The sequence below is a fragment of the Pantherophis guttatus genome, chromosome 1 (assembly GCF_059756535.1).
Source record: "Pantherophis guttatus breed Tessera chromosome 1, ASM5975653v1, whole genome shotgun sequence".
NCBI classification, from domain to species: domain Eukaryota; kingdom Metazoa; phylum Chordata; class Lepidosauria; order Squamata; family Colubridae; genus Pantherophis; species Pantherophis guttatus.
This window is the reverse complement of record NC_142063.1, coordinates 67,331,203-67,392,112: the sequence shown is the minus strand read 5'-3', so window position 1 is coordinate 67,392,112 and position 60,910 is coordinate 67,331,203. Positions and strand designations below refer to the sequence as shown.

Sequence of the window (60,910 nt, the reverse complement as noted above, 5' to 3'; positions counted from 1 at the left end):
ACGGGGAAATTAATCCGGAAAATAGAGATTCTCATAAATAGGGAAAAATAGGTTTTGATTAAGAGCCAGTGATAGGTTTCAATTTTTTTTACTACCAGTTCTGTGGGTGTGGCTTGGTGGGCGTGGCAGGGGAAGGATACTGTAAAATCTCCATTCCCATCCCACTCCAGGGGAAGGATACTGTAAAATCCCCATTTCCTCCCAATCAGCTGGGACTTGGGAGGCAGAGAATAGATGGGGGCAGGGCCAGTCAGAATTTTTACTACTGGTTCTCAGAACTATTCAAAATTTCCACTACCAGTTTTCTAGAATGGTCAGAACCTGCTGAAACCCACCTCTGTTAAGAGCCCCTCCCTACTTACAGCAGAATGGCACAATACATTCCTATACAGGTTGACTAAGAAAAACCCAACTTCATTTAACTTGAAAGTCTTAGCATTTGTTTTAGAATAGAATGGAATAGAATTCTTTATTTATTTATTTATTTTTATTTATTTGTTTAAATTTCTATACCGCCCTTCTCCAATGTAGGACTCAGGGCGGTGAACAGCCAAAGTAAAAACAAGACATACATACAAAACATACAAAATCTAAAAACTGTTTAAAATAATTAAATAATTTTGGCCGTAATTAAAACATTCCAATTTAAAATCAATTTAAAATTTAACTCAAGCTAGCCCAGCTAGTTGAAATAAATGGGTTTTCAGGGCCCGACGAAAAATCCGGAGGTCTGTTATTGTACGTAGCTCTGGGGGGAGGTTGTTCCAGAGGGCGGGCGCCGCCACAGAGAAGGCTCTCCCCCTGGGGGTCGCCAGCCGACATTGTCTGGCGGACGGCACCCTGAGGAGGCCCACTCTGTGGGAGCGTACTGGCTGGTGGGAGGCTATTGGTGGCAGAAGGCGGTCTCGTAAGTACCCCGGCCCTAAGCCATGGAGCGCTTTAAAGGTGGTCACCAACACCTTGAAGCGCACCCGGAAGACCACCGGGAGCCAGTGCAGCTCGCGCAGGAGAGGTGTCACGTGGGAGCGTCTCGTCGCCCCCAAAATCCCCCGCGCGGCCGCGTTCTGGACCAGCTGGAGCCTCCGGGTGCACCCCAGGGGGAGCCCCATGTAGAGAGCGTTGCAGTAGTCCAGGCGGGAAGTGACGAGTGCCTGAGTGACTGTGCGTAGGGAGTCCCGATCTAGAAAGGGGCGCAACTGGCGTATCAGGCGGACCTGATAAAAAGCCCCCCTGGCCACGGCCGCCAAATGATCTTCTAACAACAGCCGTGCGTCCAGGAGGATGCCCAAGTTACGAGCCCTCTCCGTGGGGACGAGTGATTCGCCCCCAATAGCCAGCGATGGCGTCAGCTGGCTATATCGGGACGCCGGAAGCCACAGCCACTCGGTCTTGGAGGGGTTGAGTTGGAGCCTGTTTCTCCCCATCCAGGCCCGCACGGCCTCCAGGCACTGGGACATCACTTTAAGGGCATCATTGGGGTGGCCTGGGGTGGAGATGTACAGCTGGGTGTCATCAGCGTACTGATGGAACTCCACCCCGAAGCCACGGATGATCTCACCCAGCGGCTTTACATAAATGTTGAACAGAAGGGGCGAGAGGACCGACCCTTGTGGCACTCCACAAGCAAGGTGCCTCGGGGTCGACCGCTGCCCCCCTGTCAACACAGATTGCGACCGGTCAGAGAGGTAGGAGGAGAACCACCGCAAAACGGTGCCTCCCACCCCCAACCCCGCCAACCGGTGCAACATGATACCATGGTCGATGGTATCAAAAGCCGCTGAGAGGTCTAACAGGACCAGGATAGAGGAGCAACCCCTATCCCGGGCCCTCCAGAGATCATCCACCAATGTGACCAATGCCGTTTCCGTGCTGTGCCCAGGCCGGAAGCCGGACTGGAGCGGGTCTAGATAGACAGCTTCATCCAGGTACCGGGGAAGCTGTTGCGCCACCACACTCTCAACAACCTTCGCAATGAAGCGAAGGTTGGAGACTGGACGATAGTTAGCCAAAACAGCCGGATCCAGAGAAGGCTTCTTGAGGAGGGGCCTCACCACCGCTTCTTTCAAAGCGGCCGGCAGGACCCCCTCACTCAAAGAAGCGTTAACAATCTTCTGGAGCCAGCCTCGTGTCACCTCCCGGGAAGCCAGTACCAACCAGGAGGGACACGGGTCCAATAAACATGTGGTCGCGTTCAGCCGTCCCAGGACCCTGTCCATGTCCTCGGGAGCCACAGGATCGAACTCCCCCCAGATAACACTCTCAAGACCTGCCTCAGTCATCCCGTCTGGACATACCCAGTCAGAGGCCAGCCCTTCCCGAATCTGAGCGATTTTGTCATACAGATACTGCACAAAATCCTCAGCTCGACCCTGCAAGGGGTCATCCCGCACTTCCAGATGGAGGAGGGAGCGGGTCACCCTAAACAGGGCGGCCGGGCGATTATCTGATGACGCGATAAGAGCGGCAAAATAGCTAGTTTTCGCCGCTTTTATCGCCACTAGGTAGGTCTTAATATGAGACCTCACCAGTGTTCGGTCAGGTTCGGAGCGGCTGGTCCTCCAACTACTCTCCAGGCGTCTTTTCCGGCGCTTCATCTCCCTAAGCTCCTCGGAGAACCAAGGAGCTAGGTGAGTTCGGTGCCGGGTCAGAGGCCGCAAAGGCACGACTCGGTCCAAGGCCCCGGCAGCCGCACTATCCCAGGCGGCCACCAGGTCTTCAGCCGAGTCATGAGCCAGAATCTCAGGAAATGGCCCAAGCTCCATCTGGAACCTATCAGGGTCCATCAGGCGCCTGGGGCGGAACCACCTGGTCGGTCCCGCCTCCCTGCGGCAGGGTGCAGCGGTTAGAAAGTCCAGTCGAAGGAGCGAGTGGTCAGACCATGACAAGGGTTCGATGGCTATATCCCCTATATCAAGGCCACTCAACCACTGACCAGAGACAAAAACTAAGTCCAGAGTGTGTCCTCCTGTGTGAGTGGGGTCATGAATTAACTGAGTAAGGTCCATGGCCGTCATGGAAGCCATGAACTCTCGAGCCACCTCAGACATTTCACCGATAGATGGCAGGTTGAAATCCCCCATGATGGCAAGTCTGGGGGTGCCCACCGCCACCTCGGCTATAACGTTAAGGAGCTCGGGCAGGGCCGTTGCCACGTGGCAGGGAGCCAGGTACGTGACCAACAGGCCCATCTGTACTCCACATCTGTACACATCTGTATTGGCCAAGTGTGACACAAGGAATTTGTCTTGGTGCATATGCTCTCAGTGTACATAAAAAAGTTACATTCATCAAGAATCATAAGGTACAACACTTAATGATAGTCATAGGGTACAAATAAGCAATCAAATCATATTGGGAAACAGTCAATATAAATCGTAATGATACAAGCAACACGGTTACAGTCATACAGTCATAAGTGGGAGGAGATGGGTGATAGGAACGATGAAAAGGTTAATAGTAGGGCAGACTTAGTAAATAGTTTGACAATGTTGAGGGAATTATTTGTTTAACAGAGTGATGGCATTCGGGAAAAACCTGTTCTTGCGTCTAGTTGTTCTGGTGTGCAGTGCTCTAGTCTATAGCATCGTTTTGAGGGTAAGAGTTGAAACAGTTTATGTCCAGGATGTGAGGGATTTGTAAATATTTTCACAGCCCTCTTTTTGACTCGTGCAGTATACAGGTCCTCAATGGAAGGCAGGTTAGTAGTAATTGTTTTTTCTAGAGTTCTTCAATTTTCTAATTACTTTGTTGATCCTTAGGCAAACTAATCCTGGTAAGTATAATTGAACGGTCTCATTATAGATGAAGCCTTAGGCAACCTAGGTAATAATTGTAGACATATCACACTTCTCTCAGCCCCTGGAAAATCGCTATGCACTGTCATACTTAAAAGACTCTAAAACAAGATTGAACAATGTATACATGAAGAACAAGCCGGATTCAGACAAAATCACTCATGCAATGAACAGATCTTTTCATTGTGAAATATCATTAAAGAGAGTAAGGAATACCAAAATCAGATGACAATTAACTTTATTATTTTTTTAAAAAAGCACTGAGTGTGTCAATAGAGAATTATGGAACATACTACAAACATACTGTATTCCTAGAGATATATTAATATCTTTAGAAACGTTTACACTAGGTGCTGTGTAAGAACTCAAAATGGGAGTCCTGACTACTTAATACTGTGTAAGGCAGGGCTGTGTCCTACCCATGTTATATTTGATTTATTTATTTATTTAATTTATATTGCCGCCTATTTGCCCATGGCGACTCAAGGTGGCTTACAGAATATAAAACCATTTAAAACAATAAAAACTAACAAAAAGAATCAAATAAATTAATATAGTACAATATAAGAAAATCACCGCCCATCTCGCACCCACCCCCACTCCAGCGACAGCAGATCACATGAGCCATTTAATGGGCTCCATCCTGCTCTGGGTTCCCCAGGCCCGCTGGCAGAACGAGGTCTTCAGCACCTTCTGGAAGAGTATTAGAGTAGGGGCCATTCTAATCTCTGGGGAAATGATGTTCCAGAGAGAGGGAGCCACCATGGAGAGAAGGCCCTTTTACTGGGTCCCACCAGGTGTATCTCCCTCGGGGATGGAACCCGCATCATTTCCTGCCTTCCCGCTCTGATGTGTCAGGTAGATATGACTGGCAAGAGACAGTCCCTCAGATAACCTGGTCCCAAGCCATGAAGGGCTTTAAAGGTGACAACCAGCACTTTGAATTGCCCCCAGAAGCAAATAGGCAACCAATGCAGCTCCCGCAGGAGAGGTGATACATGTGCACACCGGGGTCTGACAAAACTATGCGGGCTGCTGCATTTTGCACCAACTGGAGCTTCCTGATGCTCTTCAAGGGCAGCTCTATGTAGAGTGTGTTGCAATAGTCAAGATGGGAAGTGACTAGGGCATGAGTGACTGAGTAGGTCTGTTGACTGTTGGTCAAGGAAAGGGTGTAACTGGCTCACAACCCGCAGTTGCGCAAAGGCCCTCCTGGCCACGACTGCCACCTGCTCTTTGAGCAGAAGTCGTGAGTCCAGGAAAACTCCTAGATTACGCACAGGGTCTGTTTCCCCATCCAAGACCAAAGGTGGCTATTCTCCCTGAGCCAACAAACCCCAAACCCAGAGCCACTCGGTCTTGCAAGGATTTAGTTTCAATTCGTTGCTCCCCAGCCAGCCCCTAACAGCCTCTAGGCACTGCGAGAGGGACACGGCATCACTTAACTCACCACGGGCCGAGACATACAGCTGAGTATCATCAGCATATTGGTGATACCTCAGTCCATGGTATGATCTCACCCAGCGGCTTCATATAAATGTTGAACAGAAGCGGAGAGAGTACCGAGCCCTGCGGAACCCCGTAAAGCAGTGGGCGAGGGCTGGATCTCTCCCATGGACTATACCAGTGTTTCCCAAACTTTTGACATATGTGTACCCCTTCTATAATTTTCGTAACGCTGAGTACCCCTCATAAAAAACATATGCTTTAACTCTAACCGTTAGATAACACTGCAATTCTCCAGCGTTTAAACAGCTCCGTGGCTCAACATCAACTGTTAATGTTCCCGCAGTTTAAAAATGGCCGAACCTGAGCTGCGCGAAGGATGCGCAGAAGTTCCCGCCATAATGAGTTGCGATACGATGTACGATGGCCCCAGTTCCCGTGTAAAAACTACGATACGCGCCTATTTCTTTCCTTGTTCTCTGGGCGCAGCTAAGCACCGTGCAGTGGATATTCCCACGTGATCCCCACCAAACTCCAGTGCAACGTGTACCCCCACCAAACTCTTCCCGTACCCCTGGGGGTACGCATACCACACTTTGGGAAACACTGGACTATACCATGAAAAAGGCAATGAATAAATTGGACTTTAGCATTCCATGGAATAAACAAGGCAAATTGACTTATATTTTGCTGATGTCATTGCTTTGCTGGAAAGCACTAAGATACAGCTGAAAGATATGACACTAGTACTTGAAGCAGCGGCAGGTAAAGTGGGCTTAGAAACCAGTGAAGACAAGTCCAAGCAAGTTAGCAAATTTCAATATAACACCCTGATAACATTAGGACAGGCCTTAAAATTTGTGGAACAATTCAACTATCTTGGTGATATGGATACAGATCTGAAGGGAACTGAAGCAGATGTGAAATGCCAAATAGGCAAGGCAAATGTCGTCCTCCAACAAATGAACCACATCTGCTATAAACATAGCATCCAACATCAGATTATTGAATGCCATACTGACTGCCATCTATGCTAATCAGAACTGGAAATCTACAACAAGAATTATTCATAAGATCAACCTCATTGCCTCAAAAGGATTCTTCATATATTTCATATTGGAACCATGACACACATGAGGAAATTCTACAAATAATTCCTGAAGACACTGAGATTGTGTCAAAATGAAGAATGGGCTTTACTGGACATGTGCTCTGCATGAATGAGCAACATCCAGCAAAGTCTGCAATCAATTGGATACCACCAGATGATCAGAGAAAATGAGGAAAGCCAAAGAAAACCTGGTGCTAAATATTTTAGGAAGATCAGAAAAAATCAGTCTTAAATGGAAGGATGTGGAAACTAGCTACGGACAGAAAACTGTGGAGTATGCTTGTAATCAATGTGCTTAACAGAGAAATGATTATTATAGAAGATAGCAACAATCATGGGGGCTTCTAGGTACAATAACAAAATCTAATGCAGCTTAATAATAAAATACTTTTCTTTCTGAAACAGAAATTGAAAGTGGATTGTCCAAGTCTTCAAAAAATCATGTTAAAATATGCTGAGGTATTTTTACCTAGCCTAGCTGACTAGAAAGCTTCTACAGAGCAAAAATAGATTAGGAAGGAAATTAAAATATAACAATCTGCCTAAGATGTTTTCTATACTTTCCTAGAAAGTACAGGTGACATAAGCAATTAGAAATAAAACTTAAATAAATCAATACATTTTTATTGCCATTAACATCAAGAACTTACTCAAAATGTCAACTAAACAGCATAAATGCATCACCTATTGAGCCAAATTATATAAACACTCAATTTAATTGATTTTAATTAATACCTCTTGTTTGCTGCCCATTGATACATTATAATGGCCTGCCAATGGAACAGTTTACAAAGATTTTATAATACATTATAGATTGTTCCCCCTATTTTGGAAACAACTGCCGTAATCTTTTGTCATCATCCATATTAGCTAGGACTGATGGAAGCTGAAGTTCAATCTGAAGAGCCTGTACACGACATACGTAAAGCTCTTCAATCCTGATAAATAGGAGTATAAACATTTCTGTCTGTAAATTAATATTTAGGGAATAGAGTTCTTTTCAGTAACAAAAAACTGAATGATTGAGAGATGTAAGATGACAGAGAATATATCTCACATACCTAGATTAGCTTCTTCCAAAGCCAAGAAAAAAACAAGAAAAACATGAAAAATAGTATTTTTAAATTCTTCTGGTATGTTCAGTTTAAATTTAAGTTTCGTATTTTCTTACATTTCTAGCTATTCTGTAGAATATGAGTTTTTGTTTAAATGATCCATGGTGTTGGAAATGACTTCAGCCAACAAAAACTTGGATCGGTGAAAACAAAGAGATTTTATTTCAAAATAAACAATAAAGTAGTTTACAAAATGCGGTCCAGCAGAGACCTTAACATAAATATTACTATTTTTACTATCATTACTATTTTTTTAATAATACATTACTATTATTACTATTTTAATTGAATTCCTTACAATGATAAACTTAATAAATCTCAGCCCAAATCTATGATGAGTTTAAGAAGTCAACTTCCTGGTTTAAAGCAGCAAACAGCTCTTCCATTTCTCTATGAAAAGACTGTTGCTCCTCTAAGAAATGGGTCCTCTCCTCCTCTATCTGCTTCCATCTGGTCTGAGCATTCTGTAAAGACAAAAGTGGTTAAGTAGCAATGTCTACTTTATTACAATTGCATTTAATAAATTCTACAATTATGAAAATTGATACACAGGTAGTACTCAATTTATGATCACAGTTGAGACCAGAAATTTTGTTGCTAAGCAAGGGAATTATTAAATGAATTGTGTGCTATTTTATGACCTTTTGGCCATGGTTGTTAAGCGAATCACATATTAAGGTAATTTATTTATTTATTTATTGGTTCGATTTATATGCCGCCCTTCTCCGGACAATGACATATGTAATGACATAGTTAAGGCGAATCCGGCTTCCTCTGTTGTCAGAATTTAGCTTGGATGGTTGCAAACGGTGCTCATGCGACCCCTGTATGCTGCAACCATTGTAAATACTTGCGGATAGCCAATTGCCCCAATTTTGATCACATGGCTGTGGGGATGCTCCGATGATTATAAGTGCAAAGACTGGTTGTAAATTTTTTCAGTGCTGATGTAACTTTGAAGATTTGCAAAATGAATGGTTGTAAGTAGAGGAAACTAAATCTAGGAGCTGGAATAGACACTTTATGTTATTTAGTTACTCCCTACTTTGTGCACAAATCCACTGATCTAACCCCCAACAAGGGGTCATCCACCTCCTTTCAAAACTTTCAGGAAAGAAAATGGATGTGCCACACTTTTCTAGGCACACTCTTCTATTGCTTAAAAGCTGTTACTATCACAAAGTTCTTTCTAGTACAGGATTCAGTTGAATCTACTTTAGTTTCAACTTGTAGGTTTTTCTTCTGTCCTTAGTTTCAACAGAACAGGTTTCTCCCTCCTTACTTGGGTCAGTTAGGTACAAAACATCTGTCAGAAATTGCTTGCACAAAACAAAGTGAGAGTCTTTTGGAATTGATACATACATACAAATAAATAGTAACTACACATGCCAAATTCTGAGTTTTTTCTTCTATAGATATACAGAACTTGTCAGAATAAGGTTAGAATAAAAGCATTAAAAATATTAAACACAGATGTGATATGGTACTAATATACATATATCTGAAGGGGCAAAGAGGAAAATACATCCTAGTTTTACCTGAATATTTTCTTTTTCCTCTTTAGCCATTTGGATGAACAATTCAAGATCAGCATTAAGTTTGTCCGATAAAACCTGACAGGCAAAGACATTAGAAATAGCACTATTATCAACTTCTAATTTGTAATTTAATGTGAAACGTTTATATTTTATTTTATTTTATATTTTATACCCATGACTAGGGTCATAAACTAAATTCAGCAGCTAGCCATAAAATACAGAAGCTGCCTCAGAAACAAACATTGGAAAAGGACATACTCAGAAAGGCATTCAACAACATTATATCACACAGCCTTAACTCTGCACTACCTCAATTAGCTACCACCCTCAGAAACAATTGATAAGACTAACCAGTTGCCAATGTGGAAGTAAGATTCAACTATCAGATTAGTTGTTGTACCCTGTCCTTTGCTTTAAAAAGTTAAAGGTTTCCCTGGCTAGTCATGTCTGACTCTAAGGGGTGATGCTCATCTCCATTTCTTAGCTGAGGAAGCCAGCATTGTCCAAAGCCGCTTCTGTGATCATGTGGCTGGCATGACTATATGCTGAGGCCTGTAGAACTCTTACCTTCCTACCAAAGTAGTACCTATTTACCTACTTGCATTTGCATGCTTTGGAACTACTAGGTTAGTAACAAAATCTTAGACTGCCTCAGATTGGGAATAGTAAAAGAATCACATTTTTACCGTTATCTCAGTTTGCAACTTCTTTTTTGTTTCTTCTTCCTCCAAAATTTGCTCACCTGTAACTAATTTTCAAATATTTTATTGTATTTCAAATATATAAGGCTGTATTTATTCTCATTCAACTGGAAGCATAGAAGGCAAGCAACTTTTAAGTTATTCTGCTGCCTCCTTTGGTAAGAAATTCCCAAACATCTGTTTCCAAATAGTATCACATGAATCGGAAAGATTTCATACAAAGGGATTATATTTCAGAGGCAGAGCATATGCTCTGAGTGAAAAAAACATTCAACCATCAAACCTTCAGTTAGGCAGCAAAAATGGAAAAGGTTTTTGTCCTGGCCTAATTATCAGAATTGCTGATTATCTAATAATTCATTCAGTGGTTGAATTTTAAAGTGACTTAGTTCATATATAACAAACAGAGTACAATAAACATCTCCCTGCTTTTTACCACCTAGATTCTACTTTGTATCACAGTCTAGGTCAGTGATGGCTAACCTTTTTGCCATCGCGTGTCAAAAGTGGGGGGAGTGCGGTGGGCTCACACGCACGAGTGTCCACATCCATAATTCTATGCGCCCGCCCCCCGAGCTCCCCCTGCTTTTGGCATGTGATGGCATGATGAGCCTGGTAGGCCCGTTTTTTGCTCTCCCCAGGCTCCAGAGCCTTTCTAGGAGCCTGGGGAGGGCAAAAACGGCCTTTCCCATCCCCCCAGAGGCCCTCCGGAGGCCAGAAACAGTGTGTTTCCTGACTTCTGGTAGGCCCAGAAGGCCCGAAAATCAGCTGGCTGGCGCATGCATGCATACTGGAGCTGAGCTCGCATGCCCACCGATATGGCTCCGCGTGCCAACTGTGGCACCCATGCCATAGGTTCGCCATCACGTGTCTAGGTCAACGTTTCACAAACTTTCTGCACTAAATAAACAGTGGGGAAATGTGGGGCCCACCCAATTAAATAAATTTCCTCCCTATGTTTGAATCTCTAATAAGATGGATGTTTTCAGCATATTATTACAGTTGCATTTCTATACGATTACCCATCCTCTCCCATTTTTAAAATATTAAAAATCTAAACTTAAAAATTTATTAATCATTTGAATTGCTTTATGTATAAGGTGCTATATAGCAATGGCTACTTTTAGCACCAATTCGCTGGTTGAGAATGTTTAATAGATACCTTTAAATATTAAAATTATTATTAAAAAGACTGAGCAGGTGACTGACAATTTAGAAGCGGATGCAGGCTAGAAGTGACAAACAGACTGTGTCAGACTACCTGGTGAAGTTTCCTAGCGCACCAATGGGTCATGGATCACCTTTTGGGAAACACTAGTCTAGGCATTTTTAATTACATGAAGAGGGCCCTACCATCATAGGAGTTTTAGCCTTCAGCTGGAGGAAAGATAGTGACAGAAATAGTATTGTATATGATTGTCTTGTTTGCAATTAGCACAGAATATTAAATGCTTTACCTGGGTCCAAATTCTTGGCTTCTAATATCAAGAGGCAGCTTTCCTGAAAGTTTTTCAGCTTCTCATTTTCTTTTTCAAGACTATCACACAGCTTCTTCATATCTGTCATTTCCTTCTGCAGAGAACAAACCAAAAGGCAGATTAAGAAAAGAACCTATTTTTATTAGGTCTTTAAGAAATAAGGACACAAGAAAAGATAAAGAATTGTGCAATAGAACAACCTTTTTATTTGGAGGGACATTATTTGCTCGTGGCTATTATAAATATCAGCAGTGATGATGATTTCTTAAGATTTAGAAAACGTGTTACATGAAGTAGGATTTCACTAATCTCATAAATAGTAGTTTAGAGCCAAATCCAGTTGGTGGCTGGATTTGGCTCTATGGGTGAATTTCATTCCCTACCCAGTGTCCCATCATTTCAAAAATGTATGGGGGAGAATGGAACTTTGGTGCACCTTGAGACAATTCTTGTTTAGGTATGGTAGGATAGCAAATTTAGGGAATAGGTTTCACAGCCTGGAAAAGAGAAGGTTGATCCATTTCTCCTCTCCTATCTGGAAGCCTCTCCTTCCTTATTTCATGAACTAGCTTGAAGTGCTAGGAAACATATTACCATGAACATAACAATATTTGAATATGCAGGCAGAGACATTTCAAGTGCAAGAAATGGCCATTCCCTATGGTGGAGTAATTAAGCATTGAAGGTAGATCCAGGTTAAGAAAATGCATTCTTAATGGCAAGTACCAAAATTCTCTTTCCTTCTGCTATGGGAGATATCCAAATGGACACCATGCAAAAATTGAATAGTACCCTAGGAAGGTTAGGATACTGCACTTAGAAAGCAAATGACTTCCTTCAAAAGCCAGATGTACGGAGGCAAACTATTTTATCATGTTTCCTCGCTTTGTACTTGGCCATGTCTGGTAGTGGAAGCTCTCAAGAGAGCTGAGGCAAGAAGATTGCAGTTTCCCCTAAACTTGATGCCCTTCAAATATGTGGACTTTGGAAAATCATGGAATTTATCCATATCTGTAGAATGCTACATTTGTGGATCTGCGCACTTTCCGCCGTGCTCTTAAGACCTTCCTATTCCAGCAAGCTGGCCTGGCCTAACCTTTTCCCCCTTTTCTTTTAAATTGAAAATTTTAAATCTGTTTTAAATTATTGGGATGTTTTAAATTTGTCTCGGGCTAAATTGTTTAATCTGGTTTTATTTCTGCTTTTAAAATTTGTATTTATGTATTTTATTTTGTGCCTGTTCACCACCCTGAATCCTTCGGGAGTAGGGCAGTATATAAATCTAATAAAACAAACAAACAAACAAACAGTGAGAAACAATTTTTTAAAAATATATATAAGCTAAAAAAAAAGAAAAACAGCCCATAGACTATTCCCTCTATTTTAATTCTTTTTCTGGACTAAGCAAAAACATGAAGTAATTGAAAAAGGGTCAATAGAGGGAAATACTAGAGAATACAGTTACATAGATTTTTTTTCTTCTAAGAAAAAGGCATTAATCTGCAAATATTTTCCACACCAAACAGAAGAAAAAGACTTTAATCCTCTTATAAAATGATATATTGTGAGATGATATAAAACCCTTAAAGTAGTTCCAGCCTGTCATTCTTATACAACTAGCACAGCCTTCATTACTCTAAAGATGAAAATAGCAAAGGAGAGGAAAGACTGGGTTTACACATCCAAAAAGTTAATTAGAATTAGAAAATTATAAGAACCACCCATACTCTACTTGTTTCATCTCATAATTAAAAAAAAGCCAAGTTTGCTTCCTTACCTGCATTGCCTCCACTTTTAAACTCAGTTCACTCTTGTCATTTTCCAACAACTTGTTTTTGTTTTTGAGTTCAGTCTCCCGTCTGTATCTGTTCATATTGAATCAAATATTAGTGAGGCATCATGGATGGCAATTTTGCTTGCATTTAGTAATGGCTCAAGAACATTCATTATTTTACAGATGGAAAAGAGGAATATAGAGAAATTATTAAAATGTAAGATATTCACCACATAATGCCTCTATACAGAAGCACTACTGCTTGATTAGCCTATATCAGTATCCAAATATTCATTTATGTAAAAGGCTTATATACTGTGAGCTGCTCCAATCAACCAACTTTGAGCAATGTCTGGAAACTATTAATATGCATCCACACTAATAATGCAAATCTACATGGTACAATATCCACAATACAATCTAACTAAATATTTACACTGTGTGCTATTTTCATAATTTGGTCCTGCAATTGTACATAGTAAATGCTGTATCCATCGCACTTTTTTTCCCAAAATAAAACACAGGTTTCAATAATTACAAGTTAAATACAGGTAGTCCTCAACTTACAACAATGCGTTTAGTGACCATTCAAACTTATGTCACTGAAAAAAGTGACTTACAACCATTTTTCCCACTTATGACCATTGCATCCCCAAGGTCACATGATCAAAATTCAGATTCTTGGCAACTGACTCATATTTATGACAGTTGCAGTGTCCAGGGATCATGCAATTATCTTTTGCGACCTTCTGACAAGCAAAGTCAACGGGGAAACCAGTTTCACTTAACAACCGTGTTAAGTGCAACTGTAGCGATTCACTTAAACAACTGCGGCAAGAAAAGTTATAAAATAGGGCAAAACTCACTTAACAAATATTTTACTTAGCAACAGAAATTCTGGGTTCAATTGTGGTTGTAAGTTGAGGAATACCTGTACATTTTTGTAAGGAATTAAGAGGCTTATAAAACATTTCAGAGTCCAACATTTGGGCTTTAGAGTACTCTTGCTCACTACATGTTTGGACTTTTCTAATTTTGCTAAAACTGTTCTATTCTCAAAACAGATTGTTCCAATTTTTATCAGAATACTTTGTTTTGAAGTTGAAACAAGGCTGTAACGGTTTTTTCAAATTCGAAGAGGACATTAAAAATTTGGTATATTTAAAACATAAAATGTTTTATAAGCCATTCCAAGGCATTCGGCCACAAAGTGGGAGGGGGAAAAAAGGACATTTTGTTTGCAAGTACTCACGATCGTGTAGTTGTTGGCAGTCCTTTCTTGGGAGGGGGTGGCAACGCAACTTTTTTCCCTGACTTCGTGAGTCTTAATATGAGAAGAGCAAATAGATATTGTAAGAGCTTAAGGATTTTAAATCTAAACATTTCAATACAACAAACATGGAGAAGAAGAAAGAGAGAGCGAGCGCGGAAGCAAAGCATTTTGACTAGGGATGTTAATTTTAGCCGCCCTGACACATTTGGCCAAATTTCTTTTTTGGTGGGAGGGAAGAAAAAAAGTTGCAAATTCTCTCTTTTAAAAAGGAAGGTATATGGAACTGGTGGTATATGGAATGGAGTTGCCAAAGAAATAGATATTTTGGCAATCATAGCAAAAGTATATATACCTTTGATTTGGGTCTTTGAGAGCAGCACATGCAGTAGGATTGTTGGCACTAAAGGTAAAAACAGGATCTTTCAGAGGCACCGAGTCCATCCCTTTGTTCTGGTTTTGCTGCTTTGAATAATCACAGGGCTGCACTTCTGCAAAAAAGGAAAATTTGAGCAAATAGTTAATGAAAACTCCTGCCTTCAGGTTAACATTAAGGAGAAAAAGCTGAGGATGAGTTCTAAACTGAAAGGGTGGTTTTATAATACCTAAGAGTGAAATGAAATTTGGAAGTAAATGGAAAATGTTGCAGGATTTAGTAATAACAGGAATAATGGGATGGTGGAGGAATAAAATAATTTTAATATTATGGATTAAAGCAATAAGCCTGGCAATATCCACCTGCCTCTCCCATCTCTCTATTCCATCAGCCAAAAAGTAGCTGCTTCTAGAAGACCTGCATCCTCATGGCAATAAAAAAAAAAAAAGATTGTATCTTTCTTCCTGAAGTCCTGTACTCTTATTTAATTTGTGTACAACTTTGGATAAGGAAAGAGACAGCAAAAAAATCTTCTATTGCTTTTTATCTTTAAATCACTGTATGAGCAGGAGAAGACATTACTTCTTCATCAAGTCTATTTACAGAAGCTTGGTTTGATTTCTGATTTTCAACAGACACAGCTTCTTATTCTTATATTTCACCAAATTTGAAGGCCTGAATTTGAATTTCTAATTCTCTAAAATGCAAAGCTAAAACTGATATTGATCCAGAATATATGCACAGAACCTGATGCTATCCTGATATTTTAAATAGTATTATCCAAAGAAATCTAGCTTGACAAACAATATAAATAAAGGGTTCCAAACATTTGACGATAACAGCATATTTACTATCTTGATATAAAATTCCACTCTTACCTGACTCTTACTTCAAAAGATGAATGAGATTTAAGTACATAGTTCTAGTTATAAGTTTAATTAAATTCTAATTCACATCAGGCTGATCTAAGATTAGCTACCACAGGTAAGAAAAGCATTTGAAGTTGTCTTTGCAAAGACACTGCAACACAGAAAGAAATAAGATAATTACTCTAATTGTAGGATAACACATTAACAGACCTTTTAAAACACCAGTTGTTTTGGACTGTTGGGAAATGTAAACAGGGATCTTAGATTTGTCTGTATCCATGATATTTAAAGTCTGAAAGATATAAAGTACTGCAGATCAATAGCTCCTACAATAACAGAGTATGCATGAAGCCAAGCCTTCTAAAAGTTTATTAGGCACAATATCCTTGTAAAGGAAAAGGGAGAACAGCAATTTTAAAGAGTTTTGCTTTTCTGTATTAATTATTGCAAAGTTCATATACTAAAGAAACTGCAATATATTTTGCTCTTGTTTGGGCTTGGGCATATGGTGTGAACCTAATCTTTACGGTTTGCACTATGCATAGCACTTTATCCAAGATTTCTGATTTAGTGTGCTATTCAAATTCCATGTTGCCATCATTTTGAGTTTCTGGAAGCTTAGTTTTACAATCAGAACAGTATTTAAAACCCACTTCCCAGAAACTGAAATAGATTTTGTTTTGGTTCTAGACAGCAGGTACGCTAAAAGACAATAGTATGCAACAGGAGGATGTTAGTAAAGCTAGCGGTAATCAAGTTTTAGGATAAGTAATGAGCATTGCAAGCGACCATTGTTTTAATTTTATTTTCTACAGCAGTCTATTCCATTTTGGAGCAAAATAAGTATTTTTTGCAACCTTCAAAGTAATTTGCAATAATTTTATTTAGGTCATTAACCCCTTTCCCTTCAAATCTCACTTTTATCAAAAATAGCCATGATCATGTTGCACACTGAACCATGATTTACTTACTTACATCTTTATGAATAACAATACTTAATGTATAAACTGCATTTGAGGAATACACAAGGCAATCACATTCTGATGCAATGCATTGTGTAATCTATGTTTGTTTAGAAATACATCTCAATTTCATGGGATTTTTAAGTTCATTTAATTACATTTCATAGAAAGGAATGAAAATAAAATTTTTCTAAAGTGTTTTGAGACTTCATACTATTCTGAGTAAAAAAAAACAAAAACTTTTATAGAGCAAGCAAAGATATCAAGGGCCAGCCTGACATATTGTGCTGTCTTTTCATACTCTAGCAACTTCAGAGCTTGGTTGTTTTCTTGCACTAGGTATCGTCATCAGTGCTAGGCTGATAATGTTACCTAATTTGAGTAATGAAACCTTGCAAGAAAACAACCAAACTCAGAGAGCACCACTACCCACCGTTTCAACCCCCAGCTATAAAATATTCTCCTTTATTCCTAGCAGCTTCATTCTATAACTGTTTAAACTTTCCAAACGTTTTCTTGAGCAGCTCTCGGTTTAGCGCATTGTGGCCCTTTGGTCTCTAAGTGATGAGGAGGAACCCAATCTCATTGTACATATGTTGTGCACTGACAAAGATTTGAATTGAGGAGGAACCCATGTCAGGAACTCAGTTGCTTGTGAATACAGAATTATTTAATTTCAAATAAAGGCTTTCAGCAGAAAACCTTCCAACCACGTACATATACACACACACACACACACAGCCTGCGCACAGCATCACTCAGGCGAGACCCCAATTCGATCCCCGAAACTCCTAACCTGTGAAATAAGGCACTCAGAGAAGCTCCCGGCAGAAGCACCAAAGGCTGTTTCTACAACAGCGTCCCGCCGCCATTTGAATCACAAAGGGCGTTTCTAACGCGAGAGCTGAAGGCTCCCGCGCGCATGCGCCGAATAACCCAAACGCCCAGTCCCGAGATGGGGAAAATTACTTCCGCCAAACCTTCCAGCACGTGAATGGCATGAAAAATGAGATTCCCCGTAGAACAGTCTTTCTCAACCTTGGTAGCTTGAAGATGGGTGGACTTCAACTCCCAGAATCCCCCAGCCAGCAGCGCTGGCTGGGGGATTCTGGGAGTTGAAGTCCACCCATCTTCAAGCTTCCAAGGTTGAGAAACACTGCTGTAGAAGAAGCTGACCTGCATCATTTTACAGGGCGGGATTAATTTAAAGTGGGAGGGGGGGGGTCATTTAATTCCTTGGCTTTTCTTCGAAGAAAAAAAAAATGTTCTGAAACAGCTTTGTTTCTTTGTTGAAGTAAGGGGACATTATCCCAAAGGTGCTTTTTTCAAGAGGCAACTGGACTTTGATTTTTCTTTGAAGACGTTTTCTTCTGATCCAAGAAGCTTCTTGGATGAGAAGTGAAACGTCTTCAAAGAAAAGCCAAAAAATCCAAATGCCTCTTGAAAAAGCACCTTTGGGAACAACCATGACCTGGATGACCGAGAATCTCTACAGCTTTTACATGCTAAAGACTATATACTTTAATTACTGTATGTATTGTGTAAAGAAACGCTAGATTGATTTTGATTTTGGTGTTTTAGCTGCAGTTATATTTGCAGTTCCTTTGCTTATGATTTTATGTATTATATACTAAGTTACATGATTATTTTGGAGCTCTGTGAAATCCTTTTTTGAATGTCTTGGTATCTTCAGCAAACTTGACCATCTCACTGCTTATCCAAACTCCATTTGTGAGTATCTTAAAATGCATAGTCCTAATACTGATCTATGGATTATTCCAATTTGCTCATCTCTCTAGTGTAAAATCTGACATTTACTCCTATTCTGTATTTTTTAACCCAGTTACAATCCTTGTCAGCATCTACTTTTTTTAATCTCATGGCTCCAGTATTTGCTAACAACATTTACATGAAGGATTTTTAAAATCTAGCTACTATATATAGTAGATCTTTCTGTAAAGTCTGAGTGTAACATCTTTTCAGATTGTTGTCAACCTAGTTCCTGGTTTTTCTCTGGCTATTGATATATCTTTATCTTCATCATGTTTGATATCTATCAGAGGTCACCTGTGAAGGCTAGATAAAATGCTTCAATTCCTCTTCTTCATCTTTAGCAGACTTCTCAGACTGTGACCTCTCTGCCTCAGGAGATTTCAAACTTCCAAGAAATTCTAAGGATCAGCCACTTGGAAATCCTGTTTCTTTTGCTAATACTTTGAAAATTCATGTTTTTTCTTCTGACTCTTGTTCTCTTTTTTTTTTGCCCATTACAAGTATTAAAGTCTGTTGTCTAAAATATTGGTTCTCAGTTGGTGCAGTATCTTTGTTGTGTTACATCATTAGTACATAAATTTGCAGAGGTGATTGTCAACTCTCAATCAGTAACCCTAACGGTGACCCATTTGTTGGGGGAAAAAGTGGGAGACAGTGTAAAATAAGCAGACATAATATATTAAGTGTATGAAATTCACTGGGATGCAGAAAAAGAAGAGCTGTTCTTCTTTGATGTACTTGTAGCAATTTTTAAAGTGAGTAAACAACTGTTATTATTTTCTGCCATCAAGTCAAGGTGATGCTTCATACAGCACTGTATTTCTCCCTGCGCTATCAATCACAGTAGAACTGTTGGAAGGATTCATCTTTCAAAGAACAGGTAAGCTGCAGTCTTATCTAACCAGCACAATTGCCCAGGTTTTACTTCATATTTCCAATCAACCTGAGAACATAATGAATAATACTAGCAGTCTAAGTACAACATTAAAGTTGCTGGTTCCATAAGATTTGCCCTGTGTATTATAACTAATGTTTCCTTTCAAATTCTAAATCTGATGGCAGCAGAAACTAGAGCGGCCTCAATCCAATTCCATGGTTTATTCCATACATCTATTTTAACAGGCTGCAATTTTTTTCATTCTTTTATTATTATTTTTTCAATGAATAGAGACCACATGGGATTTCTTAAAGAATAAAATTAGTGGGAGGCTGCACATTGTTACTTTATTTGAAAATGAGCCAGTATACCCTCATACATGCACACGTAAGAGGGAAGAGCATCTCGTGAGACTGGAAGAGATGTATGGAATAACTCATCAATTTTTATTCTAGTAAATGCTTGTTCTGTGATTGGTCAGGGATCACACAACCCTTCTCCCCTACAGCAGGGGTGTCAAACTGGCAGTCCACAAGCCAGATGCATCACACGCAGGCCACGCCTACCCCAGCTCCACAAATGGGAAAAATGTCACGAAACATCATGTGATGGCAATATGACGCCGTGAGTTTGACACCGGTGTCCTACAGCCATGGGTTGCATATGTCATCTCCATGCTCTCAACATTCTAAATATCAAGCTTTCATTTATTCAGTCATTCCCATGTTTTACAGATTTCCTAGACTAGTTCCCTCTCTTCTTTTCAGTGTTTTACAAGTTTATTTAATATTTCTGGCTTTTAACCAGACTCTTGCCTGATTAACATATCTATTCAGTATGTTTTTTGCTGATCTCATTTTCTGTAAACGGTTCTGTAACCATTTCTACAATAACTGATATTTTCTAAAAAAAATTATTGCATAACAAGATCAAAATAAGACAGCCTTAACTTGTTAATCTTAGTTTACAGTAGTATGTCTGGCTTCTAAAGTCTTATTTTAGCTGCTTAAAGTATTTGCAGTAACCATCTCCAAATTTTGAAGGAGTCTAATTTTCTTCTTTCAGTTTTTTTATAGTCCAACTTTCACAAGATATAGAAAAACAATACAAGTTATTGTCCTCCACTTGGTAATAAGATTAATGTCCGTGTTTTTAAGATCTTCTCAGTTCTATTAACTACTATTAATTGACTCAGTTGTGTTTTTAGCCTTCTTTGTATTGCAATGAACACTACCCTTTTCCAGTTTTCCAGCCAATTGTAATTGTCTCATATTTTTGTTATTATGTTGGTTTTCATGGCATGCTGTTGGCTCCAGGGGCTTTTCTTTCTGGCAGCTGTTCCAGTGTCTGCTAATTCATGTCCCAATATTTCTGACTGTTCTTCAGATTTCTGTTTGTTACGTGTGGAAGTATGTTGCTATGATTCCTCAGTGTATTTTTTCATTTTCATTTGCTTTTTATTCAGTTTTTTCCCAATCTCTGCTCTTTATTTTATATAGTAAATGTTTTCTTTATTAGGGCAAAAAGAACTCTCTTTTCCATCCATATCTTTGCAACACTCATTCTCTGGATTTACATTGAATCTGCCAACATTTCTGCTGCATCTTTGCTTTCAGTTTGGGCACTGTAATCATACATAGATACGTACATACAAACAGAACATTTCCTTTTCACATTTGTTGAATACAAATGTTCTTGAATGTTGACATAAAACCATTCTGTTTCTTCTTCAGATGCATCTGTGGTTAATGAATAAGTTTGGGAAATTGTGACATTCAGAAGCATATCTTGCATGTAAACAGCCATTATTCTATACTATATGGTGGTAGGCAGATTTCAGCTGAGTTCTTGTTTTTTTTTTATTAGTGCTCCTCCATTCTTTCTGTTTTCATTTATAGAATAGCACACTATACATCCATCTGATTAGAAATAGCCATTTGCACTTCAGTTGCTCTTACTGGTGCTGAGAATGCCCATTTTGATCCTTGTTATTTCTTTTTTGATGATCACTTAGTTTCCTAGGAGTCACGTTTTGTATGCTCCAGGTACCCAGTCTTCTTGATTTTCTTCTCTTAGGTCTTTTTGTCATAAGCTTTATCAGCATTCAGGCTCCTACACCATCCTTTCTTATACTACTTGTAGCACATTGTTGTTCTTTTCCAGTGGCAACCTTTTTGCCTGGGGTCTCAATTTTGAAATTATATATATTTTTAGCGGTGAAAGTATTCATTGTAACATGGGTTAATGTAGGGCATGGATAGACAAATGATTATATTCTAAGGATTATTTAAAATGCCAGGATGAGGATCATATATCTGTGTATACATAACTACACCATATATTTTAGGGCTTTTGGCTATGAAACTCATATCTTCATAAATCATATTGAGTTTTGCCTAGAAACAAATACAACACCTTGTTGTTTTGTTTTGTAGTCAATGCCATTTTATAAATAGCTTATTCCAAAATTACAGTAGCTCCACACCATTGGGACTTATTCCTAATATTTATGTGCATTGCATCTTATTGCTATAATCCTGAACTTCTTTACTACATATGGGCATTAATTCCAACAAGTTGAAAGGGTCATGTATAGATTGCAGGCTGTACTATAATAATATACCGCATTTTTCAGAGTATAAGACGCACCTTTTTCCCCCTTAAAAGGGGGTGAAAATTTAGGTGCATCTTATACACCAAATGTAGCCCCGCCCACCCACTAGCCCCTACTCTTTGGCCTCTGCCTCCCAGCAGTTACCTCCTTGCAAGCAAACAGCAAGAAAAAAACAGCTCCTTTCAGCTTCAGCACAACCTAATTAGCACAAGTTGATTAGATCGGCCTCCCGACTCTCAACTGATTTGCTCTCAGCTGTTTTGCGCAGGGCTCTGCTGCTTGCTGCAAAGAGGTAAAGCAGATTTTTTTTCTCCTTGTAATCAAGCTATGCTGAAAACGAAAATGAAAGTAAAGCAGGCTATTTGCTGTTTGCTGCAGTGAGGCAAAATTGCTCAAAGGCAGAGGGAGATTTCTTTTTCTTCTTTTCCTCACCAAAAAAGGTAGGTGCTTCTTATACTCCGATGCGCTTATACCCTGAAAAATACGGTATATTTCTACAAATATAAATTGAAGTTGCACTGCTAGTGATGTCATAATATAATTCTCATGAGATTCTTCTCTTAGTAGGCAGCCAGACAGATACTGTAAAAGTAACTCAAATTAGTTTTATTTAGTTCATACTGAACAAAATTGTTTTGTCAATACATTATGTTGCATACAATTAAAAGGAGACTATCCCCTCCCCAATATAACCTTGGTACATTTTTAAGAAGTAGAACAGTCCAAATAAAAGGGTGGGCAGAATGTGGATGTGATACAATTTTTACTGGATCTACACATGTCTGCTAAATATTATTGAAGTAGTGAGGGAGGGACTCATGTAACAGAGGTGAAAACACAGAGAATCTACACGGTCCAAAGCTTTTGTATATTAAAAGTACTATAAATCATAGTATTCATTGTAAAAGAAAAAGTCTACTTTAAGAAAAAATGTTTATTTTTTTATTCTAGGATATTATTACAGCTAGATGCAAGATAAACCACAAAAAGATGGAAAAGAGTGTGACATTGCAAAGTGGAATATAGGAAATTAAACGTAGAACACTAGGCTAAAATTATAAGTACAGTTTTGAACAAAAATAATTAGCTGAAAACCGATAGCTTTGAATAAAATATACCTAGCATGAACATTAATATAAATCAAAAGGTGTACTATATTTAATGAAGACAAATTACTCATATTAGACAATGAAAAATATATAATGAAAAACTGGATGAAATTTAAAACGTGCTCTCCTTGGAGAAAAGAGTTTAATCACACTCCCAAGTTAGAAATAAATTATACTCTTAACATTTACTTTTAAAGAGTACCAATAATTATTTGAAAAATTACCAAGAGATATTTTTTTCTGTCCCTATCTGAATATAATTTCTTGATGAGATTTGCATAATTCATAGAAAGTGATTCAGTTAAAACGTTTCTGTCACATCAACAATATACAAGATCTTAATGACTCAACACCAAATGCTCCAAGATACAAAGTTCTCTATTGTTCAGTAGCTACCAAGTCATTTATTTTTGTGATCCCTGGGACACTCTGCTGCTTCCAAAACCAAGTGAAACTGCAAAACATCTTACACCAGAGACAGTTACAAACAACTCTTTCTTGATTAAGTTAACCAGGATTCTTCCCCACCCCTCTTCTCTTCCGTTCAATCGTATCGGCTTCTCAGAGTCTCCCTGGACAAATCCCTGCAGTTTTCTTGGCAAGATTTTTCGAGGTGGTTTGCCATTGCCTCCTTTCTAGGACTGAGAGAAAGTGACTGCCCCAAGGTCACCCAGCTGGCTTTGTGCCTAAGGCAGGACTAGAACTCCTGGTCTCCCAATTTCTAGTTTGATGCCTTATCCACTAGAGCAAACTGGCTCTCTTTAACAAGGATAACTGAATATAATCAACACTATGGCACTGACTACAAGGGTAGGCAGTTGATTAGCTGACACTGCATTAAAGCTTGCTTCTGATCTACTTCAAAGTGGCTGGCTTAGTATTTTTTAAAAGTGTTTTCTTCACTTCTTCAATAATGCACTTCATTTTCATGCTGAAAAAGGAAGGGTTTCAAATCTGCTATTTGAGCCAAACATTTATTTTCCATGCCCCTGAAATAGCAGTTGTTCTACTTTGAGATTTTTCACCCTCAGTAGCCAGAGTTTTGCACCCCAGACCGTTTGATCCAAACATCAGGCATATCAGGTTTGCTATTTGGTAGAACAACTGGATCCATGCCTCCAAATCCTCCTAATCGTGTTCTTCTCAAGCCATTGTTTTGCTGGGATGCTGATGCAGAGGTGTCAAAGACAGTCTCCGTTAGGTCCAGCCTCAAAGTGTCTCTCTTTCCATTCAGGTGACCTCTCTGAGTGGAACAGCAAGAATCAACTACATCTAAATGATCTGGACAGGAGCTGGCTGATTCCACAATTTTTATGCTGGGTTCAAAATCACTGAGAGAGGTCTCACTGGAGACATTCTGAACACTGAAAGAGCTACCAGTGGAATAAAGGCATCTGTGAAGATCATACAGTTCAGCTTCTGGCAGATTACTGTTTTCTGAGGTATAATCTGATTTTTGTTGATTGGCATTGCTGGAATAATGGGATTTATTTAGCAGTCTGTCATCTATTGTGCTGGCTGACTGGGAATGTTCCCAGGCTTTCGGATCATATTTTTGGCATCTACACTCTCTGCAGAGCTCGTCTTGATGATTTTCTGCTTCTGTTCCTGAGTTACTTCCAGGCTTGTAAGGAGAAGATGTTTGCAAGGCAGGGCACTGACAAAGAGATATATGGCATCCCTCAGTTTGCTCTAGCTTATGTCTGTCTCTCTCAAAGGATGAGTGAAGCTCCATTCTAGGGCACCGGTTGTCCTGGAGCTGAATATCTTCAGATAAGACAGATGGACGATTGGACAGTTTGCTTGTGGAAGTGCTATTGTCAAAGCTGTCACTGAGCTTCCGGGCCAAAGGCTGGAGTTCATACTGTTCATTTGCACCATTGGATTCCTGATCTTTTGCTAATCGGTTCTGTTTCTCATTTCCTCCACAGATGAAAGTTCTGTTGGAGGAATTAGGGCTCTCGGAGTAGTCCTTCCAAATATTAATACATGGCCAAAGAATTTGTCCACAATTCTTATTTGGACCAAAGAAGCAGCACAGAGATTGGAAGAAGAATGTGGCAAAGCCACAGCTGATACATTTGATCATCATCATAAAAATCCCTAACTTCCTGTACGCTAGCACAGTGGCAGGTAACATAATCACACCTGCGGAAAACAAAGCAGAAGTTCCCATGATGGTGGCACAGCTCATCTGTTTCAGGGAAAAGGCAACCCTGCTCAGGCGATCGGAGTGGGTACACAAGTGGTAGGAAATGCAGTAGTTCACAGTGAAGTCGATGGAGAGGCCTACTGCTGCTGAAATGAAGAGGGACTCCATAGCATTCAGCTGCCATTCCAGAAGAACCAAAAGTCCAACAGTTACCAGAGCAGTACCTGCTACAGTGATAACAGAGAATGCAGTAAGAAGGACATTCCAAGTTGTGAGCAAGAGAACCACAAAACAGATGGCTATTGACAATCCCAGCACCACCATGGTCTCTGTGTCGATGCTGTGCTGGAGATTATAGAGGTCCAATTTACTGGTGAACCAACCATTTTGAAGCCCCATGGGGGCTACCTTTATCTCTTGTCTTATCCATAAGCCAAGCTCATCATAAAATTGTTTTACCTTGCTATAGTTGGAGCTGTAGTAGTAAATTGTTTGAAACTCTAGCACCAGGGCAACAAGATTGCCCTTCTCATCGAATCGGAGACCAAAGTCACGAGCTTCAGCTTCTTCTCTGTTGTGCTCCATTATCATCATTTTGATGCAATGAAGAAAGACTTCTCTGCCATATGGGAAGGAGAAGTGATTACAGCAGAGGTTGAAGCTGTGATCTCTCTTGGAGCATTGTCTGCTGTCCATCCACTGCTGAAATTCCTCCATGAAACAAACTGTGGATTTTTGTTCCACGTCGGCATAGTAAAAAGTATGATTCTTGACATTTTGGCAGAATTGCAGCAGCCACCTTTGCGCTTCAGGATTTTCAATGGTAAAGGCTGAGTCCCTCACCAGAGTGCCATTACTTTTAGGATTAAAGTGATCCCTGTTGTCCACTGGGAGTACACCCCATACAATAGTGATGGGCATATGCATGTCTTCTCGTTCTAACCTTTCAAACATGAACTCATTACAGTATTCGGCATCATATCTCTCAAAGGGGTGATTTAACCTGAAGACTTGTATAGATGACATCTCCAAAGATGGGAGCCTTAGTCGAGGATTTAGACAGGAGATATAGGCACCACCTATAGCCAAGGCAGCAAACCAACAGATCCAGATATAACGGAATTTGATTACTCCACAAGGAAGAACTTTCTCAAATAATAATTTGGAAGTTTCACGCCAAGTAGTCTGGATACTCTGGAGGAGATGATGGAAAGACAGAATGACCCTTTTGTGCCCAGTATTATTCCAGTAGTGTTCTGGTTTATAAACACACTTCTTTGCTATGAATCGTTCATACAGTACAACTGAAGCAGGGAGCCACGTCAACATAAATATCAAGTTCACCAGGACAGAAGTGCCCATGTAGATGGCAAAACAGCGTATGGCCGTAATGTAACTCATGTAGCTTGCGTAGAAAGCAGCACCAGTTGTCAGGCAAGATGCCATCATGAGGTAACCAAAATGATGCATGGTGGTTCTCACCCACTGCAGCAGCCCTGCAGATGGGTTCTGGCTCTTGCTACGATTCCAGAGGTCAAAAAAGACCAAGGTATGGTTGGCACAAATACTGCTGAGAATGATCACTGCAGATAGGTTTGCAAAAGGGAAATAGGAAAATTGGAAGGCCACCTTGTACAAGAAGTACGAAATCATCAGGGTACCAAAGACAATCATTATGATGACAAAAGTGATAAAGACCGAGTGTAAATAACAAAATATACTCAGAAATATTGCCAGTATTGCCATGATTGGATACACGGTATCCAGGAAAAGGTAGTGCTGGAATAATTTCTGCTTAAGGCCCAAGTCCATCCCAATGATGGATGTGTAATTATCAAACAAGTCCCCTGACTCAAGATTATTTAGGTAGATTCCCAGCATGGAAGCTCCCTTCATGGTTGGCAAAAACAACAGGCTATATTTCAGGGTTGGCACTTGATATCCCACCGTCTGCAGGCTGAGAAAATCTCTGTCCACTAAGAAATGAAGGAGCTGGTAAACCGCGTGGAACCGAGTGCATTTCTCTGGGAGTTTAGAACACTGCACGTATTTGTCTCTTTCAGTCTTGAAACCAATGCATGAAGGAACAAGAATGCCTTTATGATAGTCAGGGGCACAAGAACGTAGGAGGGTCAGGGTGTGGGAAACATCCGCCTGGGTAATATCGAAGCAAGAAGATCGGTTGTGTAGGGCAGCAATATAATTCCCAAGAGACCAGCTTGGACAGCATTCGTTGGCTTCGGTACGTTGACACAGGTTCCCAAACTGTGGGTGTGAACGGATCTGGAAAATAGCCAAAAAGATAATAATGCATTAAGTTTTTCTATGTCTCTCTTCCTTTCTTCTTTTATTTTTCCCAATATCCTCATTTTCTGTCACTCTGTGGTTTTGTTGGGCTGATGACAACATGAAATCAAATAATCTTGGGGTTGGCAACTGGAAATCAGTGTGCAAAAATTGTCAAAAGAGTATTTGATGATAAAAGAGGACGGTGAGCTGGAACTAATTCTCTATCATTTTTTGCTCCATAACATAAACATAAAGACAGTAGATGGTGATGATGATGATATACTTGCATGACAGCCAAAAATGTGTTTTTATTCTCCCTGAGTTAAGAAAGATAACCACCTTAGCCTTTACTCCATATGTTAATTACCTTTTATACTAAACTAGCTGTACCTGGCCACACGTTGCTGTGGCCCAGTCTGGTGCTCCCGCTGGGCTAAAAGAATGAGGCTGAAGTTCCAAACTCTCCATGAACATTTGGTGGGCGTGGCCAACTCGACATCACTCACTTTCATCAGTCACATGACAGCCCCCGAGCCACGCCTACCCAGCTGGTGATTAGGGCAGAGAACCGGTTGCTAAAAAATAATGGGAACCACAAAATCCTCCCTCTCTGTCTCCCCTTCTCTCTTTGTATCTCTCTATGTCTCTCTCTCTCTCCCCCCCTTGTATCTCTCTATGAGTCTCTCTCTCTCCCCCTCTCTCTGTATCTCTATGTCTCTCTCCCCCCTCTGTCTGTATCTCTCTCTGTCTCTCTCCCCCCTGTATCTCTCTATGTGTCTCTCTCTCCCCCCTCTGTATCTCTCTCTGTCTCTCTCCCTCCCCTCTGTATCTCTCTGTCTCTCTCTCCCCCCTCTGTATCTCTCTATGTGTCTCTCCCCCTCTCTCTGTATCTCTATGTCTCTCTCTCTTCCACCCTCTCTCTGTATCTCTTTCTGTCTCTCTCTCTCCCACCCTCTCTCTCTGTATCTCTGTATGTGTCTCTCTCTCCTCCCCGTCTCTCTGTATTTCTCTATGTCTCTCTCTCCCTCTCTCTCTGTTATCTCTGTCTCTGGCTCGGCCTCTTCTGCGTCCCCCACCATCGCCCTTACCTTTTCAGGCCAGGCCTTCACAGCTGTCCACACCACAACAGAAACTCGGAGGCCCCCTCCATCCTCCCTACACAGATGTTCTCTGGGGGCTCGACGGGGAGATGCATAGCAGGGAAGGGAAGGGAAGGGAGGGAGGGAGGGGGTGTGGCGGGGGTTCGAGGCTGGTTTGGGGCTTCCCGCCCGAAGGAAAAAAGCAGCAAAGCCAGGAGCCATGCACACCCCACTGGACCCCTGCTGGGCAGTTCTCCTCCCCCACCTGCCAAGGGCAGGGGAATGATTAAATCCCCTGCTCTTCCAGGCGAAACAAAGGAGGGCCAGCCATCCTCCCTCCTGCCCGTTTCTGCCCCCTGAAGCCTCCCTGGAGCCCCTTTTCTGCCAGAGGGCGAAATTTTCGTGTAGGCTCCGTGAACTACCAGAGAGCCCACCTGGGAATCAAAGGCGGCGCTGGTCAAAGGCAACCCCCAGGCTCCAGTTGCCCCCATCTCCCATTCACCGACCGGATTCGCATAGCGCCGGTTAGCAGCTGGTCTTTCTGACCTCGGGACCCGTGGTAGCACTGGGCCAGGTGCGATTCAGGCCAGGTGAGGGATGGAGGGTTCCTGCTCGGTGTACCCAGGCAGCCTTGTTGCCAGGTGTTCTTTGGAGGGAGCCCCGAGAGCGGCTGGCGAGGGGGATGGGCAGCAGCGGCAGGCGAGGCTAGTTTGCGGGGTGGCCGGGGGAGGGGGAGGTCAGAGCCAGGCTCGGGCGGGCCCCGCCCAACCCTAGAAGTGCCAGCTGCGAGGGCTTCCCGGCAGGGAGCCGGCTGCCTACCTGCCGAGCCTGTTGGCAGGATATGGCCCTCGGGCGTCACTGCCTTCCAAATGTGTAGTTTCTTGGAAGCAATATGGAGAGTCTAAATATAAGGAGCAGAAATCTGTTAGCGTAATCAGGGCTAGGAGGCTGCCATGTTGGTTTTATGTCCAGCAGATGGTGCTGTTTTTCAATGTTTTTCATGTTTTTACCTGTCACAGGTGTGACATGTATATAATATAGGTATATAAAAACACTCCCGTAGACGAATGCAACGTTGTGTCAAAATTTGAAAGCAATCGGTGAAGAACTTTTGGAGATGTGCGGTTATGTACAAACGGACATTTACATTTTTATTTATATAGATAGTAAGCCATCCAGAGTTGCTTTATCAGAGAGATGGACAGCATATATACATTAATTGATAATAATGCAGTTTGTAGTGTCAAACATAATAATACTGTAATAGGATTTAAAAAGTTATCAAGCATTTTAATGAAGTGGCCTTTTTTCAGGTTTCTCTTAACTTTTCATCATAAAATAACATAAGCTTTGATACCTAAATGCTACAGTTTCACAAAACATAAATATACTTTCATTTTAAAATTACCCCCAAATACAGATCTTTTACTTTAAAAACATCCAATAATCAAAGAGCTAACTTTCCTTCCCTTTGTTTTGTTTTCCTTTTCTCTTACCTTTCCTGCACTTTATGCTCTGTTCTGATTTTTAGAGCTGCGAGCTTTTACAATGAAGCATTTAGATAGAAGATAGATAAATAGATAGATAGATAGATAGATAGATAGATAGATAGATAGATAGATAGATAGATGGATGGATGATAGGCCAACCGACCGATAGACAGACATCTTGTTAAATCTGCTTTTTAAATAGAATTAATTGGGATTGAATATTTCCTAAATTAAGAATGGCTACTGCTTTTAGCTTATTTCAGAATGGAACTCAAAATAATCTTTTTCTTTCCCTTCCCTTCTCCTCCCCTAAGTAAAAATGAGCTGATCCATATCTCTGCCAGGACTGCTACAACTACAGGATTTTGGTCCCTACAATAGAAATGTATTTATTGTTTGTTTGTTGAAGTTTATTTGACTGCCCAATTCCAGTGAACTAGACTAGATTATTTCTATAGTACATTTCTACTGTAATATTCTTATCTTTTCCCCTGTCCAATTTTCTTTCCTCTTTTTTCACAAATCTGTTTTGATCAACCAAAAAAGAGGTTTTTCATTACATTTTGTTATAAATTCAGTATGCTGGATGCTGGATTCTCATTCCTTTGTATGCATATGAATGGTCTCAGAATTACGTAAATTATTTAGAAGTGTGAAACTGGAATCTGTCACTCTAAGGAAATGTGTCTGTTCCTCAAAGCACTACTAACCTTGTTCTGTTCCATTTGACACATGGATTGTATCGCTTGCAAATTCCACAAGCTCCCAGCAGTTGTAGACATGAAAACCAGCTGAGAATAATTCTTCCCTAAAAGGAAGACAAAATACATGAACAAAGGTGAAGGATCAGTCAAATTATTTGGAATCATCATCATCATCATCGTCATGTGAACATAAAGTGGAAAAAGTTGTTGAAAATGAGAAGGTGAAGATCTTATGGGACTTCTGAATACAGACCGATCGTCAGTTGGAACGCAACATGCCAGATATCACAGTTGTCGAAAACCAAAGTGTACAATTTATTGATATTGCTGTACCAGGAGACGCCTGAATAGAAGAAAAAGAACTGGAAAAAATCATGAAATATCGCAACCTGGCCATCAAAACTATGTGATTATGGATGAAACATGTAACAGTGATACCCATTGTCATCGTGGCACTTAGTACCATGTCCAAGAATTCACAAAATACATCAAGAAATTGTAGCCTCCTGCAATAACACCAACAGAACTACAAAAAACTGCGCTACTGGGAATATCGTACATTTTAAGAAGATATTTGGTTGATACCTAGGATGCTGGCAGCAACCTGTATCAACAATCAGTGCCAGTCAATGATATGTGTGATACATTTTTAAATGTTCAGTTGACTGAGTTTCATGTTTAATGAATAAAAGAGATAATAATAATGCTGTAGGCTCTTTTCATTGCCATTGCATAACTTCTCTTTTGTGAACAATTAATTGAAGAAGAAACTTTATCATTGTTCTGAACTACTCTTTACCTCCCTTAAGAATTGAGCATCATATTAATTTTTTATTATGTTCTTGCACAGTCAGACAAATGTTTAGCCTGGATTTTGCATTTTTGTCTACCTATTGAATCCTTCCCAAGGACCTGGATAGATAGATGTTGTTGCTTAATTAAAGGTATTGTTGTAGGATTTATATTATTCCAAGTAAAGCAGCCTTTTGCAATTGACAGATGGTGATTTTGTCAATGCTGATAGTGTTCTAATGATATTCCAGATGTTTTGGAATTGAATCAATAGCACCTATTGCTATTGGTAGTATCATAGTATCTTTGCTTTCTTTTGCCATATTCTATTTATTATGTTGCTTGCAAATTCAACCAGATGTTTAGAATAGATTTGGCATTTTTATCAGGACTGTTGGATGAGCATCCAGAGCCAGAAGTTGCAGGACGGCAGGAAGAAAAGTTGTCTGCTTATTACTATTATGGTTAGTCACACAAATATTTGGCTGCGTTTGGCATTTTTATCCACATATCAAGTCCTTCATAAGGACCTGAGATAAGCAGATATTGTTATTTGATGGTGTTAAAGGTATCCTTGCACAATGTAAGCTGTTCCATGTGAAGCTGCCTTCACAATTGACTGATGATGATTCTGTCAATGCTGATGTTCAAGTGGTGCTCCAGATATTTTGGGAGTGCACCCAAGATGCCTATTAATATTGATACTATCTTTGCTTTCTTTTGCCACAGGCATTTTACTTCTATCCTCAGCTCTTTGTATGTTGTGATTTTCTTCAGTTCCTTCTCTTCTACTTTGTTATCTCCAAGTACAACAGTGTTTACTATGCAGACTTTTTTCTTTCTTTCTTACTGACAGTTGTTAAGTCTGGGTTTTATGTGGCAAGTGCTTGTCTATTTGCATTCTAAAATCCCAGAGCATTTTAGCTCCTTCATTTTCTATTACTTTTTTCTATTTAATGTTCCCACCACATCTTGCTTGCAGGCAAAGGATACTTCTTTCAAATATTCCAGTGCATCATTGTTGCTACTTTGTCATGCCATTGTTTGTAGTCAGTCTGTGTGATCTTTTTGCAGTAGCTAACCAGGTAGTCCACTATTTTTTCAGCTTCTTTGCTGAGACTATATTTGGTTTTTGTAGCTTAATTCTGGCTTTGCATGCATTTGTTCTTAAAGCCTTGGTCCTGTGCAACCAGAATTATTACTGTTACACAAAACAATATGAAATCACAGATGCCAGTTAGTTAACTGATGTTGGTCCTCCATATTCATCAAATTCTTCCCAAGAATCTAAGAATATATTGATGTAATATATATGTGGATCCAAGCAATGTTTCCTTTTGCTCTTGACAGATGGAAATTTTGTCAATGGATACGTTTTCTGAGCACTGTCCAAGATTTTGTGGTGTGGTATGCAATGTGCCAATATTATTATTATTGTTGGTCGCACAGTCAGCCAGATGTTTAGACTGGATTTGGCATTTTTATCCATCTACTGAGTCTTTCCCATGAACCTGGGATAATGATGATGATGATGATGACAATGACGATGATTAAAGCTTGGGTTTTAATGCTTGCTGCCTAGTTCATTGCCAAAAACAGGAAAAAAGATTCTATAGTATATTTAATATTAAAAAAAGGAACTCCCCACAGGTTTTCCAAAGTTGAACAATGACTAGAACTGTTAAGACTTTATCAGTAGAGATTATCGTTTTCAAAAGAACTGTATAAAAATATAACTTGTTTTAATGTAGTGTTATTAATGTAAATTTATTCTTAGAAGACAATGACTCAGAGTTGCTTCATATTTGAAATATAAAGTATGGCCAGTGTTCCTTCCTCTATTGATATTATTTATTACTTGTTTTTTTAAAATTAACATCTCTTCTTGATTCAGCTACCAGAATGTCTAGAGGAGTGTATATAATGGAGAAACACACTTAAATGTAGTTGTATTTTTTTTGTGCAGAATCTGTCTTATTACATGCTTCCTGGCATTTTTCCCTAACAACTTCCCTAACAAAAGGCTATTGCTCTAGGTCAGCTCCACTCTTTTATGTTTGGCAAGGTGATGTTATCACGTAACATCAGACCGCCTTCTGCCACCAATAGCCTCCCACCGGCCAGTACGCTCGCACAAAGTGGGCCTCCTCAGGGTGCCGTCTGCCAGACAATGTCAGCTGGCGACTCCCAGGGGGAGAGCCTTCTCTGTGGCGGTGCCCACCCTCTGGAACAACCTCCCCCCAGAGATACGTACAATAACAGACCTCCGGATTTTTCGTCGGGCCCTGAAAACCCATTTATTTCAACTAGCTGGGCTGGCTTGAGTTAAATTTTAAATTGATTTTAAATTGGGTTGTTTTAATTTACGGCCAAAATATTTAATTATTTTAAACTGTTTTTAAATTTTGTATGTTTTGTTTTTTACTTTGGCGGTTCACCGCCCTGAGTCCTATTTGGAGAAGGGCGGTATAGAAATAGGAACAAATAAAATAAATAAATAAATAAATAAATATGTTTTTAATGTCAGTCCTTTATGCTCAGTATTTCTATATTCAGTTCAAACAAGTCTCAAAGTCGCAACTGTTGTCTTTCTCCAAATGTTCTTACACTAGTTAGGATGAGATACAGTCTCACTTATGGTTGCTCTTTTTCCAGTTGTTTCAGAGCTCTTGGCAAAGCTCCAAGCTCAAGATAGGACTCCCATCAAGATATGCTGCTCGCCATAGTTTGTGATTCTGGCAGTTGAATGATAGTCCCCTACATTAGCTGCTACATTTTATATCTATTTCAATTGATCACAACAATGAAACCAGGGCAGATTGTGTTCCGGTACAACTTTAATTATAAGTAAATCACCTTGATCTTAGTAGGATTTATTTCTATTCAGACATGCATAAAATTGAATGCATATGGGAGAAGTACATCTAAAAAACCTTGGTACCTTGACATTAATAATAAGTGAATTATACATTCTACACCCAAATCCGAAGGAAGCTTTGGAATGAAATCCTACTGAACTGCCGCAAGATATTTTGAGAACAGCAGTGTTAGCAATCTGAGCAAATTAAATAAGAAACATTTGGAAATGTTATTGTGGAAATTTCTATGGCAGCCAACCAGCCATTCTCTCATCTGGGATACATTATTCCATTTCCTACTGTATTCATATGGAATCGTGCAGAGAATTTTGTGCTCACTGCATGCCTTCACTCATAACTGAGCTGTTTTGAAAGGATTTTTATTGTTGTGGTTCCTTAGAGTTTTCTTTCTGCTAAAAAACCCGGAGGTCCTCTGAAATAAGATGATGCTTCCTAATTTTTCCTCCAGTACATTAGCTATTGAGGACCTCAATGAATTGTTGCTAGATAATGGTGGTTGGAACAGCGATCATGTTATGGGAAAGTAATGAAATAGCCTCATGTATTGTAAATTAGGTTAGGCTTTTAAATTTTTAAATAATGCTGTTTTTAATCAGAATCGTCTAGCTCTAGCATGTACATATACAACCTCCTGTGTCTTCAGAAATGTGGATTTACAGGCGGCTATTACATATAAGTTGGGTTGACAAAATCAGAAATGAGGTGATAAGCCGCCTGGGAAAGCCAAGGGAAATCATCAAAAACATAAAAAAGCAAAAGTTAGAATATTTTGGACATGTGATGCGACACCCGGAAAAATACACCATACTTCACTTAATCCTCCAAGGAAAGATTGAAGACAAATGAGGTCCAGACACAAGAAGAACATTATGGCTTCAAAATCTAAGGGACAAAACTCAACAGCACTTTTTCATGCGGCTGTTGATAAAAATAGGATCTCCAACATCATCACCAACGTCCAATGACGGATATGGCACAAGAAGAAGTGTCTTCAGCAAAAGCTTTATGTGTCATTGATGACATACAATTTAGAATTTGAGGTGTGTCTGCAATGATTACCTTACATTGTTGAACTGGGTTGGTATTGAAGTAAAGTTCCTGGTTTTAAACAGAATGTTAGTTTTAGAGGTGCTGGTTGACGGGTCTCCTGTCCAAGAAGACCCCAAAGGCAAGAAATAATAGCAGACTACTGGGCCTGGAGGCATCAATGGTTTATTGCTAAATTATTGAAATGTTACCTTTTGGGATGTGCGATCAGTCCACAGGGAGAGCCCTAGACCCCACCCATAATAGTTCCCCACCCTGAGTCCTTCGGGAGTAGGACGGTATAGAAATCAAATCAAATAAATAAAATAAATAAATAATAACTGTAGTACCTCATCATCTTTAAGAACCCAAACATTTATCTGCTCCTTGTGTTTCCAGGAATTATTGCTTTTAATGGCAGTAGCAGAGGATTATTTTCTAGGCAAAATTAACTGCTAGGCAAAAGGAGGCAAATTCAGTGACAGCAAAGTAATGTGTGGGAGATAGTAATGGGCAACTGGGTGGGACCAGAGACATTGGGCAAATAAGTCAGAGTAACTAACAGTGGAGATGCTTTGTAGAAAGCCCGTAAAAGCACCTTCAAATGTGGGGTTCAATTGAAAAGAACATTTTTTAAAGGAAAAAAGATCTTCTGATATTGATATCTCTTTTGTATGCATGCATATTCTCCCCTAGCTTCTTGTAAATTAGGAAACCTTAATGTTTGTTTGGTTTTAGATCTGCAGTATATTTAAATGCATTTATACAAGATAAACATTATTGGATGGGTATATAAAAGTCTTTGACAGCTCCTCGCATTAAATAAATGAGCTCCATTCTTTCCTTTTCATAGTCTGGACACCCAATCTACACAAAGCTTATCTGGGTGAATCACGGGGGGGGGGGGGAACCCCACAAAAAATCCTTTTGACAGTCTAGTTTTACCATTCTCCTTTGTTTTCCTATTTGCTATCAATCCAGAATGCAGAGTAATTGGTTTTCATTTCAAAAAGAAAGGTTACTGTTAAATATTAGGGGGAAAATTTTAACGAAGAGGAAGAGTTCAGCAGTAGAACTGGTTCCTGAGGGAACCAGTTAAGGTCTCCTTCACAGAATGTATTTAAGTAGAGAATGGTCAGCCATCTGTTGGGAATGCTTTACCTTGAATTTCTATATAGACTAGTTAGTAGTTTGTTTGTGTGTGTTAGCATAGTGGCCAGAATGGCATCTTTCATTGCTAGCATTATTTTATTAAGTAAAATGTCGCCATTCTTGCTGTTTTGTATTCTGAAGTCTAATTTCAAATTAATCTTACCTGGAGGATTACAGAAGAAGCCATCTTTTTCGTAGTCTGGCTCCACCATCCTCCTTATTCTTGCTTCTCCTTGTAAAGCTCTCTGCCCTTTGTTGATGCCCAGATCTCCAAAGCTAACAAAAGAAATAAGGAATATCTTTAGGAAACTCTGGAACTGAGCATTGTTCTGTATCAGCTCAGCTGATTGACATAATTTCATTACACAGAGATGGAAGATGAGGCTTTCCTGTTTTGATTCCAATGATATCCCTGATTTGGAATATATAGATACATAGATTGCCATTATGTGTCTTATTTTTATTTCAATTAATTAATTTCAGGGTATATTTGGGGGCAACAATCCTCTCTTAGAATACACCGGATGTATAGTAATAGTTTCCAGCACAATAAAATAAAAATTACTTCTATCATGCAGCAAAATTCTTTCAAGTGGGAAGAAAACTTCCCTTTAAATTGGACTCCATTACAAGTGGGCATTTTAATTCTAATCTAATTGAAAAAAGAAATACTAAGCCTTTTTGGCTGCTTGCTCAATTCTTGGTTAATGTTTGTTTTCTTCCATGCCTTAACTAAAATAAAAATTGATACAGAACTACATGCTACACCTGGAGTGTGGAAGTGTCATGTATTGATATATATTGATGGTGCTATGATAAAAATGTAATTAGAGAAATTATCTATTAGGATCTTATATTCCATTTTTAATAGCTGAATATATCTGGATTATTATACAATAATGTGATAGAAAATGTCTGATAACCATTGGCTTTTCTGATATTTGAGCATCCATTTTGCAAATGAGACCAGTACTTTTAGGAATTGGGACCATCAAGAACTGGCTACAATAGGGATGCTCATTCATACACGGTTGTCATGATAGATGTAGATCATCATAAAATACCTCTTTGACAAAAAGGCAAATGAATATAACTAAAAATTAATAAATGAATACCTATTAAAAGAGAGTTCTGTGCCTTAAAATACTAAGTCAGACTTTAAACACACTATTCTCTCTCATTAAGAATGTCCTTTCCTGCCACACTTTCAGTATATTGGAGCCATACTCATCAGAGTCATTTCTCTCTTTCAGAATTCAACACTCTCCCAAGAATAAGCTTCTTGGGAGAAGTGTATGGGAGAAATTACTTTCTCATATGCAGGTATGGGGCCTAGAAACTTTAAGTTTTAAAGATGGCACCCAACTACTGGCCAGAAATTCTAGCTGGTTAGTGTTTTTCAATTTCAATTTTTTTTCCAAATCTTTATTGTCAGTGCATAACATATGTACAATGAGATTGGTTGAGTTCCCTCAGTGCACCCCCCCCCAACACAATACAACTCACAGTGAAGACAGAAAACCCCTAACCCAATAAATCATATTAACAAAACACCCAATCCTATTGCATCAGTGGGAACATGTTACACGTTGCACCGGCCCTGCAGTTCATGTTATTTCTCATTCAGGAGTCTGACAGCCCATGGATAAAAACTGTTCTTCAGCCTGTTTGTGTGGCTGGCTATACTTCTATATCTCCTTCCCGATGGTAGGAGGGTAAAGAAGTGATGACCAGGGCGAGAGTCTTGTGATTTTTAAATCATAAATTCCATTTGCCATTCGTGGGCTCAGTGGTGCCTACTAATAGCAACCACTTGTACTTATATTAAAAATGTGTGATCCTTAATCCATGCTTCCTTCAGCCATCATCATCAACAGCAATATATATTTTGCACCTGGCCCTCAAGGAATGCCATTGATGTCTTCCAAACTCCAGAATCCTACCCCCCAAAATAAGGTCTGCATTCATTTAATGGCCACAGAATCCTCAGGCAATAATCTTAAAACTGTTGAAGCAGGATGCAAAAAAATAATTCATAGAGATGATTTTTCTCACTATTTTTATGCATGTCATGTTATTGCCACTGGAATAACGACAACAATAATAGAAATAATAATAATAGAAATAATAATAATAATAATAATAATAATAATAATAATAATAATAATAATAATAGCAGCAGCAGCAACCTGTTGTCAATGAAGGGAGAAAGGGAAAGCATCTTTTTATAGCCTGTTTGGCTTTTCATATTCTTCCAAACGGTGAGCTTTCTGCCAATCTCTGTGTCTCGTGGTTCAAAACCCTATTTATAATGAAGAAAGAAGATTTTGAAAAACATTAAAAGTGTGATATTTTATCAGCTACAACAGGTATTTTGGTACATGTCCAAATCAATCTTGTTTTTTAAAATACATACAGCCTTATGATCCCAAAGTCATGAGGATGGAAAAAATAGAATAGAATCAAGATTTTCAGAGTGTCTTTAGACCAGAGCTCTTCAAACTTTGCAGCTTTAAGACTTGGGAACTTCAATTCCCAGAATGGGAGTTGAAGTCCCCAAGTCTTAAAGCTGCAACGTTTGGGGACCCCTGCTTTCGACATTCTTGTTATCATCAAAAGTTTTGAATAATCTCAATTTTTTTCATTTCAGATCATGTAACTCTAATTCATTCAGGTGGGCCTTAGGCAAGAACAATCTAGAGGGTGAGGTTCAAAACAGGCAAGATGGCAGTCATGGTGGCACAATCCAAGCCAGGTGGGATCATTTTATGTGAATAGATATGGGAGAGACTTACACTAGGCTGCCTAACTTCCATCTTGTCTGTTTTGACACCTTTTGTAATATGTGAATAAGTCCATTTACTTGTTTTGACTACTTTTTATGTTGATGCTGCCTTGCAAGGAATCTTTAAGAATTCTGTTTACCAAATATATAATGGAGCCCATTCACATTTTAGAAAAGCCCATAATTTATCCCAGAATGTATAAAGGACGTATCATTTAATGATTTTAAACCATCTAAAAGGGCAGAATTTAAAAACAGTACTTTAAAGGTTAGTCTCTAATTTTTTTCCCCAAGCATTCTCACTGATGCTTTCCCTATAGGAAGAGGAAAAAGGTGGATGAAGTAGATAACAATAAACAAAAAGTTAAGCACTGTGAATCTAGTTCAGTATTAATTAGTCTGACTAAAAGCCTTCAAACATACTCTCAATTCTATCTGGCAATTGAGTTTAACTTCTTTATATATAAAGCACCCATCTATGTGGCGCTTCCCTTAACATTTTAGCTTAAGGCTTCTTAAAGCACTCAAAATTCATTCAAGTTTCTGGAAAAGTATGGTGAAATGCAGTTATCATCCTGAGATTTACTTCTGCATGTTACTGGGTGGAGAGCAAACTTTTAAAGTAATCATCCTCAAACTCTAGTCCTCCAAAAGATTAATATCCCCACCATCTCCCAGTCCTGTGAAAACAGTTCAGCTGTAGTCTGGGAAACATCAAATTGGGCACGGCTCTTTGAAATTACAAATAAACTCCCAAGTTATGTAATCAGTATGAACTTACCCACATGGGCTCAGAAAAATCTGGCACATTTCCTACTAGTAGGCCCACCAAAGTACAGATCAACACAGTCACCGAACAGAACACTAAGACAGCAATTGGCCACTCAGCAATCACTTGGGATAAACTAAGAAAGAAGCAATAAAATAAAATAAAAACTCAAGCAACTGCTTTTTCTTTCTTTTTCTATTCCATTTGATTTGATGATCTGTCACAGGGTAGAAAAGTAAATAGGCAAAACAAATAGATGGGTTTTAAAAATAATCTAGTGATGTCATTTGATGACTTCCCTGCAAAGAGAGTCAATGGTGCTATTGCCCATATTTGCCTTCTCACACAAGTATCTGTTATTTTTATGTAACAACAAGTGTTATAATCCCCATAGGATGAGGACTATATTGTAGCATGCTGGGTTCTAGTTCAAGGAAGATTGTTCCAAGCTGTCATGCAAAATGTAATTGATGTCCAGTCCTCCAAAGGCAAACAAGCAAAACGTATTGTGAGAACATAATCCTAATCTCTCGTGTTTCCTTCCTTTGATATGGCCTTTTACCAAATTTGGGGAGCACTCTTATTTTGTTTTAAAGATTTCACAGTTAAGTGGTTCTTTTCCCTCCATCTGATCAAAATTGTTGGTGTCTCCTGCCAACTAGATAAACTCAGAACATAAGATCTCTATTAGGTCAGGTCAGGGGCCATTTCTTCCAGTACTTTCCCCACACAATAGTCAACCAGATGTCTTCAGGTACCTCAAATGGACAATAGTGGAGATTGGCATCTAGTTACAATTTCCAATGTATTGAATTTTTATGAGATTTATTTTTGCTTTTGTTTACACTATTAGGGAACATTCCACACACTTATATTTTGAAGTAAGATGGTTTGAGATTTGTTTTTCTTTTTTCCTGAAATATAAGTACTAGTGTAGTCCTTCATCCTCACATTACATTTCTGTAACGGATGTCTTACCATCATAAATAAACAATGTCATCAATTTGAAGTTAAAGCACGTAAAACACAAAACATGACTCATTTCATGCAATGAATCAGTATATCTGGGTATCTGCAGAATACAGTAAGAAAAAGTTTACATGTGGCTGTGGTGGTTTAATTGAAGCTCCATCTGGTTTTTATGTGAGTTGTGATGGACAGGAAAAACAGGTGGAGCTTCTGACACACCATCATGGCTGCCATCTTGATTTATTTAATTATTTTTGCTATTACACTCTGAAGACACTTGATATATTCAGGAGGATACAATCCCTGTTTATAAAATAGAGATACATTTTTTGGGTCAGAAATTCTCTGATAAGCCTTAGTATTCAACAATCATAGCACAACAAGTTTGCCGCTTTTGACATTGGGCAGTTTTACTGGGCTGCATCTTCCAAACTTCTTAGCCCAAAGCGCACAGACTGGGATTATTAGCTACATAGATGGGAAAGTCTGAAGCATAAGAAATTGTATTTTAATAAATCTAGTATAACTCAAGCCTGAATGTAAGAAAATGTATAAAACTGTGAAAGGAAATGTGTTAAAAGAAAACCAAACAAGGTCACCTAGCAAATATGTCAGTGGCATACAATATGTGTGCTGAATCTTGACACTTTAAACAAAAAATTTGAAGCATTAATAAAGCCAGTTCCAAGCTAAATACTGTAAATAAGGAAAGTAATGATTACATGATGAAGAATGACTAGATGTATTGTGTAGGCATACTGCTTATGGGTACAGTAGTTTTTTTAAAAAAAAATATGGGCCTGATTTTTGCAGTCTTATCTGCTTTAGATAGAATAAACTGAAAAAAAACACACACATGTAACTCAGCCAATGCAATGTGACTGTATGACCCTCTCCCATTTCCAAACTCTGAGGAAATCATAAATGATTCCAGGAATACTTATTATCATGGTGCATGAATAATAGAGAAAGGGGGCCAAACTATGACAGTATTTCTCAAGCTCAGCAACTTTAAGACTTGTGGACTTCATCTCCCAGAATTCCATAGCCCCCTTTCTCTACACATTGTAAAAATTGCTGATAATGAGAAACACTGAGCTATGATAGAAGAAAATAGTGACAACAAACAAAGCACTATGCATTCAAGCAACCTACCCAGAAATGAATGCCATATGCAACATCTGGATTGATGCTAGGATAAATATGTGAAATTGTTCTTAAACTAATATTCTAAATACAGGGGGGGTTACACTCCATTAAACAGATTGCTTCTCTAAAAATGTAGGGGCTTGCTTTATAAGTCCTGTAACCCAGATCCAAAAAGAAGCAGCTGACCAAGACCAAACCATGATCTAGCTATTTAGATAAGTACAATTTTAGGAAAGCAAAGTACATCTACCACAAAGTGGAATCCAAACAAGTGGGAAGCTTTTTAATGAGACCCATGAACTCTTAATCTAACTCAGAGCTGTCAAACTCTCGGCCCACTGGCCAGATGCATCACGCCAGATGTGCCACGCCCACATCTGGTTTAGCGAAGGAGAAAAAAGTCCCGATACATCACGTGACGCCATCGTGATGACGTGAGTTTGACACTCCTGATCTAACTGCTTGCCTTTGCCTGCTTGGAATTATTCAAAAGTAATATTTTGGCTCATTCTAAATAACTGGATTGAAGGAAGAAAATGTGAAATAATAGAAGGGCATGAAATAATGGATTTTAACGTACCTCTTTGGCATCCTGAACACTTTGTCATGTCTGTAGGGAGAAAGATAATCATCGGCTTATTAATTTCATGCCAAGCATAGTTCTTTATTGATTTGACCATTTAGCCTTCTGAGCAAGAAAAATGCAAAGTCAAAATTCCATGCTATAGCACAGGCAATAAGCCCTAATGGGCAGTATCTATACTTTGATTGTTTATTTCAATCAGGAGTGAAATTTATTCATCTGATCAGTAACTGCATGTTTTAAATCCCCAGTATTTCTCAAACTGGTATTTGTGGGTTTAAAGTGAAGAATTTAGACCAACAAAAAAGCTAGCGAGTGCTAATGCTGGGAAGGCTAATCTAAGATTTTTTTTTTATTTTCCTCTGTGTTAAATTCAAAGTCATGCTAAATAAAGATAATTTATACATAATTTTCATCATCGTATTTACAGAATGTTGAATCATATTTGTAGCTTTTCAAACTCATCAGGACTTTCTTTGGAGATAAAACACTTACTTCCAAATCTTGCTTGACCTCAGAGATACAATTTCTATGGTGTTGAATTTTGCTGTAGATTAGGAGTTAAGAATCTTTTCAAGGATTTTGTTCTATACCTTTGAGAGATTAGGACTGCTAGGATTCCACCCCTCCTAAGGCAATACTTTATAAGACTTTTCAAATTGAAATTTGACTTGCAGTTGCCCCCATAGACAACAACATACCTCTGGTGGAGATCAGAAAGAAGGCAAAATATTATTGCTCCTCAGAAAAGGGATACAATGTACTCTTTCATAACACCTTGCCTCCTTATGCCTAGCTCTTACTTCCTTATAAATCAAGAAAAGTACAAAGAATGTCCAGATTAAGACCTCTTAATGGTTTTAAGAGGCACTGCCAAGACCTCTACTCTACCAAGAGCCAGGCATCAATAGAAAGCTCAACAAATTTGCAAGCTCTACTAGGGCCATAATATTGACATGACTTTTTATGATAGAATGGAAGTGAAATATGATACCCATTAAAATGTAGGCACCTTTTTAGATATCAGGGTTTACTGAATTGATCAGTTGATTAATTTATGAATCAAGTGCTGAAATTCTGCTTCTGAAATATAAACACAAGTATTTCTATTGAAAGCATGGGGCAGCTTTTCCCAACTTGGTGCCTTGCAGTTCCTATCATTCTATATCAGTAAGGGAAGGTGACGGCTGCATAGAGTGGGAGCTAAAATCCACCACTTCTCTAGGGCACAAACCATGCCTTTATGTACAATGGCCTTCAAAGTTGCCTGTACTGCTTGAAATAGGAGAGGTTATGGGGAGCAGGAGGATGAATGGATCGGAAACTATGCAAACATAGCAGAACGTGCTAGGAAACAGCCAAGAAGCTAGTGAAAAACTGGATTTACCAGTTTCCTTAATATTACAGGAATAATGCTCAGTAATATTGATGACATAGAAATATTTTAAACTACAAAAAAAAAAAAAAGATAAATACCAACTTTCCAGCTTGTGATTTGTACCTATTTTAAAAACATCAGCATGCAGGATCCAAAATTGAGAATGTTGAAAATTACTTCTAAATTAGGAATTTTTTCATCAGAATTTTGTCAAGGGAAATAAGAATTTTGTCAAGGGATTATTTTCTCAATCTTCCCCATCCAATTTATTCTAAAATAAAAGCTGATTGCTCGCCCAGTCAGGAGAAAAGCCTATATTAGCCATATATCATACAGCATTCTAAAGATTAAATAAATATTCCAGAATTTGTTTCTGCCTCTAAAACTTTTTAAAAATATGATCTTTAAAAACTTTCTCTGGAGTAAAAACACACAAAGAATAACACTGCAAAACCCAGTTGGAAAAAGCAGATGTATTGATTTATGGTACGTGGAGTTTTAGAGCTAGACTTAGCTCCCAGGGGTGCATTAATGCTTCAAAATAACACAACAAGCAACCCTTAGACTGGCCTGATGCCAGGAAGGGGATCATTAAACTTCAGCTACTAACGTTGGATAAAAATAAAATGCCTGTTGTCATTAGGTATGGTCCAATGAGAAATTAATGAAGGGAAAGTTATTAAATGAGACTAAGGCCAGCCTATAAACCATCTTGTATCCTGAGGGTCTTTTCATACCTTTTATAGTGTCATATTCACACTTTGCTATTGAATTTAGTTTGGCTAAGGAGTCATACCCAATCTTAAATTCCAGAGGAAATGGGAATATCTTCATTATATTCACTCAGTTTGTTTATCAGCTATTTGAACAGGTTCCCACATCCAAAGTCTCAAAAAAATTCAATGGCTACTGTATTGTGCAGGTAAAGTAATGCTCTAAAATTAAGCTACTGATGAAGAACGTATAACATTAGGATAGATATGGAAAGGCTATTTTAGAAAGAAATGCATCATCTGTTTCTCCCCAAAAGATCAAAGAATAAATGAAATATCTGTATACACATATACACACACCTATTATGATTTCATTAGAACTAATGTAGAGCTCACCATAGTGGGAAGAGAGTGAGCAGGTGATAGGAGTTCCTATTGCTCAGTCCATTCTCCACTACTACCCATGAATGGACAGCTTCCCCTTCCTTCCCCTTTTTTGACTCTTATCTTTTATGCAGCTGTCTACTAGACAGGGCTTCAGACTCTCTTGCATAAGGGAACAGATGCCTTCCACACCGTCCATCACTCTTATAGCGACATGCTAATCTGCCAGAATGTGTGGTTCTTACCTGACTGTTACAACGTGGTGTTGCACTGGCCGTATGTGCTGCTGGTCGTGTGGCCATTGCTTCCATCTACTCTCAGTAGTCTCATGTCGGGGAGTTGATAATGAATCCCCACTGGAGCGATGGGAGCACAAAGTAGCTCGGTCCCCATGTCCTGGCAGAGGGGGCAAGGCATAGCTGCTTCTGGTGGCTTCTTGGTGGTTGCAGTGATAATACAGGTGAGGCTGGAAGGAGTCCTGAGAGCCAGATGGCACCTGGCCATTGGACCGAGTGGAGATGGGTGCAAGTTTATGTCTGGAACTGGGCTGATGGTACCTCACTGTGTTTGGAGAAGCATTGAGCAGACAGTGATGGACTGGGCATCTCCTTCCCCAGGAAATTCCGCTAGGGCTTGACTCAGCCTTCCTGATCTCTGGTACATTAAGACAGGCTTGACCAAACTCTAGGTTTGCTTTTTCTCTGCAAAAAGAAAACATCAACTTTGCATCTTTCCTTTCTGGTTCTATCTGCTTTTCCCACAAAATGTAGTAAAATATAATAAGTGACATGATGCACAATATATAACACTTGACATTATCCCTTAAGTAAAAATAAAACTTGTCATAACCTATGTTAGGGGTCGGCAACATTAAACACTCAAAGAGGCATTTGGACCCAAAAACATCGGGAGCCACAAAATCTTTCCCATGCATAACTATTTCCTGAGAGGCCACAGAACTAGCATATGTAGTTGAATTAAACATTCTGTTTTCTTGGCCTAACGGGGTCTAAAAACTCAATAAATTGTATGCCGGCTGTAATGCATATTTTGAGCGACGGAGCCACAGCAGAGGGATGAAAGAGCCACATGTGACTCCAGAGCCACGGGTTGCTGATCCCTGATTTACGTAAATATTAAATAAACAGACTTGAATCTTCCATAATTAGCATAGTATCATCAACCGTGTTCCACCAATATATCTCTTAAACTTGTATTATGCAGGCAGCAAGGTTCCTGACGAAATGCTTTGCTCCTCAGATAGAATGACTGGAGAATAGGATTTCAGCCTTGGTAGTACATCCCCTTTGACTCTATTGTTCCCATCAGTGGTGGAACAGAAGAAAGCAATAACACTCTAGCATCCAGATGGGAAGAGAAGAGATGGGGTAATGAAGAAGCACATCCTGTTGCCCTGCTCAAGCCAGCTTCGTTGTGACTTCTCAAATCTGCAGGCACTTCTCATTTTGAGAGAAAATCAAAATAATTAGCAAATTTTATCATTCACAAATCTATGCTCTCAATGCTTCAAAAACGTAGGCTTGCGAATCCAGAGAAACAGATGAGTCAAAGGAACTCAGTTTATAGATTTTTTAAGTAGCCACACAAAAAACATTTATTTTATTCCTGTAATTTCTTTACATTGGAAGAAGAAATGAACATGCAATAAGTTTAACCAATATTTTTTATAGTTAGCCACTTTAAGTTCTTAGAAGGAAAGCAGCAATAATAGTGATAATTAATTTGAGGATCATTAACTAAAATTAACCGTTTTCTGAAGAAAGATGATCTACGAGGGCTGAATGAAAAGTAATACCTCCAATATTGTAAGTGCCAACAGATGGCAGCACTGATGTGCTAATTACAGAGGTCTTCAAACTTGGGCAGCTTTAAGACTTGTGGACTTCAACTCCCAGAATTCTCCAGCCAGCATAGGATATCTGGCTGGAAAATTCTGGGAGTTGAAGTCCACAAGTTTTAAAGCTGCCCAAGTTTGAAGACCTCTGTGCTAACAGATCTGAAGTGTTCTTTAGGACCTGTCTTTTTTCACTCTAGTAGTTGGTAGAAAGTTGCTGTGAGAAAGTTTGTGCTGCTGTTGTTTGTGAAAGAGAAACCTACAGCAGCTACTTATCAATGCACTTTAAGCAATGTAACATGATAGATTCAGGTTGATTGTGGTGATGACTGAATTGATGTGAGTCCTGTGCATTGTTTTAAAAGAATACAAAGGCAGCTAAGTGGAAGAGCTGACTTGTATGATCAAGAACGAAGTGGATAACCCATGATAACAGCCAATAATTTCACATGAGACATATTGATGAACTAATTAACTGGCAATAGGTGGATTATTCAAAAGGAAATTACTGACAACTGCATTTCATTGGAATGTATGCATTACATTACTGGTGTTTTTAAATATTAGAGCAGGGGTGAAATCCAGCAAGTTGTGATAGGTTCTGGAGAACCGGTAGCGGAAATTTTGAGTAGTTTGGGAAACCGGCAGCGGAAATTTTTAGTAGTTCGGAAAACCAGCAAATACCACCTCTGGCTGGTCCCAGAGTGGGTGGGAATGGAGATTTTGCAACATCCTTCCCCCAGGAGTGGGGAGGGAATGGGGATTTCTCCTGCCATGCCCACCAAGCCATGCCCACCAAGCCATACCCACCCACCAAGCCACGCCCACAGAACCTGTAGTAAAAAAATTTGAATTCCACCACTGTATTAGAGGGAACATGCCTGATGGGTTCCTCACCTGATGATGACAGAAACAAAAGGTTCAGGAATTGAAATTTGCATCAGTACCAAAGAAATATGGAAGTTATTTTTTTCTACATTTTCTTTTTCCACTTCCTTGTTTGTACCCCATAATTTTGTTTTTTTCCTGCTTGTTCCCTTTTTCTTTCTAATTTTTTTCTTATTTATAAAAAATATTCTATACTTTTTTTTTGAAATTTAATAAAGTTGTAAAAATAGAGTTGACATTTGCCAGCAATTGTTGTTGTGCTACTAGAACTAAAGTGAGGGATTTGTTCACAGCATCTTGACAGCTGATTAGTCCATGAAATATCATCACAAAGCTTCACCTGCGAGCAAAAAAAAAAAAAATTCAAAACCCAGGCTTGGCAAGAAAATAAGGATTACAGATTTATTGGGATGCAGCTGGTATTATTCACATGGATTTCCTGGAATCTGAAACTACTATCAATTCAGAACATGAGATTGCAACACACAAATCTTTGAAACATTGATTAAGCAGAGTTTGCAAACACAAGAATGGGATTGTGTTACTAACAACACTGGGCTCATATTTCACAAGTCACCTAAGAGGTAATTGAGTAGTTGGATCTCACTATCTCACCTCATCTATCATTCAATCCAGACTTGTTGTCATGCAACTTTACCTTTTCCCTAAATTGAAAGAATGCCTTCATGGCATTTGTTTGAATGTTCAAATACAGAGGCAGAAAGGACCGTCAGAGCTTGGCTGAAGAGACAAATTTCATGATGGCTTTAAGCAGTTTTCCATTGTGTGTAAATAACAGTGTTGTGTGGAGAAGTGAATAATAGAGTTATATCTGAACTCATTTTAAGGATTGCTTTCCTGTTTCATTTATTAAGATATCCTTATTTAAACTAAAATTATGGAGGTGGAAACATTACTTTTTATTCGACTCTTGTAGCTCAATATGTTTATTCCTATTACACATAAATGCCATCATACCATCTTTCATTGGCTGGTTGATATCACACATCCTTTCTGTTCTTCTCTTGAACTACAGCCAGTGGCTAAGATGCCATTTTGTATATAGAGTCATAAGATGGATTGATGCAATGATGCATAGATTTTTTTAAAAAAACAATACTCTTTGGATTCTTATAATGATCTCAAATTACACTCAACTTCATGTTTTTAAGCTAAGGAGCAGACAATTAGGGAACAAGGAAAAATGCTAAAAAGCTTTGACACTTTATATGGCTTATCTCTGAGCAAATAGTTGGCCAACGATGTTCTTTTATCTTAAGGGAAACTTCAAACCCATTTTTAAATTGCACGCTAAAACAATTAACATTTTCTTTTTAGTTCATAAATTAGTAATGCCATTAGGTCTAATTTGTCAGAGGCAATCTATATATTCTTTCCTTTGGGTGTCATTTTTAGGGTGACTTTTTAACATAGTCATTCGGTCCATTTAACCAAGGAGAGCAACTGCCTCCATTACCCTCTCAGATTGTCGTATTTAAGTTAATCCATTGATTTATGGATAATGATCTATCACAATGAGCAACAGCAACAAAAAAAGAACTTAATGGACAGTGAAGTCTCCCATTATTATAGCTCTGTAATAATAATGTTGATGCTGTGTAGTGTGAGCTGAAATGTTCCCCCAATCATAGCACAGAGACAGCAGCAGCAGCTTTCAAATGTTGGTCTCCCAGCTTCGTTTGCCTTGCCCAGCTGGTTGCGGCCATGAAACAAAGAAAGGAGTCAACAAAGCAGACAACACAGAAGAAAAAGTGGGGGACAAGAGCTCAACTTTGGCAACGCAGCTGCTTAATTGCTTTTCTTGATTTGTCTCCCCTATCATTTTCATTAGCAGAAAATCTCTCTGTTTGTACCAGAAACCAAAAATATTCTGAGAAGCAAAACAAGGAAAAAGGAAATAGTACTGAATGGGGGAAGATGCATAAAACATCCTCCTCCTTGTCGTCGTCCTCCTCCTCCTCCTCCTTGTCGTCCTCCCCCTCCTCCTCCTCCTCCTCCTCCTCCTCCTCCTCCTCCTCCTCCTCCTCCTCCTCCTCCTCCTCCTCCTCCTCAACTTAGCCATTGTCTATCCCCTGCCACATGAAGACCTCTTCCGCATGTTTCCAACCAATATGATCCTAAGCTTTCTTTTGCCAACTGGGCCCTCAATACTTACTGATGTCGTCAATCCATCTTGTTTTAGGTCTCTTTCGTGGATGCTTTTTATCAAGTGGGATCCATTCTATGTCTGCCTTGGTCCACCTGCCATCAGTTCTTCTTGCTATGTGACTGGCCCATTTCCATTTCCATTCTTTTACTCCCTTGATGATGTTGTATATTTAGCACATAAAACAAACTACAAGAATTGCAGAACTGCTGTGGAAATAATATGCGGTTTGTTCTTTTGCCTCAGTTCAAGTTCAGGATATTCCAATAGTCAGTTATAGTTCTAAGGACTGCTTGGCATTCATACAATATATAAAATATTGAAAGAGTTCAAAATCTAATAAAATATATAACACAGCCCCCCCAATAACTTTTTGTGTGTATTCTGTTGAGCTTTTCTCCCCATTTTCATTAGTTCCCCCAATTTCTGAAAAAAGGCCAGGGCAGGATTTCCTTTGAAGATTTTAGGAGCTCATTCAAAAACTAATATACTGGAACAAGAATGCCTGAAACCAAATGAGAAGCAATGCTAATTTTTCAATATACTCCTTTAAATATTCCCACTGATTCAAGCCTGCAGGCTGTCATAGTATGAATTAATTGAAATTTTTGAACAGTATTTAAAGACAGATCAAACATGCTCTGGTTGTCAAACGTAGACATCGTTCATGCTTATGCCGTGGCAGTTAATTCACAATTTGCTAAGAAGTTGTAGTGTTGCATCAACCTGTCAATGAAAAGAACTTTTAAGATGTTTCTTTTTTCTGAACCAGTAGCAGTGCCATATCCATAAGCATCCTCAAATTGTGTGCATGAGCTTTCGAAGATAATGCCAAACGAAAGTGTGAAAGCAGTATTTTACAGCACTGTTCATCTTCCCATAATTGAGTATCTCTGTCTTGTTTGGACCATTCAGCCTATTCATGCTTAGGACTCCTACCATGACAACTAGTTTTATTAATAGGGGAGATAAAGCTGAACATAAATAGTGCATCATTCCAAACTGCCTCTAGTTTCATGTATAGATGTTTTAAAATAATGAAAGATACAAGGAAACTCTGTGGAACCTCTTAAGTCATGTTTCTGAGGGCAAGGCTGCAGTCCTTTGGCTCTTTTTTAAATAGTAGAGATACAGTGGTACCTTGGTACTCATCATTAATTTGCTCTGGGAGGTGTGATGAATCCCAAAAATGATGAAACAAATTTTTCCCATAAGGAATAATGTAGTGAGTCACAAGGCAGCCGACACCAACATATTCTGGCTTGTGCATTGAGTATCAAACAAATGAGGAATACTGGGTCAAAGTTTTCACATCAAAATGTGTTGAGTACCAAATTGAGTACAATGGAACCTTGGTACTCAACTGCTTTGAAACTCAAAGCAGTCGAGTACCAAGGTACCATTGTAAAGCTCTCATAATACAGTTTCTCTTGTTCCTCATCTAACTGAGTACCAAATTTGATGAGTTTCAAAGCACTTGAGTACCAAGGTACCATTGTAGAGCTCTCATAATATGATTTCTTTTGTTCCTCATCTAATTGGCTAGGGTCACAATGGGCCTGACATCTTGTCAAGATAATCAATTGAGTCAACCATTCAGTACTGGAAGGACTGTTTCAAATATTCAGGCCAGTCTGGTAAATATCTTAATTCAGGATATCCAGAAATTCCTAAATTTGCACCACAATATCTTTTTCCAAATATAATATTTTGGAAACTTTGAATTATTTAATTCCTGGCAGCTCCATTTTTTAAAAAAGAATAATGTACCATATTTTTCAGACTATAAGACACGCAGGGAATATAAGATGCACCTTAGTTTTTGGGGAGGAAAATAAGATAAAAGCTGATTGGCAGGTGGATCAGCCTCCTGGAATACCTCCAATCAGCTGTTCCCAAAGGTGAACTTTAGCAACAGGTTCATTGGTTGTGAGCTCTGCGCCTTGCTTTTTTTCAGCCTCTCAAACGGAGGTTTCAGAGGGTTTTTTCCAGCCTCTGAAATCTCTGTTTCAGAGGCTGGGCGGGGCTACATTCAGTATATAAGATGCACCCAAATTTTCACCCTCTTTTACGGGGGAAAAAGGTGCATCTGAAAAAATATGGTATTCTGGTCTGACAAATCATTAGGCTTAAAACACTGACAAGAATTTTATAATCACAATAGCTAGGCAAAAATAAAAAAATGGGCCTATATTTTAAGCATTAAAAGAAAACTGATTTGCAATATAAAATATGCTAACAATATGGCCCCGTACCTCTACACAGGTAATCCTCTTACAATCATTCATTTAATGACCATTACAATGACAAAAAAAAAGATTTAGTTACAAAGAGACAAGTTACAAAAGAAACTTATGACTTTTTTTCACCCTTATGATTACTGCAACTTATTCATGGTCACGTGATCAAAAGTCAGACACTTGGCAACTGGCATGTATTTATGACAGTTGCAGTGTCCTGGGGTCATGTGATCACCTTTTGTGACCTTCTGATAAGCAAAGTCAATTGGGAAACCAGATTAATTTAACAACCATGTTACTAACTGAACCATGGCAGTGATTCACTTGACAACTGTGGCAAGAAAGGGCATAAAATGAGGCAAAATTTATCTCGCTTAGCAATGGAAATTTTGGGCTCAGTTGTGGCGTTGCTTTGACTTTTAATTCAGTAGTTCCCAGTTTTCTTTCTCGAGTGATACTTAAAGCTGTAAGAATATGCGCATCAATTTTTCATTAGATTTGTATGGAGGTTAGACCTGAAACTTCACAGAGCAATTCAAACCAAATCAATTATAATTGAAGAATATCTGGAACATAGAATTTTAGATTTCCACAAGGCAATAGACAAATATCTGCCAAGATTTAAAATGCTCCCAAGACCAAGACCAATTAATTTGGCTTGTCTTCTGCATGCAAAATTATCCCAGGCTACAACATTTGGAAACAGCCAAAGCATAATAAGATCTAACTCATAATGTTATAGTATAATGCTCAGCTAGAACATATCTTTTACTATATTAAAGACTGATCCTCCCCTCCTTCTCAATCTAATGCATCTCTTGTGAACGTGCTTCTTGAAAATTCTTCTTTGAGTAAAAAAGTAACCCATTTCACAAAAACCGCTTACTATTTAAGTGCTTGTATATGGATGAATATTAATCAGTAGGACAAATTTTGTCCAACTTCATTTATTTATTTTTATGCTTTTATGCCTTATTATTTTATAAATAACTCAAGGTGGAGAACATATGTAACACTCCTTCCTCCACCTATTTTCCCTATAATAACAACCCTGTGTGGTGGGGTTGGGTTGAGAGAGAGTGACTGACCCAAAGTCACCCAGATGCCTAAAATGGGACCAGAACATGCAATCTCCTGGTTTCTAAGCACTTTAACAATTGCACTAAACTGGCAAACTTTAATCAAATTGTGATTAAGCATGCAAAAAATTAAACGAGTGTGACGGAGACCGAGCCAACAGTAGCAACTGTTGGAGGCTGGTTCAATAATGATTATATTGTAGGAATGTGCAGCAGGTTAGGGTAAAGACATAACCGTATTGTAGAACTGCGTAGGAATTCTTAAGCATTTTCAATGCTTCCATCCAGAATGTACTTGGTGATGTTACAGTGGTATCACTAAGTGAACTAGGAGTGGGCAAGGCAAAGTTAAATTGGCAGGATAAAATTTGTTGGACACTTAGCACACATTTTATTCCTTTTTTAAAAATAAAATAAAATAAAGAGTAGAAAATTGTTCCATGTTCTCAAGTTTGCTGTGTAATTTTCTAAGGTGGTCTTGGAGACCTCACAAAAGATATACGGGGTTACATGGAGACCCCATGGATTGCTCATATTTGCCCTGAAATGCTTTCTAATAAGTAATAATCAAACAATTGTGTTTATTGAACATATTTCTGTATAAGAAGGAAGGAGCTATTCAAACTTTATTTATTTATTTATAAAATTTATTGGATGCCCATCTTACCTAACTTGGGACAGCTTACAGTCTTTTGGGATCTACCAAAGTAATTTTTAACCCAATATCTTAATACCTACACCAAACTGGCAGTCAGGAAGCTAAAAGAAAGTTTCACCAAACTGTAAACATTAGATTATAAAAGAGGTAAAAAATAGAATGCAATGTCCAGTTTGGAAGTGGTAAGAGCAAAAGACAATAAAGCAGACTACCCATTTTTTTGGCCAACAAATTATTGAGACAATGATAAACAACCGCCAACCCTTCTTAATTGTGTGGCTTCTGCTTTGCAGAACATCAGTCCAAATTATTCACAACCACCCAGGTTGGAAAATAGCTTTGAGGATCTTTTGAGGGTTCCATTAGGGTTCCATTATGCCTAATTATAACATGATTAATCAACTGAGAATACTGTACCAAGATTAACCCCACCCAAACTGCTGGGAATTTTTGCCCTTTTTCCAAGATACTTTGAAGATATCAGATTGGGAAGGGTGACATTTACATTGTTCCAACTATTAGGATTAATGCTTATTGTTTATAAAAATAACAATTTCCCCTAACTAGTCGCCGTGTACTTCACAAAGTGACCCAACAGGAAACGTTTTTAAACCCCACATATTGTTTTCTTCTTTTAGAACTGTTGGTAGGATCTCTTTTTCTGACAATATCTGTTTTTTCTTGTAAAAGAAAAGAGTCATATTTTTAAGTACTGTATGCAATTTTTCTGGGTGGCAATGTTTATTGCTTGTTACATATATCTGCACTTCTTTCTCTTCCACCAGCATTAAAGACACTGAATTAGTCTGGTTAAAAGGAGGAAGAGGAAAAGGAAAGAGGAGGGGAAAAAAAACCTGTCCAGTCCTGCCTTGGCACCACTTTTTAAATAGTTAGCAAGCATGTGCAAAAACATTTGTCTTGTTTTTTTGTGGTGCCACAGTAGAGGGCTTCACCTCATTGTTTTGTTTGTTTGCTGGATTGTAGGAAGAAGTGTTCTCTGACACAAACAGCAGTTATGTACCTCAAGGATATATGTATCATATCATGTTAATTGAAGATATAAGAAGGCAGGCTTCACCCTGTAGCTAAATAAGCAAAGTGACTCATTTGCTGGTGCAAGAAAATACACTTAGGCATTAGCTGGCTCAAGAGGAGGCTAGTTTGCATATGGCTTCCCAAAGGCACATAGGGATGCATTTTAGATAAAGCCTCCTGCAGCTATCCATTCTTCCGCACCTACAGAATGGAGCAAAAGAAAGAGATCTCATGCCATCATGGATCAGCTGTACTCAATTTTAGTGGCCCTTACTGCCCAGCTTTGCAGAAGACAGCATGTTCTTTATTGCTGTTCCTCATCTACTCCACATCTTACAATAGCAACTTTTGAAAGAAGGGTGGTCTAGTTAGGTGAAGTATGTGTGTGTGGGTGGAGGAGGGTACCAGACAGGAGAGCTGTATCAGTTGGATGCTTGGATTGTTTGGAAAAAAACAAACAGATCCCCCCCCCTCCCAACTCCACCATTTTCCATCGCCCAAGGGAGATGCCTCTATTGTCTGGGAAATGAACGGCTCGCTTGGGGGATGCTATTGGCAGACTGATGTAGGGAAGGAGTGGATGGCAAGGAAGCATAAATAAACCCTGCAAAGGAAAGTCCGACGCCAGAGAGACGAGGGACCAGGGAATGGAGGGTGCAAACCCACCACCTCCTTGACCGCCTAGCAGGCAAAGCCCATGCCCTGTACTCGAGCCATACCTGGAGGAGCAGCACCCTTTCTCGGGGAGCTTTGCCTCTGCCCTCTGGCTGGCAGTCGCCTGGACCAGCGCCTGGGAGCCAGCCGCGCCCTCCATGGCCCTCCACACACACCCTGTCCGCTCTTACGGAGTCTTGGGGGGCTGCAGCTGAGGGCGGGTGGAAGGCGCTGTCCGCAGCTCCGCGGTGCTGAAAGCTCGTTCCAACGCTGCAGCGGCGACTCTCGCCACTGACAACAGCGCGTGCGCTAATCTTGGGCGACCGGATCGAGGAGGAGACCGGGTCGAGTCGGCCACGTGGTCCGACGGCTGTCAAGAGAAAGAGGGACCGTCTGGCCCCGTTGATGGGTCTTAAGAGGAGGTTCCCTGTACACCAATGCTCTCTTGTGTTAAAGGACACCTTCTATGAGCCTCAGATTACATTGTCGGTACTGACTAGGGTAACGAGGTTCGTAGTCCAAAACATTTGGTAATCCAAGCTTCTTATCAAGCAAAGCAAACCGTGTTCCATTTCATGCAAACTGTGTAACAAGTACATCTTAAAGACATAGATACTTTCCTGTCAATTTTCAATTATTGTGATGACGTTTTTATTTCAGTCCCTAAAATGTTTTGATACATTTGGGTTTTTTTTGAATATGTTGGAACTGCAGGTAAGATTGCTGGATAAACATATAAATGAAACAAAACAAAATATAAGAGCTATCTGAAGCCTAAGCAGAAAACAGTAGTTTTCTACCAAGAATAAACAATAAATAAGCATGTCCTCACAACATGAAAATAATATAGATATCTCTGAAAATAATAGCAAAACTCACCTTGATTTTACCATTTCTGTATCATAATAGTAGCTGTCCCAAAGGTGCTTTCTTTTTTTCTCAAAAGGCAACCAGACTTTTTGTTTATTTGTTTGAAAAAGGAAAAAAGAAGCACCTTTGGGACAATCATGATTTGGATGATTGAGAATCTCCATAGACATAATCGTAACTGGATGACATTCTTTTGGGTCCTTGGCACTATTTCCTATTGACAAGAGCAATGTCTTTGTTCCTCATATCTTGAGAATCCACAACTCATGGAGGAATATTTTCAAACTCTTGGAGCTATGAAAACTTACTAATTCATTGCAATTCAAGTAAGCCCTCCCCCTCTGAATGAAGTCTTAAGAGAGCAAAGAACAGAAACCCTTCTGTGATGACACATTGTACATTTCTTTAGTGTGAAGTTACCTGAGACAGCATCTTTTTGCATGCCTTCTTATGCAAATCCCAACGAGTTCAACAGGACCTAATTTTCCCTCCCCTGTAAGTGTTCATAGGACTTTGGTATGATGGAGAGAAAAGGATGGCTTTCCCACAAACTACAAGATACAAATGAAAAATTTGTCCCAACTATTGAATTCAAGCAAAAGAATCTAACTTGCTTAAGTCATAAACCTACTGGTTTTACATGGTAAGTTTGCTGGTTTACAAAGTTAACAGTTGACTGATCCAAGATGGCTAACTAGTATTCCAGCATAAAAATAAATCATCTAACAAAAAGATAATGGATTATTTATTTGACATTAAATGATTTGTTCTCTAGTGAAGCTTTCAAAAGAAGTTACAAAAATTAAGTAAGCAGCTGAAGTTTATGAGCAAATTGACTTGACAAGGTTCTATAAACATGTCATTGTATTTTTCACTCAGCACATTTTTGAAGCCCACAATCAATCATGATGACTTTATTATGAAGAACAGATATGAAAAACTAAACTAGATCTTCATTTGGCTCTAAACAATTCAGCAGGGATCTAACAAATCCCCCCCCCCCAAAAAAAACTCAATCTAACTGGGTGGACATTCTAGAATTTTAATATATGTCATTGTCTGAATCATCTTTAATTAAAGTGAAGACATGTTTGGTGTAAAGTCTATAACAACTAATGTCTCTTTTGAGATATGTTACAAATAAATAAAAGGCACTGGAAGTCTTATCCTCAAGAGGTCATGTGATATGGGCAATCTTTTTTATGCATATTTATTAGGAAGTTGGCTCTAGTGTGTTCACTAAAATTCATTTTCAGATCATTAGGGCAGAAACACGTGCATTTGTATGCAATCCTCTGTGATATGAAGCTCATGATAGACGTTAAGGTTTTATTGGAGATAATGTTTCAATTATGGCAAGCTTTCTGCAGAAGCCTGTCTCATGCAGAAATAAACCTCTTTTTATTATTAATTTTACATTTGGGCTTTGGATGGATAATAATGAGCCTTCAGTATTATATTTCCATCACTGTTTTTACTGTAGCTTTTATTGTTGCCATTTTGACATTTAAGAAATGAAAATTTTGTGATGGTATTCAATATAACTGTAATGTAGAAAGTAGGAATGATGCAATGCATTCAAGAGCATTATTCTAGTTGATCAATAGCTAGTAAAACTATTTCAGTTACCATTCCACCCAATTAAAGATTTAGCTACTTTCTATGTAAACCTTCGAGTCTGATGTCCTTCAGAACAAAGTTAAATTTGGTTAATTATTTCTGGAGTATTATTTAAGATGTGTCATTACAACATCTAATTTTAAATCCCATATTATGTAAAATTTAGATTTTTATGTACTAAATTGTCTTTTGTATTTTCACACTAATCAGTATGGGAGAATAAGTAACTCATCTTATTGATTTAGATGTAATATATAGTAACTTTCATCTCAGACAGCACTAGTGTTATATAGGAATCGAAGGATATCATTTTAGAGAAAATTGTTAAGTATATTGAACACATTGTTAGACAATATATAACATTTGTTAAAAATATATAAGGTATATTATATATGGCAGTACATTTTAGAGTAATCGGAACAGCTGTATATTTCACACATGCACTCATAACCCCCCCAATACAGCAGTTTAAACAAAATATATCAAATCTGTATTTATAAAACTTTACATTAAATATTATATATTAAATGCAACACATAATTAAAATACTAGAATAGAAATATTTGGAAAAAATAGGGAAATTCAGAATTTGAATTTAACATTCTTGAGTGATTTAGATGAAGCCCATTTAATTGCCCTCCACGATCCATAATTTGGAAGTTATAATCCACTCCAAAATCGTAATAATTAAACTAGGATACTGCTTGCCTAGCTATGGAGTCTTCTTTAAAAGCTCCGTGCACAAGCCAACAATCAGGTCAGCCGTAGAAGCAAGGAAAAAAATTACATCATTAATAGGAAAAGATTCACTTGTTCTATTATGACCCTATTCACATTGTTATAAGCACCACTACACTCCATCTTATAAAACATTGGATATCAGCTATCTCAACTGAACCACACTGAGATGGAGGTTGTCCTCTTCTTTGGCCTGATGATCCCCCACAGCATTAGTGCCAGACCACCACTTAAGTATGAGTCAGCTCAGCAGTCTGCTGCAGCTTCCAAAAAAGCCAACAGAGTCCTAGGCTGGGCCAACAGAGAGATGGCATCAAAGTCATGAAAAGTGTTAGTACCTATACTGCACTACTGAGGCCAGTTTAAAATACTGCATCCAGTTCAGGTTGTCATAGTACAAAAAAGATGCCGAGACCCTAGAAAGAGTGTAGAGAAGAGCAATAAAGATGATAAGAGGTCTGGAGACTAAACCGTACAATGAAGCATTAAGGGAACTAGGCATGTGTAGCCTAACAAAAAGGATTAGGGGAGGCAGGATATTTGTCAGAATATTCATGAACTGGAATAGGGCATAGCAACAAGGTCAGCCAATGGGAGCTGAGACAGGAAGGAGCCTGGGCGTGGCTCTGTAGCTCTGTGCTCAGCTCTAAAACTGAAACTATTCTGATGAATTGAAACTGAAACTGTTCTCTCCTCTGCCTGTGTTTGCCTCTACTCTCTCTACCACGTTGGAAGAATCAGCCATTGGTATTATATATTTACTTACGTGTTATATTCAGTGGTGGGTTGCTCCCAGTTCAGTCTGGTTCTATAGCACCGATAGTAAAACCGGTGGGAGGTTCCGCCCACCCGCCATGACAGCAACATGGCTGATCTGTGCATGCACAGAAGCACTCATGCATGCACAGAAGCGCTCACACATGCGCAAGCAAAGCGAGCGCACACGTGCGCTCCCGCTGCAAACCGGTAGTAAAGGTAAGTGGAGCCCACCCCTGGTTATATTACATATAAAGAGAAGTTAATGAATCCTGCTGAATCAGTGATCTGTATGTGCTTTCTGGATTTGATTTCTGCAATAAACTCTGACAGTCTTCCAGTACTTGAGGGGCAGTCTCCAAAGCACCTAAGGGCAGGACAAGATACAATGGATGAAAGCCCATTAAAGAGAGATCCTACTTGTTACATAGGTCAGCATATGCCCCAAACGTACTTTGCACAATATAGGCACTTACTATATTCCGATGCATTCCTGAAGGGAACAATTTCTGCAGGAAAGTGCATGAAGATACATTTCTTTAACCTATGCTGTTATGTGGAACAGAAAACACACTACTCTCTGGTGCATAATATGGCGAAGTGAAGGAATTACAATGCTGATTTTTTGTTAAAAGATAAGCAGGGGTGAAATGCTCCCGGTTCGGACCAGATCGCTCGATCCAGTAGCGATGGCGGCGAGTGATTGGGAGAACTGGTAGCAAAAATCCCTACGCCCCTCCTCCACCATGCCCAGCTGAGCTGCAGGATCATCAGAGGCTTTTTTTTTCCTTTTAAAAGCATTTTTTCTACAACCTCTTCCGATGAAAAAATGCTTTTAAAAGTTAAAAAAAAGCCTCTGATGATTGCGTGGCTCAGCTAGGATAGTCAGAGGGTTTTCAAAACATTTTTTTCTGCAACCTCTTGGCCAAAGAGGTGGTAAAAAAAATCCTTTGAAAAGTCTCTGACGATCACAGCTGAGTTTCCTGTTCGGCAGAGGCTTTTCAAAGCATTAGAAAAAATGCTTTGAAAAGTTAAAAAGAAAAAAAAAGTTGGCCACGCCCACCCAGTCACATTACCCCCCCACCAAGCCACGCCCATAGAACCGGTAGTAACAAATTTTACATTTCACCCCTGAAGATAAGCATTTACTGTTCCTATTTTCCATTTAACTTAAGTGTATATATATTGAGAAGTACTGAAAGGGAGAAAAATGAAAGAGAAGCTGAGAGAACTTCACTAGCTCTGAGGTT

The 60,910-nt window shown here is 39.1% G+C and overlaps 2 protein-coding genes across 3 annotated transcripts; both read right to left on the bottom strand.

Moving 5' to 3' along the window:
- Positions 1-7,605: 7,605 nt before the first annotated feature.
- On the bottom strand, positions 7,606-17,493 carry KNSTRN (kinetochore localized astrin (SPAG5) binding protein). Of its 2 annotated transcripts, XM_034417864.3 has the most exons (9): positions 17,231-17,493; positions 15,683-15,764; positions 14,583-14,718; positions 14,210-14,281; positions 12,961-13,048; positions 11,163-11,277; positions 9,691-9,752; positions 9,005-9,079; positions 7,606-7,930 (listed from the first exon to the last, which is right to left on the bottom strand). In XM_034417864.3, the coding sequence occupies exons 2-9, from the start codon at positions 15,750-15,752 to the stop codon at positions 7,796-7,798; spliced, it is 753 nt and encodes a 250-aa protein (XP_034273755.2). In that variant the 5' UTR covers positions 15,753-15,764; positions 17,231-17,493; the 3' UTR covers positions 7,606-7,795. The 2 variants fall into 2 exon arrangements, with proteins under 2 accessions (XP_034273755.2, XP_034273756.2); XM_034417865.3 differs by lacking the exon at positions 15,683-15,764 and having other exon boundaries at positions 17,231-17,340.
- Positions 17,494-22,617: 5,124 nt separating this feature from the next.
- DISP2 (dispatched RND transporter family member 2) lies at positions 22,618-55,936 on the bottom strand. The gene is made up of 8 exons (XM_034417867.3): positions 55,742-55,936; positions 45,346-45,801; positions 42,623-42,652; positions 39,937-40,060; positions 38,560-38,672; positions 36,534-36,646; positions 30,528-30,625; positions 22,618-27,242 (listed from the first exon to the last, which is right to left on the bottom strand). Exons 1-8 carry the CDS (start codon positions 55,834-55,836, stop codon positions 23,835-23,837), a joined length of 4,437 nt encoding a protein of 1,478 aa, XP_034273758.2. The 5' UTR covers positions 55,837-55,936; the 3' UTR covers positions 22,618-23,834.
- Between the last annotated feature and the right edge of the window lie 4,974 nt (positions 55,937-60,910).

What these genes read in the sequence shown, in the direction of transcription:
- DISP2 (XM_034417867.3), bottom strand. Translation starts at nt 55,836, where the DNA reads ATGGAGGGCGCGGCTGGCTCCCAGGCGCTGGTCCAGGCGACTGCCAGC. An exon ending in ATTTTTCTGAGCCCATGTGG is followed by an intron (nt 38,673 to 39,936) that starts GTAAGTTCATAC and finishes CATTATAAATAG; the next exon opens with GGTTTTGAACCACGAGACAC. An exon ending in TCTCCCTTCATTGACAACAG is followed by an intron (nt 36,647 to 38,559) that starts GTTGCTGCTGCT and finishes TTCTTTTGTTAG; the next exon opens with CTTTGGAGATCTGGGCATCA.
- KNSTRN (XM_034417864.3), bottom strand. Translation starts at nt 15,752, where the DNA reads ATGGATACAGACAAATCTAAGATCCCTGTTTACATTTCCCAACAGTCC. An exon ending in CTGCCAACAACTACACGATC is followed by an intron (nt 13,049 to 14,209) that starts GTGAGTACTTGC and finishes CAATATGAACAG; the next exon opens with ATACAGACGGGAGACTGAAC. An exon ending in AGGAAAAAGAAAATATTCAG is followed by an intron (nt 7,931 to 9,004) that starts GTAAAACTAGGA and finishes TTGTCTTTACAG; the next exon opens with AATGCTCAGACCAGATGGAA.